General features: G+C 43.0%; 2 protein-coding genes across 2 annotated transcripts; both read left to right on the forward strand.

Moving 5' to 3' along the window:
• The first annotated feature begins 3,385 nt into the window (after positions 1-3,385).
• On the forward strand, positions 3,386-36,539 carry LOC135895555 (suppressor of tumorigenicity 14 protein-like). The gene is made up of 16 exons (XM_065423671.1): positions 3,386-3,466; positions 3,658-3,826; positions 4,442-4,566; positions 5,594-5,661; positions 6,882-7,078; positions 7,181-7,219; positions 9,451-9,667; positions 12,374-12,516; positions 15,031-15,128; positions 17,431-17,543; positions 23,382-23,515; positions 25,331-25,435; positions 25,778-25,885; positions 32,655-32,774; positions 34,514-34,697; positions 36,230-36,539. Exons 1-16 carry the CDS (start codon positions 3,386-3,388, stop codon positions 36,537-36,539), a joined length of 2,211 nt encoding a protein of 736 aa, XP_065279743.1.
• Positions 36,540-46,027: 9,488 nt separating this feature from the next.
• Positions 46,028-65,608, forward strand: C1H3orf52 (chromosome 1 C3orf52 homolog). The gene is made up of 6 exons (XM_065419148.1): positions 46,028-46,153; positions 51,640-51,766; positions 52,797-52,927; positions 56,445-56,515; positions 57,785-57,984; positions 65,406-65,608. Exons 1-6 carry the CDS (start codon positions 46,028-46,030, stop codon positions 65,606-65,608), a joined length of 858 nt encoding a protein of 285 aa, XP_065275220.1.
• Positions 65,609-72,089: the final 6,481 nt, after the last annotated feature.

A 72,089-nucleotide genomic window follows, 5' to 3' on the forward strand; every position in this document is an offset into this window, starting at 1 on the left:
CATGAGTCCATGCTGATCACAGGTTCTGCTTGATAACAATCCAAAGCAGTGCAGACCGACACCTATTCATTTTCGTTATCTGAGTCAGATGCCAGCAGCAGAAGGTTGATTTTCCTATTTGGTGGTTCAGGTTCTGTAGTTTATGCATCAGAGTGTTGCTCTTTTAAGACTTCTGAAAGCATGCTCCACACCTCATCCCTCTCAGATTTTGGAAGGCACTTCAGATTCTTAAACCTTGGGTCGAGTGCTGTAGCTAACTTTAGAAATCTCACATTGGTACCTTCTTTGCATTTTGTGAAATCTGCAGTGAAAGTGTTCATAAAATGAACAACATGTGCTGGGTCATCATCCGAGACTGCTATAAAATGAAATATATGGCAGAATGCAGGTAAAACAGAGCAGGGGACATACTATTTTCCCCCAAGGAGTTCAGTCACAAATTTAATAAACTCATTATTTTTTTTTAACAAGCATCATCAGCATGGAAGTATGTCCTCTGGAATGGTGGCTGAAGCACGAAAGGGCATAAGAATGTTTAGCATATCTGGCACGTAAATGCCAGCTACAAAAGAGCTATGCAAATGCCTGTTCTCACTTTCAGGTGACATTGTAAATAAGAAGCTGGCAGCATTATCTCCTGTAAATATAAACAAACTTGTTTGTCTTAGCGATTGGCTGAACAAGAAGTAGGACTGAGTAGACTTGTAGGCTCTGAAGTTTTACATTGTTTTGTTTTTGAGTGCAGTTATGTAACAAAAAACGACATTTGTAAATTGCACTTTCACGACAAAGAGATTGCACTACGGTACTTGTATGAGGTCAATTGAAAAATACTATTTCATTTATCATTTTTACATTGCAAATATTTATACACTTTGATTTCAGTTACAACACAGAATACAATATATATGACAATGTAGAAAACTATCCAAAATATTTAATAAATTTCAATCGGTATTCTATTGTTTAACAGTGCAATTAAAACTGCTATTAATTGTGATTAATTTTTGTAATCGCGATTAATTTTTTTGAGTTAATCATGTGAGTTAACTGCAATTAATCAACAGCCCTAATAAATACATATTTAAATGTGTGCACGGCTGTTAAAGTCTATGCTGCTTTTCAAGAGAGGAGCCTTAATTCAATACATTTTCCTATCATTCTTAAATATACTCTGAAGAAGCAATTCATAAATAAAGTTTTAAAATGTGCAGTGGAATAGCAATACCTCCTCTGAGGCATCGAACAGTGGTGGTTATATCTAAGGCCACGTCTACACTACCCGCCGGATCGGCGGGTAGTAATCGATCTATCAGGGATCGATTTATCGCGTCTCGTCTAGACGCGATAAATCGATCCCCGAATCAATGCCTGTACTCCATGTTGGCAGGAGGAGTAAGTGGAGTTGACGGGGGAGCCGCGGCAGTCGACTTGCCGCCGTAAGGATGGCCAGGTAAGTGGTAAGTCGAACTAAGATACTTCGACTTCAGCTACGCAAATAGCGTAGCTGAAGTTGCGTATCTTAGTTCGATCCCACCCCCCCAGTGTAGACCAGCCCTAAATTACAAGCAGCTTTGAGGCTTGTTTTTTCACTAAATGGTATGCTAGCTCTAAGACACTGTATTGCCTGCATATTATTGCTCGTCTTCTCCAAACCCTATCTTTAAACCCATTTCTTTGATGAAGCCCCCGTTACAATAGTATGTCCACATATCTTTGTGATTTAACTCTTACCTGGTGCATTAACTCCAGCAGATATAATACAAGTTCTGCAGGGTAAAACTTGTCTTACTTCTCTGAAACATGTGCACTAAAGGGGAGATTATGAGAGGACCAAATGGGATTCGGGCACTTAGTTGCCCTTTGCATGTTTGAAATCTGAATCTTAAATCTCCATTTAACTAATAAATTACGGTGTAGGGGATTATAATTTACTCCTCTCTAATCTATAGGACCCGAATCTTCATAGTTTACAAATACCTAAAATGGGATAAGTTTAAGTGGCTGGAACAAAGGATTAGAATTCAAACTACTCCATTTTCTATTCCAGCTCCCTATGTGACCTTGAGAAAGTCACCGTATTACCCAGCCTCGGTTTCCCTAAATTGAGTATAATGTTTAATAGTTTGCACATACACTAGTTTTTATGCAAGGATCTTAGTAGGGTGGTTAAATATTGTTTTGCATTCAACCACCTATATGCCTGATACTGTAGACGATACTTATGCAAAGGTCATTAAAATCCATGTAAATTTTGGCTAAGTAATGACTACAGCAAATTGGGTACTATAAACTAGAAACAAGGCTTCTCATGCATTTTTCTTCATGTGTATTGTTTAGGTTTTTTCAGGACTGACACTATAAAAAAGGAAATCTAAGAGGCTTTCTTCACTAATGCATTTCTTCTATCTTAAAGTTTTTTCTAACTTAAGTCAGACAAATACCAGTCAATCAGCGAGCCATGTATAAAATGGGAGTAGGTGGAAAGGAGAGGAGGACTTGAAAGAGAAACATTTGTGTGTGGTTCTTTTTTGCATTCCTGAGTCATGAAAGGGACTAGATTGCTTTCAAGCAAATTCCTTCTGCATTCTATATCACTTTTGGGTTTACTTTTTCCCTGAATTGACTTTAGTACTAGGACCTTTAATATTTTAAGCCCCCTACGCTCAGGGGTGCTGGAACAGTTTGTATAGTGGGGGGTGCCATGAGCCATTGAAACAAACTAACCCAACTATATGTGATGGAAACCACGTCAAGCCAGGGGGTGCTGTCGCACCCCCAGCACCTCCTAGTTCCAGCATCTATGCCTACATTTTCTTTATTGACATGCAGAATTTCACGTCCGTTGTAGTAAAGCAATTTACTCCAAGAAGGTAAACTTGAACATTAAGAAAAGTATTGTTAGTACTTCTGTTCTGTGACATAGGCACTACATTGCTGTTTTTTTAGAATTGTAGAAGTCTGTTTTCCTCAGAAATGATGCACCTCAGATTCCTGTGAATATCTCCAGGCTTTCTATCAGGTGTTCAATAGAAGCTGCTGCATTTAGATCAGCTTGGATTTAATTTGTTTTTGATCATTTATTGTACACGCGCTGTTTGGAAAAGTAACTGAAAGTTTCTCTAGCTCATGTATTTCTAAGGGAGACGAATAACTGATCTTTCCTTCCTTTGGAGGGATCTCTTGAGCCTGTGTGGAAAACAAAGAGTTACAGCAGTGATGACTCTTTTCCTTCCCACCTACCTTGAACGCAGACTGGCTCTCTCTTTAAGCAGTATGCCGAAGGTGAAATGAGAGAGGCAATAGGAAAAAGTGCACCTTATTCAAGTTCCTTTCAGGATTTTGGTGATTAGAATTGTCAGAAGCAAGTCCTCAAAGCATAATGATGCAGTCTTTCCCCTCCAAACGGATCCCTGTGGTATACAGCATACCAGCTCCCAATGATTCTGAACATGGATCTGGACAGGTAAGAGATTGCAACTAAGCTTTATTGCACAAAGCACAATAAACATGTTTTACACTTGGGGATGTAGTTGACTATGTTCACGTTTGGAAAATAGCTCATAAATGAAGCAATAGTTATAAATTGGGCAAGGAAAACAGCACCTGATTTGTTGTCTGAGTTATTGATATTTTCCACTTGTTTTTCTTTAACAGAGTCCGAATCTTCACCATCTCCAGTCTCCTCAAGAAGAAATCTCATATGTGCAGCATTCTTTCTTCAAACAGATGAATTTGCATTTCTGGAGAAGATGGCTTCTAGGAATGTTACCTCTGATTTCCTTAGCAGTCACTGTACTCGTGTTGGTCCTGTACTATTCATTATGTAAGTGCCATTCCTCCATAACACCATTTATTTTTCAATACCCATTTAAGTGCTGAATCCATTCTGTATTTGGACAGGTACAACTTAAAAGGTAGGCTGATGAGTTAATGTTAATTCAAAGGCAGTAACTATGTGTTGATAAACAGTAGTTAGAGAATCATGAAGGTGTGGATTGTGCTTGGACACTTGGTAGATTCCATAGTCAGTAGGGCTGCAGTTAAGGGAGTTAGCGCCCGCATGCCATTGCAATTCAGTCATCTTTTCAATGGGATTTGGATCCTATAGAAACTCGCCCTTTTAAAATCCCAGCCTAAAATCATAAAAATTTCTATCCTTGTGAGCCAGTAATGTTTTAGCAAATTGACTGTATAGGTAGAAATCCAACACTGCCAACATTTGTGCTCTACTCCCCTACAAATACAGTATTATTCTCTATTGAGTATTATCCTCAGCCATTGAATAGCAGTAGTTTGATTCATTAACATGCCCTATTTTCACATAATTCTGTTGAGTAACATCAAGGTTAAATCAGTTCTTTCACAAGCATCTGGTTCTTGAATGTTTGGAGCAAGGCTAAGCTATTAACCTTGCTAATGCATGATCCTGTTTCTGTAGCTCCAGCATTCTCCTTTATCTATATTGGTGGAAGTGTAGAAATACCTAACTTGACCTATACAAGTGACCTCACTGATCCAAAGTCACAGAAATTTATAATGCAAGCAGAAGCAATCCAGAACTATGTAAGTACTCACAGGTGACATAGCCTATAACTCGAAAACATTTTATCACTTGCTTTAGTTGAAATCCTTTCTTCAAAATTCAAAGGTATAGTAGAAAGCTGAGGTTTGAGTCATGGGTATTTGTTCTTTTCTTTCAAAGTAATAAAATCTAGGATTAGTCTGGGAGAGAGTCAAGTTACAAAGCTTAAGACAAGTGCCCTCTTTAAGACAGGGCGAGTGGATGGGAGGCAATTAAACCTGTTACGCTGCCGTAGTGCATTAGGAATGTAACTAGCCAAATGCAACCTTGTTATCTTACACTAAATAGCAATATTTGTTGTTGTTTTTAAAATAAGGGTAGTTCAAAGCTGAAAACGTTCAGCTTTTGTAAAAGAACTATAAGTGAATTTTTTTTTTTTTCAGTCTAGTTACCCTCTATTCATTTGTGGCTGCTTGGGTGTGGGTTTTTGAATTACAATTTTAAATTATTGCACAAACTCTTTTTTGGTTCCCCTCTCCTCACCAGCACAACAATGCTTGCTTTCTTGCGCTTCTCATACAAGTTTGTATTTGTGAGATCAATACTGTTTCCTAGGTCCATGCTAACAGAGTTCTTTAAGCACAAAGCCGCCCTCTGTTAGCCTGTATTTCCCAACAGAGTTAATCTTGTGTCTCAAAACTGCTTTGTGCATGGCCGACATGAGTTGTCCGTGACTGGATTATAAACCAGAAATGTCACGGAGTTTAAATAATTAAAACACATAATCTAGTTTTGAAATTTTTTATATTTCCTTACACGCACTTTTTGTTCTTGGCTAAAGAAGAGTTCATTTCAACTTTTGTTCAAACTGAAATGGAAGTTGAAATGTGTACATTGCTTACCATTCTTACCTGACTAGAAACTCTTTATACTCTGTAGTCACTTTAAAATGCAATTTACTGGTGAAGTGTTTATGGCATGATACTTCAAAAAGTTTGATTAGCTGACAATCAAATTTAACAATTTCTTTTGCTCTTATATTTAGCTTTCTAATTATTTAACTGTCAGTTTGCAGAACTATATGAGTCTTCTACGTTAGGGAAATATTACTTGAAATCTGTTGTTGCTGCATTTAGGTAAGTCCTTTTCTAGATGTACTAAATGAAGTGTGTGTGTGTGTGTGTGTGTGTGTGTGTTTTATTTTTAATGGCTTTCCTTGGAGGGATATGTATAATTTTATAATACGGGAAATAAAGGCAAGTACAGTAGCATACTTAAAACCAAGGGGTAAATGCTATGAGATAAATACTTAAGGTTTTTGCTTTCAATACTTTGTTTGTTACTGAGGAAAACTATTAGACAAAATCCAAGTTGGTTGGTTGTGGATTGGTTTCATGCTGGTTGAAGGGATTGCTTTCAAGTCTATCCACCTACTTCAGATCTTGCAAAGCAGTTTTCAATAGGCATTTTTCTTTCTCTTCCACTCTTTTGAATAACCTGTTTATGTAAGATGCTTACCAATGCAACACCTTTTCTGACATCCTAAAACAAAATATACAGGTGTACATTCTGGTGGGGCACTCTACATAAGCACCTACCAGGAAAGCCAGCGCATGGAGTAGAATGGTCCTACAGTCATTTCCATCTGTAATTTTTTGAAAGCCTGAGCTACTGGCCATTTTGGGATGGAGTCTAGGGATCAAGAGGCATGATCGTCTGCCTTTTTATGCACATAAATCAATTGATCCAGCCATGGCTTCTTCATGTACATACCCATGCAGACTATTTTTTCCTCTTCACACGAATAATTTGAACAAGGGACTGTGTGGTTCTCTGGCTGGGCAGAATATGGGTATAATTTTGTGGTGGCATTTTTCAAAAGGAAAATGCAACTTGACTTCATAGTATTACAGGAGTATTACCATTGACTTCAATGGGAGCAGACAAGACAACTCAAAGTTTTTCAAAAAGCCACCACATAGGTGGCCCTTAGGAAAAATTGCTCTAGAGCTTTAATACATGATGGTAAATAAAATTAAAAAGTGATTAGAATTCTATAGAAAAGTTTAAAAGGATTTTTCCTCAGGAGAATTGTTTTCAGCATTCATGCTTTCATGAATGCTGAAAACAACTGTTTTAGTGATGGATCTGCCTATATCCAACTTCTGTCTGCCTAGTCTATGGGAAAAGAGGAACTTTGCAAGAAGAGGGCTTTGTACCTCTATATACAGCAGTAGCAAAACAGTTGTGCAGAAAGTTAATATTGACGTATGCTAGCTGAGACTACAGAACTAATCAAAATGAAACTGAAAATGACAACTGAAATCGATTTATAATGTATTGTTTCCCCCCACAGCGAAGGAGAAGATGGTCTCCGAGCTTACTACTGGAATAAATTCTGGGCACCGCAAGAGATAGTGCACTCTTTCAAAAAACTAACCTCACTGAAACATAAGGAAATAATCAGTAAACATACACTTCAGACTACTAATTCTTCTGCTGAATCCTTTCCTGTGGAAGAGGATTTTAATCTCTTAACAATGGAGCTTTTTGGTAACAACCTATCTGTCATTTAAAAAAAAAAAAAGTCTTAAAAACTCCTTCAGGTTGTGTTTTGCTCACATAGCTTACAGATGTCCCTTTTTTTAATTTAAGTTTCAGATTCTTCAGACTATGATGTGACACTGAAGTCAGGTAATTACTATTCTTAAATACACAACTTTACTACTTGCAAAACTAGGTTTTCTTTAACAATAGAATGGTGGCAGCACCACAATAATAATGATTATTAATTATATTTATTCTGGTAATGTCTAAGGGCCAAGTGAGAATCGGGTCCCATTACGGTAAGCTCTGTACTAAGAGAGAAGTAGACAGTCTCTGCCCTGAAGAGTTTATATATTAAATACAGTACATTCCTGATTATCCAAATAGCATGGGAGACGTGGATTTTATTTGGATAGTTGAGAGTTCAGAGAATCGAGAGTGCAGGAGCCATTCAGCAGTGGGGTGGCCTCCCCCACAGTGAGGGGTTCTTCCTCTTCCTCCTCCTTATTGAAGTCCTGGCTGGGGTCTCTGCTCTGCCTGCCTGATTCACTCCTGTGACAGCAGGGCTGCAGAGGACTTCCTGCACTGCCGCAGGAGCCATTCAGCAGCAGGGTGGCCTCCCCCACAACTAGGGGTGGATTTTCCTCAGTCCTGGCCGGGGGAGGAGAAGTGGGCAGGATGTCTCTGCCCTATTTTCCAAACCTCTGTGTTATCCAAATCCCTTCCTTGTGCCCCAGCATGAGATGCAGGCTGCAGAGGACAAGTATTTCATGCTGCGGGCCATGGAAGGGATTTGGGTTATGCAGAGGTACAGATAATGGGGTTTTGGATAAACAGGAGTACACTGTAATAGACTGAGTGAGAGAGAATTCTTTATAATTGCTGGTCAAAACTTTCTTGCATGTTCAACTTTTAAAGCCATATTTAGCAACCCAAATACAAAGGTGTAGATGTCAAAGGTGTAGATGAGAACCAGCAGCTCCCAATGACTTGTACTGGGAGTTTGAGCTGCTCAGCACCTAAAAATCAAACCACTTCTATAGTTGCCTAAATATATAGTGAAGAACTCAACTCTAGACAGCCAGTTTAGAAAATTTTGGCCAGTATAGTTAGTGATCCTTTTGTATGTTATTTTCTATACCAATGGTATCCCCAAGTGCTTTATAGTGTCTTGAATAGTAGAGGGAGAGAAATGAAGAGGCATAGGTAAGGGAGGAGGTTTGTTTTTTTTCCAGCTGAGATTTCAAATGATATGGCAAGAGTTGAAGAGATGGCTTGTCAGGCTAATGGAATGTGAGATGAATGGGGAGCCAGTGAAGTTCTGGGAAGAATGTGAAATGAATGGGGAGCCAGTATGTGTGAGAAGGCAGTTTGCAGCAGCCTCTGTATATGTTGGGTTGATGGCAGGGATGGGGGGGGGGACACAGACTTGCAATAATCAAACACTGCAGATGTCGGTGTGGATAGAGTTTCCTCCTTGGTGGAGTCAAGGTACAGCCATAAACGAACAATGCACCAGCAGTAATCTGAAGGTTTGCAAAGAAAGAGAAGAGAGCAGGCAGAGTCAAATAAAAGGTGTGAGACAAGAGGGAGCTATGGGACACAGATCTGTAACTGAAGGGTCTCTTGTCTCAGAGAAGCACTTCTGTGTCTGGAGACTTGTACCTGAAAGACATTAGATGATGGCAGAGTATCTCTTCTGAACCAGTTAACCCCATGCTGAAACATAAGCCCCAATTGACTGAAGGAAATGACTAAAACAATTCACTTGGGGCTAAACCTAAGGCGCATGTGCTTTCAGCCTTACAGTGAGATCAGGTATGCTGTGTTTGGTTTTGTCTGGTGAGTTTTTGGGGGGTCACATACAAAGTTATGGAGTTATGAAAAAAGCTCTAATTTTGAGGGTTTCATCTTTTGTGTGCACTTTGGTTGCCATTATAATTGTTTAGTTGGTTAGAACTGATTGTGGCCTAATTTGCACTTGTTAATGCTAAAAGCAATGGGTGCTGCTTTGATCTGAATTAATTCTAGCATTGCAATTAGCATTTGTGAAAGATGCTGGATTAACAGAAGTAGAAATTAGACTTTATATTCACAGGCCAGGTACACAGAGCTCCCGCTACCATACCACGGTGCTTCAGCTTTGTCCCAAAGTGGGCCACTTCCAGGTATGAGAATGTATCACAGCATGGCTTCAGTGTATATTCAGTCCTTGTCCTCTCTGCTGAGACTGACAAGAATGCCAGCTGGGGTAGTCTTTTAGAGATGTGGGCAACTGCTTACTAGGATCTGGACAGAGATTTCCCCAATTAATTTCTTATTTACCCTTTTGTCTACATTTTTTCAGACACTGATCTAGTTTGTCTTTTGTATATCAGTATCCTTCGACCTGTATGCAAAGCCAGGTAACAACAGGACTTTAACTTTGATGAATCCCAAGAAATCTTTTTATCAGTGGAGGCTGCGTGTTCCTTCTAACTATATTGTGAGACTTGTAGTCCTTACTCTGCATGGTGTCACTCCAGTGAGTTGTGCATCACACAGATTATCTGCATATGATTTTCTTCTTCCTCTTCAGAACAAGATCATTACAAGGTATGATCATAAAGGAAAGCTACTTTTTTCTCTGGCAAAACACACACCAAATCTTATATGTATCACCTACCAGAGCGCTCATGAACACATTTTTATTTTTATTTTTTTTAAAAAGAAGGCTTGCATGGCTCAAGAGATTGGTAATGAAACATACAACCTTCTAAAGGTTCTAAAGGCTAGTTCAAGATCCAGACAGGTTTAGCAGTGACCAGAACTCAGTACCATGTGATGCCTCTTTGGTAACCTACCTGAAATAAATAGGTAGTCTTGTTGCAGTTCCTATCAAAGAGATATCTGGACTCATAAGTATCTGCCAATATTTAGCACTCATATTCACCTTTGTTTATGCACTCAGCAAGGAGGTCAGGGATTGAAAAGGGCACACACTGGTTGACTCATTGCCTAGTAGTAGTCCCTCATTCCCTCCAAATCAGCACTGAGATACACAGGGTGAGCACGGTGGAGAACCCATGCTGTATCCGTTCTATGGATAGAGATCAATTTCAAGGGCTGTCAGCCCATCGTGTTTTACAAGCAGTAATTCGACTATTTAGAAAGCAAAGAAGAAATGTGTTGGCTTGGATTCAATTCAAGTTAGTATCAAGAGGCTTGTGATATTATCAGTTAAAGCTTCATGTCAGAGAGGACATTTTTATTTCAGTTACATGTATTTATCTCCTACAAAGTACATTGAACTCACCTGTGCACTCATGTTTGCCAACAGGAGTCTCAAAAATAGGAGCTGATACACTGGGAGAATTAAGTACATACACAGGAAAGATAGACTCTCTCCAATCCCACTATCTGCAATGTACAATTCAAGTGCGGGAAATACTTTTTGTGTGTGTGCTTGTTTTGCTGTTTCTATTGGGTACTAATTATCCATCACACTTGTTCACTGACTGAATGTGTATTTTTGTGTATCCCCCAAAATTCTTTAGAGTGGTCAAACACAACTAGTGGTTAACTCTGTCCAATGCTCTGGACAGGTCCAGTGGAGTCTATGGACACGTGCCCACTGTCCATGGTTGAGAATAGATAATCATTTACTGTGGGTGCTGTATCCAGAGTTCCCTTTGACTTTTGATGCCTTGCAGTCTTCCAAGACTTCAATTTGTGTGTGAGCCAAAATCCCAGAGGAAGAGAAGTTTGAGATGCTTCAGGTGATCATCCCTTTCTGTGTACCTGATCCCCTAGGTCACATTAGAAACAAATGCAGCTGTACGCATGCAGGATGGCGAATATACCTCCCCACTTTGAACTCCAAAACCCACTGGTTCTATCCCATGAGCTAAAGGGCAATCTCCATTAACTGTCCTTAGTATTCAGCTTATTCATGCTATTCTCTGTTCTAGAGGGTGACTCAACTGGGAGGCCATAAATGATTCTGAGTAGTTCCCATAAAGTACAATGGTGAACTGTACACAGTTGCAAATACCTAGCCATGAAAGTACAAGTGAGGCTGTGCAACACTATAAAAATGCACACCGCATATAAATATTTGAAGGCTTTGTTGTATATCCTCAGTATGCAATTTCATGACCCCATCTCAAGGAAGATACAGCACAAATAAAACAGGCTCAGAAACAGGTGACCAAACACTAGATGCATGGAAAAACTTACATATGAGAGGGAAAATATTTGGACTATTAGTTCAGAGAAGAGTTGAGTAAGAGGGCACTGGGTAGACAGAGGTACATAAAATAATGAAAGGTACACAGAATGTCAGTTGGGATCTTCTGTTTACCCTGTATACAGGGCCAGGGACTAGCCAATAAAATTTAATGGGGAAAAATATTCTCTTACGTAATAAGTAACCTTTGGAACTCAAAGGCACAAGATAACATGGAATCAAAGAGCTTAGTGCAGTGGATCGTTTCTATAACCATTAGGTAATCTCTTACTGGTTTGCACATGTAACTGCTATACTTAGAATGGGGAACACCACTAGAATCAGTGATAACTTGCCTACTAATAAACAGGTAAAAGAAAACTTCAAATGTACTGTGGGTTTAAAAGTAGTACAGACATTCATATGGATAAGACTATCCACAGTTATTGAAGGTGGCATAAATTATAAGGGATATTAGACCCTGGTGCTTCAGGGTATCAGTCAACTATTTATTGCTTGGAATTAAGAAGAAATTTCCCTCACGGGCAGGTTTTTACCTTATTGCCCGTTGGGTGGCTTCTTCCATCTTGCTGAAAAACCTCTGGTAAGGTCATTCTGAGACATGTAACTAGGCTAAATGGTACTTTTCAGATGCCAAGATTTTTGGGGCAGGGACTGTCACTTACTCTGTTTGTACAGCACCTAACACAATGGAGTCCCAGCCTAGTTGGCTTCTAGGTACTATCACTATGTACAGGCTTAACTGGCCTGATGTGATATTGCATATCTGATGGCTTTGTAAAACTGCAAATCTCTATGTACCTATTAGTAGCATCCTTTTGGCAGTGAGACCAGGTATCTTAAAACTACCCCACACCCTGCGTTTGAGTAAATGAAATCTGAGATTGGGAAACTACAGGTCAACATATTGGGTGCTCAAATAGCAAACAATTCATTGATGGGATAAAAGAAAAGCAAGTGTCCAGGGGAGTTATGTCAAAGTTCAGCTGAATGTATTGGAAGAATTGCAGTCTAATTTCAGAGAAGGATGGGTAGTACAGAATGTTATCTAATTCAGTTTGTTTATATTTCAGGTGGTGTGGAGTACCAGGGGCCTGGAGCCCTCCTGTCATACGGTTAACTTCATCGAGTAATGTTATGCTGGTCACCTTCTCACTGGACAGAAGAAAAGAGAGTAACATGCTAAAAGCATACTTCCAAGCTGTTCCTAAAGTTGGTATGTACTCAAATCAATTATGTATTTGATGTAGGCAAGTTCAGACTTTTAGCCACTACTAATTTAGGACATTACTTCTTGGAGGTTATTGTTTCTGGAAAAAAGAAGTTTCCATTCTGATCTCCCTGAAGATGATTTCAGGTAGCTGAGCAGAGGATGGGGATTGAGATCCTTCCATTTGGTTGGATTAATCTTCCTCTCTGGTTACTATTAGACCATCTCTCCTAATAGTTGCATTTGCCCCTGGCTCTAACTCACTAAATTTCATGTTTACTCTTCACATATACTACTCCCAAGAGAGCACGTTGGCAATCTCAGTAAAGAGGCACAAGGCTGCTATACAATCTTGGTGCTCCTGCCAGCTCCAGTATGAGGCACACTGGTAGAGAGTGGTTGGGTTAAGCTTGCAATTCTGTCTGGTTACAGTGGAATACTTTGAGTTGCCGTGGCTTGAGTCACCTGGATTTTGCTGCAGACACTTCTGAAGTGAAACTAATACCAATAATTATTTACTCACTTGCCATTACTGAATCTTTCCCCCTTCTTCTGATAAATAAGGGATCATAGATATTAATGGACAGAATTAATGGCCAACGCGTTTTGTCCCTATGGAATAAATTATAGGGAATAGCCCCTACAAAGCTAAATTTTCAAAGGTGACAGGTAATTTTGAGTACATCGGTTTTTGCATGCCCAACTTAATACCCTCAGTGATCTTACTTTAAGTAAATGCCTTTTGAAAATCGGACCCCTTCAAGATCTTACTTTAAGTAAATGCCTTTTGAAAATCGGACCCCTTCAAGATTGCCCAAGTTGGGCACCCAAAATTACTAGACGCTCAAATTTTGCCATGGAAATGAATTCAATTTTAAATATAATAGGTAAATGCAATTGCTCTTGATTTCTTAATTCACATACTGCTATATTGCCTCAAGAAAACAGTCAATAGGAATTGGGGGGCAGGGACTGGATGATTACAAGTATTGTCAGTGGGAAGTGGAGTTTTTCAGTCACCAATTCAAATGCAGCACCAGTCTTAAAGATACACAAACTGGCTTACATGAAATTAATTGAAGATCTCCGTCCACTTTTTAATGATTCAGTGTTAACATCATGAAAATGCCATCTTCATTCTATGGCAAGCTCCTCAGAGAGGTCAACGACCATTCAGAGAGGTCGTTTCTGCAGATCAATGTTGAGGTACATTCACAGGTGTGTTGTGTGTATGTGAATGCCTCCTTGCAGGCCACTGTATTTACAAAGAGGGGATTTTCCATTCTTGTATCCTCTTTGTGTAGAATGTTTGCTCTTTCCTCCCACAGTGTAGTTGCAAATGAGAGTGTTAGGTCAAACAGCTTCTCTTTTTATTTGAATAAAATTGTTCTTTGCTGATGGGTGGGTTGATCTTTCCTTGTTACTCCTTCTATACACTGGGGGGGAAAGATCATATAGCCCACAGATGGAACCAGAAAGGAATAAAACCTGTGAATGCAGTCTGCTATAGTAGTAGCGAAAAATTTCATGTAAGAGTATTTCCCATTACTATTAAAATATACCTTCTGTTTAATTTTTCAAAAAAAGCTATATTATCTTCACAAAGTAAATCAATGGGTAGCCTCCCTACTGAAATGAGAAAAGCATGTCTTGGGGTATAACTGCAGAAATATTATTCTTGGAAAGAAGGATGAAGCAGTAGCACTATTTGCTATGCACAAGTATTCAACCATATTGGCACTTAGCGAAGCCAGGGGCCTGAGTCTACTTTTACTTACACCAGTTTGACAACAGTGTCAGTCATTGAATTCAGTGGCATTATTGCAGACTTACATTTGTGGTACTGAGTGAGGAATTTTGCCTTGTCTCAATAATACATTAGTATAATCTCTCATTTGTGTTGCACCTCTGGTTCTAAGGGCCTCCCAAAGCATGCAAGTCTGTATACTATTCTGACTTTGCTGAAGACGAGAGAGCAAAACTTTGAACCACTATAGATAGCAGAAGAAGGGAGGGGATGAGGCAGTGTGGTAGATACGAGAGGAAGGAAATGTTCATTTAATCTGCCACTGAAAGGCTTCTGCTGCTGGGGTAGAAACACATACATAACAGTTGAAGACACAAGACTATCGTATCTAATATGAAACAACAAAATGAATGTTCAGCAAGTACTTGGTAATAGGAAGCAAAGTATATTTGGTTATTCTTATCATGGATATCTAATATACCCGTACTTAGCTAATACTGGAGGACAGCACTTGGATTCATCTACTGCTCTCATTTGAAAGTTAATTGTTGTAATTATGTCTAGAAAAAGGAGATGTGATAGGAAATCCCAGAATGATGACAACGTAGGGTAGTTATTCTCTGGGAACATAGAATGAAGTGAGATGGCAAGTGTCATGGCCCATTCTCCTATCTCTAGTCTGTATCTAGAGAAGGAACAGAGAGTGAATTAAATACTCCTCTTAAGTGCGATTTATGTAACTGTGTAGATTTATTGGTATTTTTCTCTTCCAGTCTGTGGTGGGCGTTACATCTCTTGGAATGGGACAGTGAGTTCCCCTTATTATCCAAGCTACTATCCACCAAACATTGACTGCAGCTGGCTACTCAGAGTAAGTCTGTGCAAATAGTAGTGATTTCATTAGGTTTTCATTTTACGTATCAGAAGTAAAAATGGGAGAACATGCCTTCCATTGTGGATGAAACAAGGGAATCCATGCCAAGAACCCTGCTAGCAACCATTGTGCATAAAAATGGCAGCTGATCGCATGTTTTCATCTGTGCTGCAGACTAGGCTTTAGGTACCTCCGCAAGTGGGGCAGGAGATGACAAATTAGCCTGTGGTAGCTACAAAATACTGGACTAGTAGGCCTATTAGTCTGTTCTAACTCAGCATCCTATTATTACCCCCTTGGCAAAGCAGTTAGTGGCTATTTGGGGCCTTGCTGGATCATTTCCACTAGGAAGAGAAATGGATGATACAAGTCATGTATTACTTTGGTGCAGTCCTATTCCTTCACAAAGGATGCACACAGTCCTGTTTGCTTGAACACAGTAGAAACAAACAGGAGGAAGCTTTCTTGCTCAGAAATCTAACTCTGCTTTTCCAAAAGATGTTTGCAAAAGAAGCTCCGACTCTCGGTTCCTCACAGGGCTACGTAAACTACTGCTTCTCCCACTACCTGCTGGCTTTCTCGTAGCTTTCTGCCTGTGGTTACAGCAATGTGTGGCTATCTATGTCAATCAATGCCTTTGCCCCTATGTTTGCAATCAGTCCCAGGGAAACTTTGCAGTCCACTGGCCTTAGCTTCTAATAGGCTTTGCCATGCAGCCCCATTGCCTTGGACAGTGGCTTACAATTATTTCAGCTATCATTAAATAAAGGCTTGCAACTGTCTGTAGATCAGACTTCTGCTTGCTGGCAGCCATTAACACTTGACAGTATAACACTATAATCTAGGCATAGGGCCCTACCAAATTCATGGCTGTGAAAAACCCGTCACGGACCGTGAAATCTGGTCTCCCCTGTGAAATGTGCCAGGGAGGGGCAGGGCTGGGGGTGCCTCAGCTGGGGATCCTACCATGCTCCAGGCTCCTGGCAGGGCTGGGGAGAGATGGGACTTCCTTTTGTGCTGCAGAGGCTGCTCCTGGGGCAGGGTCAGACCCATCTCCAGAAACCTCCCCCATCTGTGGGAAGCTCCGCACCTCCACCTCACTTCCTGCCCCCATCGCTCTCCAGCCAGGTCACTGTACAGGTCGCTCCCCAGGGGTCATTACAGGTGGCAGCCGCAGAGCTTCTTAGCCGGGGGAGGTTCACGGAGGTGGGTCTGACCTGGCTAGGATTAGCAGCTGGAGCCCAGCACGTGGTAGGAGCCCCCAGCTGGAGCATCCCTAGCCAACAGTGCCAGAACTGGGGGGACTGGGGGCCATGCCCCCCCTTTTTTAACATGGACATAGTTTGGGGGGATGGGGCAATGTTGCTTCCCCAAACTGCAAGCCTCGGGCAGGCACGCAGCCCCTGCCAGTGCCTCTCTGAGCCTGTGGAAGGCTTGCAGTTTGGGGGGGGAGGAGAGGCATGGCTCCTGGCCCTCCCGGTTCCGACACTGGTGGCTCCCCACTTCTACAAAGGTTCCGGCACCCTTGCCACATCCTTGCTCCTCCCTGGCTCCAGACCCAGGGCTTCGTGGTTAAAGGGGCCTTGGGCTGGCAGTGTTTGCGGGGGGGAACCACAGCACCCCCCCCCCACGACAACAGGGCCCTGGACTGTCGCCCCACCCATAAGGCTGGCCCTGCCCCCACAAAAAAGTGATGACTTCCCCCACAATACCATGTGACCCTTGTTCTGCATTGCCTGCTGCCCAGCTCTGAAGGCAGCGCCTCTGTCAGCAGCAGCACAGAAGTAAGGATGGCAATACCACGACCCTCCTACAATAGCCTTGTGATACCCCACAACCCTCTCTTGGGTAGGGACTTCCATGGTTATTACACTGTGAAATTTCAGATGTAAATATCTGAAACTGTGAAATTGACTTTAACAAAAAAAAAAAAGCCTATGGCTGTGAAATTGACCAAAATAGACCGTTAATTTAGTAGGGCCCTATTTATGCACCAGTACTGTTAACTGTAAGGGTTTAGGAGGAAAATTTCAAAGACACAAATGGCGGTTGGGCTTCTAGCTCCCAAAGGAGTTGGGTGCTTAACTGCAATTTGTGCCTTAGGAAATCTCCTTTTTATTACATACCTTTCTTACCTATTGGTGGGAGTAGGTGGAGGTGGTATTTTCTTTTATAATCTGATGATGGGAATGTGATTTATTAATGCCTGTTCATTTGATTTTGAGGTAATAGAACAGAATGTATCAACTGCTTGGTTTTGTTTTGTTTTTGTTTATTTTCTTTAACACTTTGATTGTAGGCACCTCTGCCTGGATATAAGTTGTCACTAAAAATCCTTGTCATACAAATTCAAGAGAAGTCTCCAGGGTCCAATAAATGTGATAAGGACTGGTTAGAAATTGATGGAGTTAGGTGAGTTAAAACACCACTCACTATTTTATTTGACATTGACATTAATTAGTGATATTCAGAGAGGACACAACTTGCCATTCTATAAAACATTCTGTACTAAAATCTTGAATTTCTCCAGCTACTTCCAGTGCAGAAACATACAACTTTGCAGACATTGTGACATCTTTATTCAGACTTTCAATGGACGTATTTTTCCTAATTATGGCTAAGCAGCAAACAGGTCAAATAGTTGTCACCAATGGTAATAAAAGCCTCATGCCTATTTCACATCAATTAAAAAAATACTTAATCTATACATTCATTACAAAGGTTGGTGGTCCAAGAGATGTTTAGTGCAGGATCCTGCATTGTTTTGCTGGAGGTGTGAATTTCTGGCTACCATCTTGAACTAGCTTCTTTTCTAGGGAGTGAGATCCTTTGCCATTTTAAAGCTTTGTTTTCTGTTTCCAATGTCTCTTTAATGATTGCTCTTTGCCTTGGTTATTGAAAACAAAACTAGACGTGATCAGTCACTCATCCTTCAGAAGGAGAAAATTCAAGGTTGCAACTGCAATGTTGGATTGTGAGGATCCATGTCTAGGAAGTGAAAATGCTGGGTTTGCAAAACTGAACTGAAAACCTTTAAACAAACTTTCTTAGGGTATGTCTACACTACGAGGGTAGTTCGATTTCTCTTAAATCGAATTTGTGGAATCGATATTGCAAAGTCGAACGTGTGTGTCCACACTAAGGACAGTAATTCGACTTTGTGAGTCCACACTAACGGGGAAAGCGTCGACATTGGAAGCGGTGCACTGTGGGCAGCTATCCCACAGTTCCCGCAGTCCCCGCTGCCCATTGGAATTCTGGGTCGAGCCGCCAATGCCTTCTGGGTAAAAAAAAAGGGTAGAGGGTGCTTTTGGGTAATTGTCGTCATCCGTCCGTCACTACCGCCCTCCCTCCCTCCCTGAAAGCGCTGGCGGGAAATCAGTTCGCGCACTTTTCCGGTCAGTGACAGCGCGGACGCCACAGCACTGCGAGCATGGATCCCGCTGCGACCATCGCTGCAGTTGTGGCCCTTGTCAACGCCTCGCAGGTTATCATCCACCTTTACCAGAGGCAGATGCAGACAAACCAGGCGAGGAGGCTACGGCACCGCGGTGAGGGCCTGAAGTCTGAGAGTGGCACAGACCTGTCACAAAGCACGGGACCCAGCGCCGAGGACATCACGGTTACAATGGGTCATGTGGATGTTGTGGAACGGCGATTCTGGGCACGGGAAACAAGCACGGACTGGTGGGACCGCATAGTGCTGCAGGTCTGGGATGAATCCCAGTGGCTGCGAAACTTTCGCATGCGAAAGGGGACTTTCCTTGAACTTTGTGAGTTGCTGTCCCCTGCCCTGAAGCGCAATGACACCCGGATGCGAGCAGCCCTGACTGTCCAGAAGCGAGGGGCCATAGCCCTCTGGAAGCTTGCAACGCCGGACAGCTACCGGTCTGTCGCGAACCAGTTTGGCGTGGGCAAATCTACCGTGGGGGTTGTTGTGATGCAAGTAGCCAACGCAATCGTTAAGGTACTGCTCTCAAAGGTAGTGACCCTGGGAAACGTGGAGGTCATCATAGATGGCTTCGCCGCGATGGGATTCCCAAACTGCGGTGGGGCTATAGATGGAACTCACATCCCTATCCTGGGACCGGACCACCAGGCCAGCCAGTACATTAACCGAAAGGGATACTTTTCAATGGTGCTGCAAGCACTGGTGGACCATCGGGGACGTTTTACAAACATCAACGTTGGATGGCCGGGCAAGGTTCATGACGCTCGCGTCTTCAGGAACTCTGGTCTGTTTAGACAGTTGCAGGAAGGTATTTACTTCCCGGACCACAAAATAACTCTTGGGGATGTGGAGATGCCTACAGTGATCCTTGGGGACCCAGCCTACCCGCTAATGCCCTGGCTCATGAAGCCCTACAATGGAGCCATAGACACTGAAAAAGAACTGTTCAACTACCGGCTGAGCAAGTGCAGAATGGTGGTGGAGTGTGCTTTTGGCCGTCTCAAGGGGAGATGGAGAAGCTTACTGACTCGCTGTGATCTCAGCGAAACCAATATCCCCATTGTTATAGCAGCTTGCTGTGTGCTCCACAATCTGTGTGAGAGCAAGGGGGAGACCTTTATGGCAGGGTGGGAGGTTGAGGCAAATAGCCTGGCATCTGATTACGCCCAGCCAGACAGCCGGGCGATTAGAAGAGCACAGCAGGACGCGCTGTGCATCCGGGAGGCTTTGAAAGCTAGGTTCCACAGTGAGCAGGGTAACCAGTGACTTTTAAGTTTCTGTACAGAGAAGCTGAACCTGCGACCGTTTCTTTACCCAGTTAATGTTGACTATCCTCTCCAGTTACAGACCCCCTCCACCCCCTTCCAAAAAAATAAAATCAGTTTTATTTTGTTAATGAACACTGTTGTCTTTAGTACTGTTTTCGCGGGAATGTTTGAAACCTGGGACGCAGACTGTGGTGGGGAGCGGGTGTAGTGTAGTGATGCAAATGATCCTTCTAAACTCCAGGAATGAGAGGATTCGCAGTGGCGGACTGGTTGTTTCAACTTTGCCTGCCAGCCCTCCTGAGCGTGACTGCGTGTATGTGGGGGCTATGTGACTTTATGGCAGCGGGAGGAGGGTTACAGATCCCCTGCTGCGTGGCTCTGTGATCCAGGACAAGGACCGCTGCATAAGATCTGTAACTGTCCTCCCCCGCCACAAAGTCACAGAGCAACCAACCCCCCCCCCGCCCCCCACAGAACATGAAAACCACCTCCCAGACTGACCAGGGTAACTAGTCACTGCACTGTGTATGTGCCCTGCTGCTGGACCTGCCCCCGCCTCTGTACCCTGCTAAAGGTGACTGTCCTGTCCAATTACCAAGCCCCTTCCCCCCCTTCAGACAGACTCTCCCTCAAAAGAACCTGACTGAAACAGTAATGAACAGAAACATATTTTTTATTAACAACCAGACATGAAACTGGGGGGTGAAAGTTGGACGGGGGCTTGGGTGAGGCGGGCAGGAAAGGACTTTTCAAATTTTGGGGAATGACAGCCTTCTGGTGCTTGAGCAGTCTGCAGGGGTGGAGTGAGAGTTTTCACGGACTCTGCCGCCCCTCCTTCTTTGGACTTTGGGCGAGGGGGGTATGGGACTTGGTGGCGGGGGAGTGCGGTTACTGATAGACTGCAGCGGGGCTCTGTCCTCCTGCCTCCGTTCCTGCAGAACATCAACAAGGCGCCGGAGCGTGTCCGTTTGCTCCCTCAGAAGTCCAAGCAGCGTTTGAGTCGCCTGCTGGTCTTCCTGCCGCCACCTCTCCTCACGTTCCATGTGTGTCCGGTGCATTTGGGACAAATTCTCCCTCCACTGGTTCTGCTGTGCTGCCTGGGCTCGGGAGCAGCCCATTAGTTCTGAGAACATGTCCTCTCGCGTCTTCTTCTTCCTCCACCTAATGTGCGCTAGCCTCTGGGAGTGTGATGACAGGCTGGGTTGGGAGACAGTTGCAGATGTGGCTGTGGGAATGAGAAAAAGGTAGTGAATTCCTCCGAAAGATAAATGTAGTTGTGAATCAAGAACATAGTCTTTCTCTGTGAACAAGACCATGAACCACACCTATCACATGCGCACTCAGGACAAGGTCGAATTTTCGGACCTCGCCTTCAGTGCCTGGGCTTCTGCACTGCCGATCTGGGAAGCGGGGCAGGACACGGTAATCTCTGTAGCAGGCAAAGATGGTAAGCCGTAGACTTGTGGCTGCTTAAAACTTTAGTAGTACCACTGGCCTCCTTTCACATTGAAAGCACTGCCAGTCTCTGCTGCCAGCAATCGGCCAAGCAGGAACTCTGGCCCTGTCCCACCCCCTCGCAGATGTCCCAGGGAAAGATCCCTGTATGCTGCCCCTCTCCCGCCCCCACCGCGTGGCTGTAAACCAGCGGTCACAGTTCTGTAAAGGAACTTGTTGAAAGCAGTCCCAATACTAACAGTCCCCTACCTAATTCAAAGCAGGTCATCATGAGCGACATAACTCTCATGAGGATCCCGGACACCGAGAAGGAACGGATGCTTCGAGAAAGCCTGCAAAGACCGGGGCCCTATGCCGCCATGCTATGCAAGGCAATGATACCGGAGTACTTGCTTGTCTCCTGGCGCGGGAACGTCTCGTACTTCGGAGGACCCAGTAAGGCCGCTCTCCCCAGGAACCTGATGAACAGGCTTTCCCATTACCTGCAGGAGAGCTTTGTGGAGATGTCCGTGGAGGATTACTGCTCTATCCCCGGACATATAGACCGGATTTTCATATAGCTGCAGTTGCAGGGACTAAAGAGTGGAGCAGCTTGGGCAGCAGAATCATGCACAACCGGACACTGTTTGATTTTTTTTTTAAATAGTTGGAACTGATTACTTAAGCGCCCAGGGGGAAGAAATCATGAATCACACATTGTTCTTAGTCTTAATATTCCAGTTTTGTAAAAAATAAAGGTTTATATGTTTAAAGCACTTACCGCTTGATCCTTCCCCTGAATCTGTGTCCGGGTTACATGCTGGGGAGGGTTGGTAGGGGATCTCTGTAAGGGTGATGAAGAGCTCCTGGCTGTCGGGGAAATCAGCTTGGTAAGCGATGTCGACTGCCTCGTCCTCCTCATCTCCTTCCTCATCTTCCACGTCCGCTAACATGTCCGAGGAACCGGCCGTGGACAATATCCCATCCTCAGAGTCCACGGTCAGTGGTGGGGTAGTGGTGGCGGCCGCACCTAGGATGGAATGCAGTGCCTCGTAGAAACGGGATGTGTGGGGCTGGGATCCGGAGCGTCCGTTTGCCTCTTTGGTCTTCTGGTAGCCTTGTCTCAGCTCCTTGATTTTCACGCGGCACTGCGTTGCATCCCGGCTGTATCCTCTCTCTGCCATGGCTTTAGAGATCTTCTCATAGATCTTTGCGTTCCGTCTTTTGGAGCGCAGCTCGGAAAGCACGGACTCATCGCCCCACACAGCGATGAGATCCAAGACTTCCCGATCAGTCCATGCTGGGGCCCTCTTTCTATTCTGAGATTGCACGGCCATCTCTGCTGGAGAGCTCTGCATCGTTGCCAGTGCTGCTGAGCTCGCAACGCTGTCCAAACAGGAAATGAGATTCAAACTGCCCAGACAGGAAAAGGAATTCAAATTTTCCCGGGGCTTTTCCGGTGTGGCTGGTCAGAGCATCCGAGCTCGGACTGCTGTCCAGAGCGTCAACAGAGCGGTGCACTGTGGGATAGCTCCCGGAGCTATTAGCGTTGATTTCCATCCACACCAAGCCTAATTCGATATGGCCATGTCGAATTTAGCGCTACTCCCCTCGTTGGGGAGGAGTACAGAAGTCGAATTTAAGAGACCTCTATGTCGAACTAAATAGCCTCGTGGTGTGGACGGGTGCAGAGTTAATTCGATGTAACGGCGCTAAATTCGACATAAACGCCTAGTGTAGACCAGGCCTTAGTTTCCAAAGGCAGAGGATGTGGTTGCAGTATTGACCTTCTTGCTATATTTTTAGAACTTTAGGCTTCTAGTCTGTGAGAACCAGGAAATTCATTACATGCAAAATAGTTTGGAAAAAAATAAGTTACCTACATTGTATTTTAAACCTCCAAAGATAAGTTTTGGGAGCACATGTTTAACATAAAGATTTATCCAAACCATATCACCATCTTTAAATGTTAGTTGTTTTGTACATGTAATAATAGGGTAGCTGAGTTGGCAAGATACAGTAAAGTAACATACAAATACTGTTAAGACTTGGTGAAGGTGGATTGTAGTTGTAATTATTCTGTTCTATACTTGACAGATATTGTAAAGCTATTGCTGAAAGCAACAGAAACAAGGAATATGGCTATTCAGTTGCGATTAATTTCCATTCAGATGAACTGGTCACGCACAGAGGGTTTTATATTGAATATAAAGCTTTCAGTCACACAGATCGTAAGTGGATACAAGTGCACTTTAACATGGACCCCTTAAAAATTACAGCTTTGGGGGAAACCTTGCTTCATAGACCTACATTTTGTAGCGTAAAGGACTAACCTGCTTGCTTGCGCGCGCGCGTGTGTGTGTGTGTGTGTGTGTGTGTGCGTGTGTGCGAGGGGGGGGGGGTTGGGAGTTTGGGGGGGGCTGTCAGGGGGCAGGAGTGGGGAGAGGGATCGGAGCAGTCAATGGGACAGGGAGCAGAGGGGTTTAGATGGGTCGGGAGTTCTGGGGGGGGCTGTCAGGGGGTGGGGAGTGGTTGGATGGGGCGTGGGAGTCCCAGGGGTCTGTCTGGGGGTGTGGATAAGGATTGGAGCAGTCAGGGTACAGGTAGGGGGTAGGGTCCTAGGGGGCCAGTTAGGATGGGGGGAGGGTCTCAGGAGGGGGCAGTCAGGGGACAAGGAGCTGGGGGGAGGGTTGGAGGTTCAGAGGGGGGGCGGGAAGTGGGAGGGGCAGGGGCGGGGCTAGGGCGGGGCTCCTCCCGTCCTCTTTTTTGCTTGCTGAAATATGGTAACCCTAATCTATGATGACTACTACTATTAGTAGGCTATATTTGTTCTTCTTAAACTTTGTTTCAAGGGAACTAGGCTAAGCTCGGTTTCCCTAAATTTTATTCTTTGTTTATTAGGTTTTGATTTTAAGTTTTAGTTAGTCAAGTAAACCCTAAGTTAGATTTGATAGTTCTTAGCATTAGCTTCTTTAAGCACTGCATCCCTCACTCAAGAATTCAGAAACCTGAAGCGCCAGGCTATTCCTGTGTCTCTTACCACCAGGTTATCAAGGAAGGGTGTGAGTATATTAACCAAAGCTTTGTAGCATATAATACTATATTATCTTGTGTATCTTTTGAATAGCAGTAATGCAGTTGTAACTTTGTAACTCTGATTATTTTACCATTTACTTAGTATTATTGATTTTAATAAAAAGTCTTTAAGGTTATATCTGTCTCAGTGTGAGCTTCCTGTCATACCCCCGAGGGTGCTTTGTAAATTCTGTGGAGCCTGATTCGGGACAAGAACTTTTATCTTCTGATCAAACAGATTGGCGAGCCTTAAATCCATACTATTAATATTAATAATTAATTAGTATTAATATTATTAATTAAATACAATAAATAAATTAAATTCCCATATTATCCAAATTAATATTATTAGTACACCCTAAATCAGGCTACAGTTTCACACTCTAACTCATAGTAATTGTGGAATGAACAGGGAGTTGTCCTTCAACCTGATTGATCCTGCCTGTCTGGTCCAGAGGTGAGGGGAAAAGAGTCTCTGCTGACTTGACCAGGCACAGACAGCAAATTTGCAGGTAAACTGTATTAAATCTTGTCCCTAAGAATCTAGAGGCTGGCGTGCTCCAGTTATTATGCAAGGTCACTAATGTTACTAACAAAGCTTTCTAGTAATGATAACCTACAGGTTTCAGTCTTAATGTTGCTGTCCAGTTGGAGATTTTGGGTATATTTAAATCATTAAACATCTGCATAATTAGAGCTCACAGAAAATAAATCTGTGTGGCCTCCACATCTTCAATGACAATGATAAGAAGGTTAATACTGATTTAAATTCTCCAATCCATTCATTTAAATTCACGTAAATCAGAGTACCTGTTAAAATCACTGACCTTTTTTTAAAAAAAAAAAGAAGGAGGAGATGGCATTTGCCTTAGTTGACTTTTATAGAACGAAAATAAATGAGGTACTGCCACCCTCTGTGCATATTTGGTCCATGACACCATTTTCATTACTTCTATCTTTTTTTCTTCTAGCATGTCCTAGACAATTTAAATGTACCGACAGAACATGTATTCCTTTAAACAACCAATGTGATGGATGGAAAGACTGCTCAGATGGCAGTGATGAATTAGACTGTGGTAAGTTTATTCAATTTCTGTTTTTAAAAACCGTCCTTCAGCAAGGGTCTTGGAGGGCTGTAAAACACTTTTTCTAAAAAGCGCAAAGTATCCTTCAATAATACCATATAACACTGCACCTACCAAAAATAAAATACATATTGAATAAGAACCAGACCTTCCAAGAAACAGTCAATAATGTTTTACATATTTATTCCAGAGCTTCCTGTGAAAGGACTAAAACCATGGAAAGGATAATCTTAGCTCACTTCAAAGTATTGTGTTCTTGAGTGTTTTCAGATCCTTGAATGAATGACGCTGTGACTGGAAGTGCCATGATATTTATAGATCTCTCTTCTTCAGGCTGTAGTCCAGAGGAGTCTAACTGTGGCGACGGGAAGTGTAAACACCATTCAAAGACATGCAAAGGGGATGACAGTTGCGGAGAGGATAGTGATGAAAATGATTGCCGTAAGTGTGTTGAAAAGTAGTTGAGGATATCGGTGGGGAGTCGGGGGATAGAGATATGTTCATTTCCTTACTGTCTAAAGTTTTTGTGAATTATCTGATAAATATATGGAATAGCCTGCATTGTGTATATGTGTGGTGTGAGGATAATTAGAACTTTCATACGCATGCATCATGTTATGCTTTTCAAAATATTAGCATGTGTTGATCACACTTCATGCTCTCCATTATGTTACATAACAACTGAACCTTAGATTGACTGGGTGAACTGGATAGTTTTTGGATACCAATGAAGGTAAAATGAATTTGCTGAAGGAACAGGAAAGAGTGATCATATTTATACATGTGGGAATAAAGACTGTTGGAGAATCAAAGGTGTCAGCGATGGAAAAGAGTGATTTACCATCATATGCATGGCTCTGTCAGTTCCAGAATGTTCCTTGCAAAAGTGGGTTTGAGGTTCTGAAGATGATATTGAAACTAAGTCAATGTCTATGCTGCAAAAAAAAAAAAAATGTTTCTTGCTTGACTGTTGTCCCCTGTCCCAAGCTCCTGGGTTAAAAAATAGTATTTGCATAATCTGGGAGGTTGAGTCCTTCATAGAATGTAGCCATCACAAGGATGCATGCTCTGTGACTAGGGAAAATGAACTACCAGCAGGTCAGGTAATACCTCAGGGAATCCACAGTTCACTTGATAGAGCTTTCTTCTCAATAACAGAATATGTTCTCATCCTGGGGAACAACTTTCTGCTTAAATATCGGATTGGGTGCTCTTTGCCTTCAAAGTCCTGGGAGAGCACCACTCCCAGCCTGGCCTCCAGTGAATGAACTACTACTGGGAGAAGTCTGCATTGGCAAGGATAGGCACCTAGCCCAGCCATGCCTTCAGACTGTTGAAAGCTTCATCGCATCAGTCGTCTCACCAGACCTTTTTGGTGTCTCTGCCTTTTAGTAGATCATTCAGGGGAGCCGCAATCAAGGCAAAGGTGGAGATGAACCAGTAATGATATCCTTCCAGACTGAGGAAGCAGCATATCTGTCTTCTGAGCCAACTTGTGGGGCATGAATTTAACATGTGGACTTTATCTAGCACCAGTGTCTCAAGGTCTCCTCCCAACTGATACCCTAAATAAGACACTTCTGTCATGGCCAACTTGCACTTGGCAGGATTAGCTCTGAGGCTGGCCTCCTGTATGGAACCAGAACCCCTCTTAGCTGACATAAGTGGTTATCCCACATACGGCTATGGCTACAATGTTGTCAAGGTAAGCCCCAGCGTATTGGTGGTGGTGTCCGAGGATTCGATTCATAGGGTGCTAGAAAGTCGCTGCCACCCCCCTTGGAGGCCAAATGGCATGGTTTTAAAATGGAAATGACCAAAGGGGGTTGAACACATTCTCTTCCTGGGAGGATGGAGACCAGGGGATCTGCCAATGGCTTTTTGTGAGGTCATCCATGCTGAGGTATCACACCAGGCCCAACCACTCTAACAGCTCAGCCACCTTTGTCATTGGATAAGTGTAAAACTTTGATGGAATTGACCATACAAAAGCTTGCCCCCGTGTATTGTCGAGGTCTTCCCCTCTCCGTGTGGGTAGCTTGGGTCACTGGTCTGGTATTTGTACATGTTTTCTGTCATGCCTGGGGTTCAGTAACTGCTGGCAGGCATCCAGCACCATGAGTGGTCCTAGTAGGCTAGTGGGCAGAGGCTGCACAGTCCCATATCTAGTGACCCATCAGCTGCGAGAAAATTCTCCATCAGCTGCACCATGTATGAAAATTACTTGGGGTGATGCTGGAGCACCCACTCCCAGCCCCTTGCTGTAAGTATGGATACAAATTCTGCATCCTGGACTGGCTCAGAGCACTTGCCTGGGCGCAGCTACCACCAGCAATGCTCTGTAATCAGTGCACCACCATCAAAAGCCTGCCCCCTTGTGGTACATCTCTGCATTAAAGTGGGCATCTTCACGGATAGCCAGGTAATCTAAAACAGTGGCCTTCACCCAACTGTAGTCTCTGGCCGGTTCTGGGTCAAAGTTGCAGAAGGCCAACTGTGCCTGTCCCGTCATGTATGGAGCTAAAACTAAGTCCCAAAGTTTCAGAGACCATTGAGAGACTAGCGCCACCCTCTCAAAGGTGGTTCAGAATGCCTCAGGACTGTAGTTAGGGCCCATCTTAGTTAACGTCGCAGTTAGCAGAGCTCTAGGATTGGGTGCTTCGGGGCCTCCCTGTGCAGGAGTTGGGGGGGGGGGGGTTAACTGTTGCAGAAAGTCCCTCTGGAACTCGGGCTGCTGGATACAACCTCCTGCAAAAGCTGCTGCTGGGACATCCAGTACTGCAACATTGGCTGCTGGAATTGCTGTTGCTAGTTGGCTTGCTGCTATTGCCATTCTGCTGTCCATTTACACCAGTGCTCAGGGTCTATCGCAGCTGAAGCCCCCCCTCAAAGGGCTGGTATGGAACCTGTTTCTGTCTCAGGGTCTTGTATCAGGTACAGGGCTTCATGTCTGCCTTCTCCCTCAGTTGTGGTTAGCCGACCCTCAGTCTGGGCTTGGCCTTAGTGTCATTGAGTCTCTTGCCCCTGGGTCCCCTACGGGAGCCCCCCTCCTGGGGAATCTCACTCCTCCCAGTGGGAGTTTCTCACTCCTGGGGTATTCTCAGAGTCTAATTACAGTTCACTTACCCAGGACCCTGGGTCCTGCCACAGGTAGTAGGCGGGAAGCAGCCTTTTAGGGCTCCTTGCCTGCATCAGGCTCATATTGTCAGTCCGCACCAACCAAAAGGGGGCAAAGGGAAGGAAGAAAGGCTAGCCAAAGCCATGGGCTGAGTTCCCCTTGATACTGGCAGTCCCTAGCAGTGTGGGCGAACTCCCCCCCCCACCCCCCGTTCTGTGGTCAATTTCACCATTTTAAACTCCCCTTCTCCAGGTGGAGCATGTCTTTCAGGCCTTTCTACCAGTGGGATAGGGGTGTATCCCGTCACAGGAGCCACCATAAAGAGATACAGACCATTAGAAGAGAGTCACTTGTTTCTACCTTAAATGAAAGATCACAGACTCTCTGCAGGCAGAGGGAAATGCTAGAGGCCTCAATTATGGTTGGGTAAATTTCTTTTTGTTGTTGATTGTTTTTTTTTTTTAGGTATCTGAGTTGCAATCTCTGTATAAAACTATTAATCTGAAGTAAATTGTTAATTTAAAACTGCCTTGTGAGAAACTGGCTATAAAATATAGGGTTTTTTTTAACTTACCAAAATAAGCCCTAGTCTCAGAATCTAAGCGTGTCTCCTGTGTCCTTCAGTAATGTGGAGGAATCTTTAGAATACAAAATGAGTATATTAACAGTATACCTTTTTGCAGGGGCGGCTCTAGGCACCAGCAAAGCAAGCACGTGCTTGAGGCAGCCCATTTGCAGGGGCGGCAGGGATCCAGCATGGGAACTGAGAACCAAGAGGGGGCCCTGGGAGTTGTAGTTCCTTGGTTAGCTCCCTGCCTATAGAGCCAGCCCTGGAGCAGGGAAAGAACTACATTTCCCAGCATTCCCTTGGCCACTACCAACAGGAAAGAGGGGGAGGGAGTGAGGAAGCTGAGACCTCATTCTACAGCCTGCTTTGAATGGAGAGCTGCACTGGGAAGGGTAGGGATACCATATTTTAATATTCAAAAAATAGGACACTCCATGGGGAGGGAGGGTAGCCCCACCCTGCCACCATCCACTCCCTCCGACTGCCCCCCACAGAAACCCCAACCCATCCAACCCCCCTGCTCCCTGTCCCCTGATCACCCCCTCCCGGGACCCCTGCCCCAACTGCCCCCCAGGACCCCACCCCCTATCTAAGCTTCCCTTCTCCTTGTCCCCTGATTGCCCCCTCCTGAGACACCCCCCCCCAAGTTCCCCCCTAGGACTCCACCCCCACCTGTCCCCTGACAAACCCCTGGGACTCCCATGCCTATCCAACTGCTGCCTGTCCCCTGAGTGCCCCCCCAAACCCCTGACCCATCTACCCCCCCTCCCTGCCCCTGACTGCCCCCCTAACCTCCACCCCATCCAACCCCCCCCTGCTCCCTGTCCCTTGACTGCCCCCCCATAACCCCCTACCCCTTCTCCAACCTCCCAGCCCCCTTACCGTGCCACTCAGACCAGCGTGTCTGGCTTCGCGCAGCGCCAGACACGCTGCTGTATACATGCTGCCATGCTCCCCTGCGGAGCCACAGCCTCCTCCCCCCAGCACCTGCATTCCAGATTTGAACACCTCAAAATTCAGGAGTGCTCAAGCTCAGTTACTTAATTTCTCCCAAATCAAATATACTGATCCACTGTAACTTGCTGTAGAAAAAGTAGGATAAAATTGAGCAAGAAATGCTTCCCAGTGGTTATTAGGACTGGAATTGCTATTTTCAACAGCCATTGCCTTTTTTGTTTGTTTGTTTGTTTAAAAGGAAGACAGTGATATCGCATTGGCAAATTCCCCATAGAAAGAAAGAGTGGAACAAAAGAATAATAAAAGCACCTCAACTTTTCCTAATTTATGGAGGACAGTCTTATAATATGCATCCAGATATCCTCCAATCACACAAGCTGAAAATTGTTCCACTTTACTGCAGTTCTGTAACCATATGGGAACCAATCCTGTCTGTGTTCTGTGCACATCCAAAATTCCTGCTGAATGACCTGCCCGGGGAGCGAGTTACCAGTGACCCAGGGCTGCGGCGGAAGGAGGGTGCAGGTCGGGCTGGGGGGAGAGCCCAGGGCTGGGGTGGCAGGAAGTGTGTGTGGGGGGCAATGGTGGGGGGGGAAGGGGGGTGACCAGGGCTGGGATGGCAGGGGGGTGCGGGTGGGGGGGGTGAGAGCCCAGGGTTTTGGCAGCAGGGGGGTGCGGGTGGGGGGGGGGGGCGGCGAGGAGCCCAGGGCTGGGACGGGGGGCAGCCAAAAATTTTTTTGCTTGGGGCAGCAAAAAACCTAGAGCCGGCCCTGCCTTTTTGGCTTATAAGAAAGTGTGAGAGTAACATCTTAGATGCAAGTAGTGCTTTCTGGAATGGGATTCCACAGTATAATCAAATGAAATCACAAGTCTCCAGACAACTCACTGTTTCATTGATGTGAAACTTATTACTTTACCCTCTCTATATCTCTCTTTCTATATATATCCTTCCAAGTTGCTAGACTTGCACAAAAAATGTGTATCCATTATTTGAAAAAGTTTCCCTAGGGAACTAGTAGAAATCCTATTTTTAATGCATGAAAATCTGGACTAGACAAAGCACTCAGGTATAGTCCAGGGAACAATGCTATTCTGATTTAAGGCCAGAATGAGCAAGATGATTAAATCAGGTGTTTTCCATCTCCAACTTCTGTGGTTTTTTTGGTTTTTTTTTTTGACTGGAAGAGCTGTCTAGTATGAAGGCAGATGGACAGTTAAATGTCTAATGAATGACAGACAGTGGCTGATTCTGAAATATCTGCTTTGTTCTCGTACTTGCCATAGGTTTTCTGTTAGCTCTTCTGGACAGTTGAATATCCACAATACGACATACTACCCTTTCCGCTGATACATAATATAAAAGGAATGTCTAGGAACTTGGCTCCATTCAGCAATGCAAAGCAGTACAGCTACAAGATTTTCGGACAGTAAAACAGCAAGAGGCATTGACTACTTTAATTGTGATTACACAAATACAATGATACCTACAAAAATGCCATCATTCGGGGCATAGGAATGGATAAGAACTCGTAAACAAACTGATCAAAAAAGTTTAGGATATTTATAAACACTAACAATCTGATTGTGTAGAGATGTGGCACAGTACATCAGAGATAGCACTACTTACATTCCTTCCTCCTAATCTCTGGTTTCCTGTAGATTGTGAGTTGCTTGGCGCAGAGACTGTACTCTCTTGTCGTCTGCAAATAGCTCAGTATATTTGTGATGTTATCATAAAACAATAATAATAATGATAATGCTAATAATTAATAATAAATAGATGCATGATGCTGAGGTTTCTGGAAAGATTCCCAAGTAATAAATTGTAATGGATTCCTAAAAATGTACCTGGAAAAGGAGGTGGAATCATAAAAGGAAGTCATTTACTCAAATTTGAAAGCCACAAAGCCCCTTTTATGGTGATTTACTGCCACGTAATTGGACAACAGGCCGATCAGATGTTGAAAGTATTCGGAATGCTGAAAGTATTGGTGATGCAAGAAAAGCAATAGAGTGCCTTAAAGCTACACAATTTAGAGGTAAAGCAGGGTGGCTTTGTTTTGGCAACATAGGCCACTTCATTCCTGAATGACAGCAGCCACATGGGGCTAATGCCCATTAACTTAACATGTTTAGTTGACTTGCCTTAAATATCTTGAGTGTCCTCATACAGACATGACCTTAGAGGTGTAGCTTTCAATGCCCTTGTCCAAATCATATTTATAAATAATGTGACCAAGCTTCCTCTCCGCCTCGGTGGGTCCTGCGCTTCTGTTTAGCGGGGGCTGGGATATTCCTCTTTTTCCTCAGAATTTCCCCCCACGCCCCTGGGTTTACTGTCCACACCCTGTCGAAGCAGGGTTCCTCCCGGCCTTCCCTCAGACCTCCGGGACCCGGAAGGGCCATCCGCTCTATTGGGCAGGGATTCTCCCACCCTTCGCCACTGTACCTGCGTGGCTTCTCTCGTAATGCTTGTCAGCGTCTGCACTGTGTAGCTCTCCAGTAGCTCGCCTTCCCCCCTCCGCTCTTATACTCCATTTTTTCACCTTGGTCATGGTTTTTTTCAGCCTATAAAAGTTGTTCCTCATATGCATATAAATGCCTGAATGGAAAATGCCCCACAAAACCAAACCCAGAATGTGATGGAATAAGAGACTGTGGAGATGGATCTGATGAAATGAACTGTGGTATGTGAAGTTGAATTCATTTGAAATACATTTTAAATGAAAGTTAATTCATGAGTGAATTATTGCAGTAAACTTAAATATATATTTATGTATTTGGCTCAAAATTTGGGTCAAATTTAGTATATATTTAAAAAGAAAAGATAGGATTTATAAAACCCCATATGAATAAAAATAATTCCTTGATAATATTTATATGAAAACATTTCCTTTACATCTTTCTCTGCTTTATCATCAACCCAAATACAATAACCTTGGGCCAGTTGAGGATGCCCAGTAAGTGACAATTATTTAAAATACTGCACTAAGTGAAACTGACGTGTCTGGGATCAGTGTCCACGCTGAGTGAAGTTAAAAAAAAGTAAAGAAGTCACATGTGGTGAAAAGTAAATTTGATATTAAAACTTCCTTTTAAGTAAGATCTTACCTGTAATACCCGTAAAAATAGTGTTTTTAGTATTATCAAGAGCATCGACTTGGATAGAACACTGGAGCAGGATCAGTAGATGTGAGTTAAATTTCTGGCTCTGTCATAGAATCATAGAATATCAGGGTTGGAAGAGACCTCAGGAGGTCATCTAGTCCAACCTCCTGCTCAAAGCAGGACCAACCCCAACTATATCATCCCAGCCAGGGCTTTGTCAAGAAGGGCCTTAAAAACCTCTAAGGATGGAGATTCCACCACCTCACTAGGGTAACCCATTCTAGTGTTTCACCACCCTCCTAGTGAAATAGTTTTTCCTAATATGCAACCTAGACCTCCCCCACTACAACTTGAGACCACTGCTGCTTCTTCTGACATCTGTCACCACCGAGAACAGCCTAATTCCATCCTCTTTGGAACCCCCCTTCAAATAGTTGAAGGCTGCTATCAAATGCCCCCTCACTCTTCCCTTCGGCAGACTAAAGAAGCCCAGTTCCCTCAGCCTCTCCTCGTAAGTCATGTGCTCCAGTCCCCCATCATTTTCTTTGCCCTCTGCTGGACTCTCTCCAATTTGTCCACATCCTTTCTGTACTGGGGCCCCCAAAATTGGACGCAGTACTTCAGATGTGGCCTCACCAGTGCCGAATAGAGGGGAATAATCACTTCCTTCGATCTGCTGGCAATGCTCCTACCAATGCAGCCCAATATGCTGTTAGCCTTCTTGGCAACAAGGGCACAGGTCCTTTTCTGCAGAACTGCCCCTTAGCCAATCGGTCCCCAGCCTGTAGCAGTGCACGGGATTCTTCCGTCCTAAGTGCAGGACTCTGCACTTGTCTTTGTTGAACCTCATCAGATTTTTTTTTTTTGGCCCAATCCTCCAATTTGTCTAGGTCACTCTGTACCCTATTCCTACCCTACAGCATATCTACCTCTTCCCCCAGCTTAGTGTCATCCGTGAACTTGCTGAGGGTGCAATCCATCCCCATATCCAGAGTCAGTTATCTCATCATAGAAGGCAATCAGGTTAGTCAGGCATGGCTTGCCCTTGGTGAATCCATGCTGACTCTTCCTGATCACTTTCCTCTCTTCCAAGAACTTCAAAATGGATTTCTTGAGGTCCTGTCCCTGCCTTGCAGTCACTTCATCTCATTTGTAACATGGGAATGATGATACTTAACATTCCTTTGTGAAGCACTTTGGGATCTGCAGCTGGAAGAACACAGTTTAAGAGCCAAGTATTAATAAACCTAAGTAAAATGGCCTAATATCTTATATGTATTAAAATCTTAATCCTCCTGTTCAATACTTTCTTTATTAGCTTGTGGAAGAATCCAGTTAAAAAAAACTAGAATTGTTGGAGGTGAAGATGCAAGATCTGGAAAGTGGCCTTGGCAAGCAAGCTTGCAGATGGGAATGTATGGCCATATTTGTGGTGCATCTGTTGTTTCAAATAGGTGGCTGTTATCTGCTGCCCATTGTTTTCTGGACTCTGATTCTATAAGGTAAGTATAGGTTGTACAATCCAGTGTACACACAGTTTAGTTTCACAGTTTTAGTTTCATTAGTTTATGTATCCATGATGCTGGAATAGTGGCTTTGAATGCATAGTTCTGTGCACATGGTCTAATTGGTATGTTTTGTAGACCCAGAGTACATTTCATCCAATACTCAAAGTATAAAGTATTCAGAATAATTATACCACCACTGTAACCAGAAAGTAAATCCTGCTGTTGAACCATGGAGTTAATTGTGAATGCAGCTTAAAAAAATGTTTCCAAAATAATACTCCTAACCATTAAGATTAGAACACCTCTAACAGTGGAAAAGTATGGAAACTGGCTGGTGGATAGGGGCTGGTGTGGTGTAGGGAAGACAGGCATGGTGATGCATAATATCCTGCAAAGGTGTCATCAAGATTACTCATGTGTGGCATCACTGAGGGATTTGGAAAGCTGGACGCCCTGAACTGTAAATGAATCCCAAGTACCCATTCTATGTTTAAAATGCCATCCTCCTATCAAGCTAATGAGTGCATTGATGGGCTACCACTCAACGTTAGGAGCAAGCTGTGGTCCATCCTGATTTTAATTGTATGGCTAGGTGAAATACCTGAAGTCTAGGAGTCAGGACTCAGAACTTCTGGGTTCTGTTCACAACAAGAGTCATAGTGAGGGATAAAAATGGCAATATTCCATTCAGACTACATCCGCATGATCTGAGCAGCTGGAAGTTCTGCCAAAATAAGTAGTGAAAGAAGTTGGCAATGTTGACATTTAGGAACCTTGATTTTTCAGATTTGTACAATATAATTACTGCAATTACGCGCAGAAAAAGGGTAGCTATACATCTAACTGGCCACTTGGAAGCACAATTACCCACTTTGCATACAAAAAATCAGACAAAATAGGCATAGATTATCAGCTGCAATTATGAATAATATTCCTTTAAAGTATTATTAGGTTTTGGAGTCAACACTTCATTGAAATAGATATGCTTATTTGTTGGAGTTATTGTTCCTGTTGGTTTGCTGGCTGGTGCAGCAGTGCCAATGGTGGTGTTAGTTCTCAACCAGAGAAGCAGAAAGATAAAACTTTTTCTTAAGGAAGCTTAAATGATTGGGGTCACCATATAATTGGAACTGTAGCAATCATTACTGGCTCAATCTGACTGGGAGTCCCAACCCTGCCACTAACTCAGTGAGACCTGGATAAGTCACTTAATGTATCTGTGCCTCAGTTCTGTACAGGATAGGCAAGTTATCCCCATGTGACTGATGCAAAGTCCTTCAAGATCCTTTGATGAAAAGTACAAAGTATTAGTCATATTACTCCCAGAAAGCATCCCTTTGGAAACCATGAACAAAAACACAAAACCAATATGCTACTTAAAATAAAAATGAGATGTATCTGTCCTACTGATTTCATGTTGTGCTCCTCCCCTGACTTTGGTATTTCTCATAAAAATATTGTAAATAACTCTTAAATAACCTGGCATGATGATGATTATCATTTTATAAATATTGTCTGTTTTGCAGATACTCTGTGCCTTCTGGCTGGAAAGCGTATATGGGCATAAGGATCATTAACAAAAACAGCAATCATGTAGCTATGAGATCAATCAAAAGGATTATTGTCCATCCACGGTATGACCAATATATCTCAGACTATGACATTGCCCTGTTGGAAATGGAGACACCAGTATTCTTCAGTGAGCTGGTACAGCCCATTTGTTTACCCAGCAGTCCTAGAGTATTTTTTTATGGAACTGTCTGCTATGTAACTGGCTGGGGAGCCCTAAAAGAAAATAGTATGTTCATTTCCTGGATATGTTTCTTGCAAGTTTGACTCTAATTTTAAACTGTAAGAGTGAGGTGATTATGCTAAAAACAAATATAATCACGGTTTACTTAGCACAGTGGTTTTCAAACTTTTTGTATTGGTGACCCCTTTCACACAGCAAGCCTCTGACTGTGAAGCCCCTTATAAAGTAAAAGCGGGGGGGTGTCTAATTTAATGGGGGGGGGGAGGTCAGGGCTGTCAACCCCAGGGAGCTGACAGCTCATGACCCCCATGGAACCACCTTGTGACCCACTGAGAATCCCTGATTTAGTAGGTCTTTTAAAAGCTAGAATATTCCTTCTTTGTCAAAGCAAATTCAGTGGTTTGGCTCAGGTGCAGTTGAAAATCTGCGGAGTTTCTTAATGCTGGCATGTTGAAATAGTTTAGGTCAATTAGAAGTCCTACCATTAGGCATTGAAGACTGTCATAGGCCATTAGAAAGATAATTACCCTGGATTAGCACTTGTTTCTCACATATACAGCTCATTTAACTGTAGAAATTAAATTCTACAGTTTCAGTACAATACAATACAGTACAAACAATTTATAGATAGAGAAATAAGAAAGAAATTGAGACTAGCACAAACTAGGAAGTAGTCTGTGTCTGATCCAGAATTAGAACTCAAGCTCTTCCATCTGGCAGTTTTTTAGTCCCTTTTTAATCCCTTAAATTTCATTATGATCTAAGACAGTGGTAGGAAACCTGCAGCCTGCCAGGGTAATCTGCTGGTGGGCTGCGAGATAATTTGTTTACATTGACCGTCTGCAGGCACGGCCGCCCGCAGCTCCCAGTGGTCGCGGTTCACTGTTCCCGGCCAATGGGAGCTGCGGGAAGTGGAGCGGGCCGCAGGGACATGCTGGTCACCGCTTCCCGCAGCTCTCATTGGCCGGGAATTGTGAGCCACTGGGAGCCATTGGGAGCTGTGGGAGGTCAATGTAAACAAACTGTCTCGTGGCCCTCCAGCGGATTACCCTGACGGGCTGCAGATTGCCCACCACTAATCTAAGGTTTTACATTTGACCCAAATTTATCTACCAGGGTATCTTTGGCTTTCTTAACATACTTTTCATCTAACATCTGAACCCAGGACTATGATTATTTATACCTAAATATACTTTAAGTGAAGTTATAATATAAAAAAATCATTATACAGTGTCAATTTTTCAATAAAATTGATATATAAAATTTCAACTTAATTTGAAACTGTGAAATTAAAATATTTGAACACCTTCCCCTCCCATAATTTCTCTTAACCCCCCCTGCCCCTCCCAAAGCCCAGAAAGGTCCTAAAGACCAGGTTGGTGGTACAAATTGTGGCACAGATGAAAGATATTGATGATGAAACAGTTGTAGCTCAAGCCAGTTTGGTATTCTGTAGGGTGCCAAATTTGGTCTATGGTGCAATTTAGCAATAGCTACTATCATTGGGAGTTATAACTAGTCAAAGCAGGTTTATTTTTATCCACAACCTCCTCCCCGATTCCCTCTCTACTAGGAGCAGCAGCGGGTTGCCAAATAATAGGACCTGAAAGGGGCCTTTGGGTACAATTTCAATACAAATAATACAGAAATATTAAAAAGCTCAAGTGAGGGCAAAGCATGTAACAAAAACAAAAACTTGTTAAATTTTGGCATGGGTGTCGCGTGTTGTACTGACAATTCCTGCAGATCTCCATGCCATCCTCTGCTTCAAGGTTTGGCTAATCATTATCAAAGGAAGGACTAAGGAAAATGCAAGAAGATAACAATGGCAGAGGGCTGTAAACTTTCCTGCCCTCCTTATATGAAAGCGGCATTAGTAACAGACATTCAAAAGCTGTGGGGAAGGGCAATTTAAGCTACAGTACATAGTAATCCTTAGGCTCTGTAGATTCTAAACACATTCCTCCCTTCTGATGTATGTGCTTTTTCCTCAGAACTGTAAAACCGGCATATGTTACATTTATATTGTTCTAGGTTACCTTGCCAAAACACTGCAAGAAGCTAAAGTGAAAATAATTAATCAAAGTATTTGCAACAAGCTATATGATGATCTGATTACATCTCGAATGCTGTGTGCTGGAAATCTTAATGGTGGCATTGATGCATGCCAGGTAAAAGTGAAAACTGTAGGAAAACTACCATTATTTAATTCCTTTGTATATCAGGAATGTTTGGTTTTAATGCAGTGATGGAGCACAGTGTTTTGGGAATGTGGTTAATTAGTGACAAGGGAGGTAAGTTTGACAGGCAATACTTGCATCCTTCGAAACATGGGTGGCAGGTGAATTGTGGGCTCGGGGAGGCTAGCTCCTGGCCTGGCCTGCCCCTTCTGCCCAAGGCCCTGCCTCTCCTGCCAAAGCCCAGAGCCTCCTCCCCGACCCCGTTCCAGGCCACCCAAGCACGTCCCCTTCCCCCAGTGTGCTGGGTGGGCAGTATGGCCCCCTCCCCCAGCCCTGGAGCACTGGGAGGGTGAGTGGGCAGTGCGCCCCGGAGCGCCGGGTGGGCGGGCAGCGCAGCCCCCTCCCTCAGCCCCAGAGTGCAGGCTGGCCCCCATTAGCCCCAGTCTGGGGCACCTGCCACAAGGAGAAGAGCCCCCTGCAGCACAGCGTGGGGAAGCAGGAACGGGCCTGGGGGTGGAGCATGGATGGGGCCACGCAAGGCTGTTTGGGGAGGCTCAGCCTTCCCCTGCCTTTGATACCCACCTCCCATGCTTCGAAACAAATGCTGCCTTTCAAAACAATAGGTAAGATCCAGTTTGTTGAGATTGTTCTGCCATAAGAGGGCCTCTGTTGGTTTTGGGTGAACAGGGATACAGGGATGAAGGAGTTTGAGTTAGGGTTGTTTGTGGAATCTCAATGATGAATTTCTTATTCTTGAACTCATGGGCTAGTCACGGTGGAATTCCCTCTTTTCATCTCTTTCCTCTGTCCCTGTACTGCTCTATGACCAGCTGCTTGTTCAATGGGATGATTGGCAGAAGAGAGGTAAGTCACCATTCATCTTCTTCTCTTCTCCTTTGCATCCCCTTGTTGTTGCCATTGTGTTCTATTTGGGTTTGGCAGAATTAGATTTTCATTTTTTAAAATAATTTTGATGGATTATATTTGTTTGTTTTAAGCATTTTTTATTTTTTTTTATCAATTTTAAATGTTTACACTTAGGGACATTATGGGGGGAGGGTGTCGGACAATAATTGTGTAATGACAGTAGATACTGAGATTCAAAAAGTTAAAACTTTCTAATAGTTAAAAAACAAATTATCAGCATCACACATCAAAACACACAAAGTAAACATCCTTAAATCAAACGCTAATACATTCTTTCTTTGCCTATCTGTAAATTTTAATTATTATTGCTGGAAATATTTTTTGTCAGTTTGTGGTGTATATGGTAAAACTGACATTTACCAGCATTCACTAATAAAAATCTAATCCTCCCTAGCCTAGTTCTATTAATTTGCATTCTTCCGTCGTCTTAGTTGTAATGAAATGTTACAACATGAATTGGATGCATAAACAAATGTACAGCCACTGTCCAGAAATAGAAAATATAATAATTTGAGGGAGAAAGTGTCTACTGTCTATATGTTACCTAATCATCTTATTACAGTGCAATGTGTTTGTTCTAATGATTGAACTGTATCCTTTGCTTTAGGGTGATTCTGGAGGTCCATTGGCCTGCGTCGGAAAGGGAAATAGATGGTATCTTGCCGGCATTGTCAGCTGGGGTGAAGGATGTGCTCGGCGTAACCGCCCTGGTGTATATACAAAGGTGACAGAGCTTTATGACTGGATTCGTCAGTACACAAACTGATGCGCTTAGAAGAAAACAAAAGTCACCATTTTTACCGGAGTAATCCATTAAATATGTTTTTATGATGATAACATAAGGAAACACTGTAGATGTTTGTGCTGAAGTTCATATATATTTTTTTAAGACCTAAAATTGTTATTAACTTCTCTGCACATTTCAGGAACAGTCTGAACTGAAAGTAACTTTTTTCATCTTCAATGTCTTCATCACCAGAAATGGACAAACAGGGTTGAATGAAGTAAGAATGGATTAGAACCTTGGGCCAAATTCCAACCAAACCTTATTGGATGTTTGGATAATTCCTTCCCTCTCCTCTCCCCTCCTCTCCAGCCCCAGCACATATAAATACATACATACACTCTCCATATGCAATGTATTGTGGTTTCAGACAGGATCAAGGGCCCACTTCTCACGTCTGGTCAAAATACACAAACTGCAAGTCAGGGCGGTGTGCAAAGGGGGGTTAAAGCTCTCCTTCGCTCATGGTGCTGCTATGCTGCTCCCTCCTGTGCTGTGTTTAGAGGAGCCCTCAGGTTGCTCTACCTTAATATGTTTTTTAAGCTGGAAGAGGCCAAAAACATAGCTCTGGTTTGTTGTGATATAGGGGCACCCCAAACTCTCTCCCACTTTGGTAGCCAAGATCCCTTTCCTTGTTAAGTTAGCAGCAGGGAGGGTGTTTGGCATTCAAGACCAAAGATAACACTAAGCTGTGTGCCAATGTTCGATTCTCATGATCCTCCCTGGGCTGGTTAAGACAAGCATACAGGGGTGCTGGAACAATTTTTATAGTGGGGGTGCTGAGAGTTCTTGAACCAAACTGTAGACCCTGTATATAATGGAAACCACTTCAAGCTGGGGGTTGTGGCAGCACCCCACTATCCCTAGTGCCAGCACCTATGCAAACATGTGATCAAATTCCATCAGTAGTGTAGCACAAATCAGTCCCATTAAACCTGAAGATCTGGCCCTAAACTTGCAAGGACTGAAATACCATTATTTGTGTCTTCAGAGTGATGGTATTTTAGAACAGGAGAAAATGTTGAGTTTATTAAGAGGAGCTCAATTCAGTTATTCTAAAGGAAACTGCATCTATTAGATGGAGAGAGAATTCTTTTTCAGTCTGGTACAAACAAAACTTCACATGCACAAGCTTCCTAGCTGCTATCAAATGTTAAACTATATAATCACAACACATTGCTGATTATACTTTGTGAGAACAAACCTGTTGCTAGCTACTTATAGTAATAGACTTATTCAAATTAACTCTTTCGTGGGTGTCAGACTGCAATAAGAGTGTCATCTTGAATTATCTCCTACACAAAGAAAGACAGGAACTTGATCGTATGATATTCCAAACCAAAAAGATTGGAGTACATTTTAATAGGAATCTATACTTTTTGGATGATTATCTTGTAGTCAAAACAGCTTGAGGTTCACCTGGATCTATAGTAGTTATTAGGCTGTAATTATTCTATCTGCTCAGGGCTGTAGTACATCCAACCTCTAAGGTACTAGTAGTGTGTCAGAGATACTGCAACTGGGAGGTAAGGCATGAGGTGCTTCAGTTGCTAGGCCTTGTGCTAGCCCTGGTGTGTCCCAATAACCCCCCAGACACTTGGAGAAAGGAAAGGGGCATTTTACTAGGTCTGGCAGGAGAGGGAAAGGTTGCAAATACCCTAGGAATAGTGGCTTAAACAGTTAGAGCTCAAAGTGAAACAATAGTGGTTCTTATTTGGGCCCACTAAACAGCTTGTCAAGGCTGTATCCCTACTTTGAACTTTAGGGTACAAATGTAGGGGCCTGCATGAAGACTTCTAAGCTTAACTACCAGCTTAGTTCTGGTCCGCTGCCACCATCCCAAAGCTAATTCCCTTTCCTGGGTAGCCTTGAGAGACCTTCACCAATTCCCTGGTGAATACAGATCCAAACTCCTTGGATCTTAAATAAGGAGAAATTGACCCTTCCCCCCTCCTTCCTTTCACCAACTCCTGGTGAATACAGATCCAAACCCCTTTTGGATCTTAAAACAAGGAGAAATCAATCAGGTTCTTAAAAAGAAGGCTTTTAATTAAAGAAAAAGGTAAAAATCATCTCTGTAAAATCAGTATGGAAAATAACTTTACAGGGTAATCAAACTTAAAGAGCTCAGAGGACTCCCCTCTGTCTTAGGTTCAAAGTACAGCAAACAAAGATAACCACTCTAGTAAAAGGTACATTTACAAGTTGAGAAAACAAAGTAAATCTAAGACGCCTTGCCTGGCTTTTACTTACAATTTTGAAATAAGAGAGACTTGTTTAGAAAGATGGGGAGAACCTGGATTGATGTCTGGTCCCTCTCAGTCCCAAGAGCGAACAACCCCTTAAACAAAGGACACACACAAAAGCCTTTCCCCCCCCCAAGATTTGAAAGTATCTTGTCCCCTTATTGGTCCTTGGGGTCAGGTGTCAGCCAGGTTACCCGAGCTTCTTAACCCTTTACAGGTAAAAGGATTTGGAGTCTCTGGCTAGGAGGGATTTTAGTACTGTACACAGGAGAGCTGTTACCCTTCCCGTTATAGTTATGACAGGCCCACTAAACAGCTTTCCAGACCTAGTGCCTAAGGTGCTTTCTCCAGTCCAGTTTTCTATTAAAAGCTAATAAGACTGTGCAGATTTCCTGGCCTGGATCAGTTAGTGGTGTGGCTCATTAGAACCCCTTTCTGTTGACTCCCTGCCCAGTCTCTGCTGCATCCACACATACCTGACCCTGGCTGCAATGTCCATCAGTCACTGTTCCATAGGTGGTTGCCCAGCTCCTGCTGCAGCCTGCTCTGAACACAGTTACCTGGAAGTTTCCCTATGCAATCAGCTTCTCTGCTGCTCCATTTCCCCAAGTGCCAGGTTACTTCGTGGGTCAGGGTTTCTCATAGTTTCTGCCCCTTTTCCTTACTGGCCAGCAGAAGGGGATGAGCCTGAATGTCCATCCCAGAGGGTCATAGATCAGTGGAGAAGGGGTTCCTGCTTAGCAGACTGATCACAAGAGTTTTTTCTCCTTGCTTGGTATCAGTAGATAGATCCAGATTGAGACTTCCAAAGCTGTCTAGGGGATTTAAAGCACCTGTATCATTAAAATTAATGGAAGATCTATCTAACCCAGCTAGCCAGCTTTAATGGTCTCCCCTTCAATAGCTTGTAGTTTTAGGTTTTCAGACCTGAGGTAACATGACGATGGCAGTTGGCGACTTGGATGCCACTCCCTGCCACACTCACAAACACACAGCTTGGTTATGTTATATGAACGTGCCCCTCACAGTGTGGCCAGAATCTTGTGATTTTTTTTTTTCTTTGTCATGAGTGATAGGATTTTGGCTGGTATGGAGCCAGTCTCATAATGATGCAAGTAGTCCAAGTGTATTTGAGCCCTCTGATTGGTTATTTTTCCCCAGGAGGTGGGCAAATGGGGCAGGCAGCCAACCAGAGCTGCCACAGGAAGAGCGCTGTCTCCTCCTCCTCCCCCTGCAGCAATCCAAAGCCATCCTCATAAGAGGGGCATGGGGAGGAGGTAGCAGAAAGAGCCCAGCAGCTCAGGGCAACTCCACTGCTCTGCCCTCCTCCCCTCTGCAGCACCTGGCCTTGGGGCATGGAAAGGAGCAGCAGGGGTGGGGAGGCTGAAGAGCCCTGGAGCTGCCCCTCCAGCCTGAAAGTGGGAAAGGGGACCCCTTTGCAGCCCCCCCCCCACACACACCTGGGAGAGGGGGATGAAGAACCCCGGAGTAGCAAAGGGGAGGCCGGGTTGCACTGATGTGGGAGTTAGGGGCGGGGGCTTCCAGTGACTGAACGGATACAGGGATTGAGGGGACAGGAGTGATTCAGAGACTGGGAGCAGAATGAATTGCTGGGCAGGGGATGGGCTGATGTGGGGATGAGAGCTGCAGCAATGGCCAAAATCTACTTATCTAATAAATTTGGGAGAGTGGGGCCCAGTAATTGTGGCTCTCTCTTGGGGGTGGGGGAGCATTCAAAAATCAAGACTGAAACCACTATGTAATTTTTTTTTTTTTACCCTCATATTTTGAGTCTAACTCACGATTTGTAATCTCTCTTGAGGTTGGCAATACTACCCTCACTTATTTTTAGCTCACTTTCGTAGGCTGACTCATTGTACAGTACATCGGGGAAGGCGTTCTGTAAATTACACGTAGATACAGGAATGAATTTTATTGTTGTCTTCATGTTACATAATTCATGTATTTAAGACTCATTTTTTAAATATAATTCTCTCATTAAAATGTGTGGTACTTTCTCCAGGTTTTTTAATGGAATGTAAAGGCACTGTCTATTCTAAACTCTAAAGATATTAAAATTCTAAGTATTTTACTAGTGTACTGGTGTTTCTTGAATAGTGGTGACTAAGTATTTACTAGCTTGGCGGCGCTACTGAAATAAAGTAATTCACTCTGAACTCTTGGTATGCTTAGAATTACAGTCACAGCTTGTAAGCTGTAGATGAGTTAAAATCAACTGACGTTTCCTCTTTATTTAAATAAAGTTGAACTGTGAGGCGCTTAAACCTGCCAAGGTTTGAGTTTGTTTCTACTCCATGTATTGATAAGACTGTGAATATCGTCACCAGAGAAGGACGTTGCATTCCTAGAGTTTTAGATTAGATGTGAGCCTTGGCCACAAAGTTCAGATCCAGCTCTCAAATTGCCTTACGCTAGGGGTATGTGGTCTCAACACCGGGGTTTTCGTTCAGCCCATTATGTATAATGTGTGTGTATATGAGAGAGAGGTAAACCACGAAGTACGCATCTGGGTGCACACTTCAGGAGTTAGTGTGCAGGCCTCACTTATTAGTTGTGAATGAACTAACATTGGCCTTGACAGGTAAGTGAAATAGGAATACAATTTTCATAAAGCTTACACAAGGTTAATGATTGCAGATCTTAACGTCTGAAAGTGTATTGTTGACTTTTCCTATTTTTCTAAGAACTGATGGCTTAAGAGTGAAAGGAGCTTATATCCATCAGGAATATTCTGAGACCTCTCCAGGAGCCTTTGGGTCAGGCGATCACTACATGAAACAAAGCCATGAACCCAGGTGCCTGAGTTTTAGGGTAGTTCAGAGCTGAACTTGACAGCTCAGACGTACTTTGTCTACTGAGCTTTTTGGTTTCTTTTCTTTGGGAAAAGTGCTGTATAAATGTAAGCTTGCTTTAGTTCCTTTGTATTGTACAGGTATAGTGGTATTCAGACATGTGACAGGGGGATTGCTTGCTTGCCCTGTCGGAAAACACCATCTTCTCTTCTGAGACAAAGATAGATTGCTTCATCTGCTGAGTTTGTTGCTTTAGCAAGCACCATGTTGCTTGTGCTGGCTAAGGGCTGGTGTAGTAAGGTAACCAAACTGGAAAATCTAGTATGACACAGCTTGAGAATGAACATTTTGTGTTTCAGAAGTGCAGGCAAATCAATACTTCCGCCTCATCCCATTTCTTTTTCAGAGGATACAGTCCCAGTCCACTCCCCGCTCCATGGAATTTCCCTTGTTTACCCAACTTGCTGAGATCACTTGCTTGTAAATTATGCGGACCCTGGCTGCTGACGTCTCAAATCTTGACCCTGAGCTGACACCAACATTATCACAGCAGAAACAGGAAGGAAGTGAGTCTTGTCAGTATTTACCTTCAAATAAAAATTTCTCACAGAAGTGGAAGCAATGAATGGCCATGTTCCTGAACGTGAATGTCAGGCTATTGAATTACAAGGTGGGAGAGAACTTGAGGAGGAAAATGAGGCGGACCATAATAAACCTCTTAATCCCGAAGCATCCATAACAAATAAGGTAGGACTCACATTCATTCACTTTCTACTTATAAGCATGTTACCTAAACATTGTACAGTGATTGAAATAACTGAGGAGCATTCTGGTGGAATAAGTTGCTTTATTGTAAAATTTATTTTACATCTTTGTTGTTGTTGTTGACTTATAGTTAAACGTCAGAAATACTAAGGTTAAATGCAGATTTCTTTTCCTCTGCTGGTAATGACATCTGACTGAAACAGAATATTTAAAATCTAACTCATTTGCCATTTTTAATACTGTTTGTTCATTAGCATTCACTCCAAAATGAAATCACACTTTTAGGAGTTTCGCTTTCAGTTTGTCATGATATCAGTATTGCAATGGGTGAATTCCAGTCACTAAAGGGAGATGTTAAAATCCAAATTAAAAAGGTTTTCATTTGGAAAAGAATTAAAATGCCAGGAAAACACTACTGCTAGTATTAGGATTTGTTTCCTTTTTAAAAAGTTTGTCCCTTCCCACAATCTAACCTTTGGGCCAAAACTATTTAGCACTTCTCCTTTAATATACAAGTAAGTGTGTAGTGTGATCAAAGGAAGCAACAGCAGATATAAATTTTGTATCCTAGATTATTAACATCAGCCGACAATATCCCTCTGCTGGTATTGTAAACTTCTTTAACTTTGCTAAAATGAGAATAGGCTTGTTAATAACAATGCTCGTAACTTGTGAGTGCGAACGATTATTAATTTGTATGATGAGCATGTTACACATACACATGGTAAGATGACTCCTGCCCCAAATACACGAAAAGAAGTCGTATCACCAGTCTACTGACGGAGAATTCAGATGCAGTAACATTCAGTGGTTTGCCCAAGACCACAAAGGAAGTCTGTGGCAAAGCCAAACATTTAATCCAGTTTCCTAAAACCCAGTCTAGGGATTTACCCACCAGACTCTTGTGGTTAGTTTTTGTTTAGATATGTGTGTCTGTCTGCACTGGCAAATCAGGCATTTAGCTATTGAAGTGATCTAAAGTGTGCTTGAAAAGTATCTTCAACGCGGTTACTCCCAGTTTCTTCTTCTGCCTCACTCCTATCGCCCAGTAATCAACACTACAGCACTGCCCAACCTGACTGTAAAACTATTCATTGTTTTCAGTAGCTACCTTTCCCCCGAGTTCTGTGACATATTGATTTTTCTTATCTAAGTAAAGAGGGTGTTGGTTCACTTCTAGGGAGGAATCACAGATTTGAATGTGTACTTTACATCAAGTCAGTTGACACTTCTTTAATAGAGGCAGCACTCTGTATTGGTCTGAGCACAAGGCTGGAAACCTGAGCTGAAATTCAGGCCTTCATGTCCGTAGCCTTGGGCAAATGTCTGCCTCTGTTTCCTTACCCATGAAATAGGTATTGTGCCTTCTGACTACATAGGAGTGTTGTGAGAAATAACGTGATGCACTAGTGTCAAGCATTAAATTAAAAGCTAGAAAATTCCTGTTTCTTTTTTTACACACAACATTCCTATTAATTTCACTATAAACCTCATGTGTTTAAATATCCAAACAAAAATAGTACATCCTACACATGTGCTTTACTCACTGTCTTCTTTGCCCACCTCCTGCAACCTACCCCAAAAAGTGAAAACCTAAATGTACAATAATCAAATGGTTCTTGTCTGTCTCTTCATATTTTCTTCATTTTTTTTTAAACGTAGACATCAACACCTTAACATTAGCAGTGCCCTAGTTAACAATGTAAGTGATTTCTACTTCACTCCCCAATCCAAAAAACAAAAATAACCCCCTCAAAACTTCTTTCTGCCATTTGCTATGAGTGCTTGCATATAAGGGCTACGTGGACTGATATTATTAACTTCATAGGTGTGGATGTTTTTGTAAACTTCTCCATGAATACTTTTAACATCCTGAGGAATCTATAAACTTCATAAACCAAATGGTCTGGTCCAAGAAACTTTGAAACTACGCTTGGTATTACAGTATAATGTTTTAGTTTTGATTCGAGAATAGGAAGTTTGTAAGTGCAGCCTGCCAGTTTGGGTTCAAAAGTTCCACTTTATGCACTGAATGAAACTCCATACATAAATGTAATCCCCTTGAAGAACTGTGTACCATTAGGAAGATGTCCTGTTACCCAGGTACTGTTATCCGCAGGTAGCTTGCAAGGTCTGGAAGGGCAGCCTGTTCCTTACTAAGTGTCACACATTCCTGGGTAGCCTGCCCCTGCTGAGATCCTTTTCCAGTCACCCGATTGAACCCCTTTCAAGGAGTAGGCCTATCCCTCTACTTCTCTTTGTGTATGCCTCACTGAGTCTTTAGGTTATAGCCCCTAACTAATTCAACAGGTCATAGTCATAGAGTTTAAGGCCAGTAGGGACCACCGGATCATCTAGTCTGGCCTCCTGTATATCATCAACACCACCCAGGCCACGAACACCACCCAGGACCCCCCGCATTAAATGCAACAATTAAAACTAGACCAATGTGTGTCAGCCCACAGAAAACTATTATGTTCCAGAGGCAGAGAATAGGAGGGACCCAATGTGCACAAGTGCCCAATGCCCCTGCAGTGGCAGGGAAATGATTAAGTGAGATTTAACTAGATAATCCTGATGACTAACCCTCACCCACGCACTGCAGAGGAAGGTGAAAAAATCTGAAGGTCACTGCCAATCTGACCTGGGGGAAAACCTGACCTGCCAGTTTTCCTTGGGAGTCTGACACAGCATGCATTGGCAGTGCTACAGAAACAACGTCTTGCACAAAAGGCATAATTTATTTTGCTCAGAAGATACATAGCACTTAGAGAGGTGGAGTTAAAACAAGAGATGTGCACACCTATTCCCTCACCTACACTTAACCTCTTTATCCGCAGCTTAGGCAGTTCTCATTCCCCATCTCTGAGTTGGGAGAACCACCTGACTGCTTGCAGCCCTCTCCCTTTGTCTGGGTATGTGTCCGTCCAGGCTATCAGGTTTTTCACTCACACATAAGCATATAAGAATGGCCATACTGGGTCAGACCAATGGTTGAAAGGGAATGAACAGAACAGGGCAATTAGTGAGTGATCCATCATCCAGGCCTAATTTCTGGCAGTCAGAGGCTTAGGGACATCCAGCGCATGGGGTTGCATCCCCACTGATGGACCTATCCTCCAGAACTTTAATTCTTTTTTGATCCCTGTTATAATTTTTGCCTTCACAGCATTGCCCAGCAGTGAGTTCCACAGGTTGATTGTGCATTATGTAAAGAAGTACTCCCTTCTGTTTGTTTTAAATCTGCTGTGCATTAATTTCATAGGGCGACCTCTGGTTCTTGTGTTATGTATTTATGTAAATAAAACTTCCTTCTTTTCTTTCTCCACACCATTCATGATTTTATAGACCTTTATCATATCCCCCTTTAGTCATCTCTTTTTCTAAGCTGAACAGTCCATCTTTTTTTCATCTCAGCACATATGGAAGCTGTCCCATATCCATAAACATTTGTTGCCCTTCTCTGTACTTTTTCCAATTCTAATATATCTTTTTTGAGATGGGGCAACCAGAACTGCACTCAGAAGGCAATCAGGTTGGTCATGCATGACTTGCCCTTGGTGAATCCATGTTGACTGTTCCTGATCACCTTCCTCTCCTCCAAGTGCTTCAAAATGGTTTTCTTGAGGACCTGCTCCATGATTTTTCCCGGGACTGAGGTGAGGCTGACCGGTCTGTAGTTCCCCGGATTCTCCTTCTTCCCTTTTTTAAAGATGGGCACTATATTTGCTTTTTTCCAATCGTCCGGGACCTCCCCCAATCAACACGAATTTTCAAAGATAATGGCCAATGACTCTGCAATCACATCAGCCAACTCCCTCAGGTGCATTAGATCCGGGGTCATGGACTTGTGCATTTCCAGCTTCTCTAAATAATCCTTAACCTGTTCTTTCACCACTGAATGCTGTTCACCTCCTCCCCATATTGTGCTGCCCAGTGCAGCAGTCTGGGAGCTGACCTTGTCTGTGAAGATGAAGGCAAAAAAAGCATAGAGTACTTCAGCTTTTTCCACATCATCTGTCACTAGGTTAACTCCCCCATTCAGTAAGGGTCCCACACTTTCCCTGACCACCTTCTTGTTGCTAAAATACCTGTAGAAACCCTTCTTGTTACCCTTCACATCCCTTGCTAGCTGCAACTACAGTTGTGCTTTGGCCTTCCTGATTACACTCCTGCGTGCTCGAGCAATATTTTTATACTCCTCCCTAGTCATCTGTCCAAGTTTCTGCTTCTTGTAAACTTCCTTTTTGTGTTTAAGCTCACCGAATATTTCTCTGTTAAGCCAAGCTGATTGCCTGCCACATTTGCTGTTCTTTCTGCACATCTGGATGGTTTATTCCTGCGCCCTCAATAAGGCTTCTTTAAAATACAGCCAGCTCTCCTGGATTCCTTTCCCCCTCATATTAGCCTCCCAGGGAATCCTGCCCATCAGTTCCCTGAGGGCTTTTCTGAAGTCCAGGGTCCGTATTTTGCTGCACTCTTACATATGTCATTGTTTTACCTTTCTTACTGAGTTCTGTAACAGCCCCTTGACAGCCTCTTTTGCCTGAGCTCTGTGCATTCAGTCAGGCCCCAATAAGTAACTGAACAGGGAAATGGAATCACACATAATATTCATGAATAGTATATTTTTCCTGTTCTTCTCACTAAGAATAGAGACCCATCCTGCAGACGTAAGCTCCATTAAGCAGGTTACAAGGTCTGCAAGATCTAAGCTCCATGTTGACTTCTGAGAACCACTCATGAGACTCTAGATACTTAAGCTTTTTTGCACAGGTTCAAGAAACTTGGCTCTTGTCTAGGTTAGTTAAACTGGTGAAAATCCCTTGTGTGTAGAGACTTTGGTTTAAGACGTGGCTTATTTTGGTTTATCTTAAACCTATTCCTAATTGATTTAAGTTTAGTGAAAGTACGTCTGATTGATTGAAACCTCAATAAGTGTGTTCACACATTTTTTTGCACCAGTTTAGAAGTATCAGTTTAAAATTATATCTTAAACTGAAGAGGTGCAACTGTGCCTGGAATCAAGCCCTTGCAAATAATATGGACACTCATCTCCAAGGAGAAACTCATTTGATAGTCAACCAAATTATACACAACCACTTGGTTTCATTATTGAGTTAAAATTGCATAATTTCTACAGTCTTCATTTATCAGAGCAGATTGATTCAAAAGTAGACAAGGTTTTACTTCTAACTCTACCACTTTGTGACCTTAGGCAAGTCAATTTACCTTCTGATATTAATTATAACCAATGTTGGTTTAATTAAAGTGATGTGATCCTAAAGCTTCTGAAAGTATTTTGATACCCTTGAATTAAAAGCACAGTAAAAATGCAATATATTATCTCCTGTCTTTATATAGATTTTTTTTGATTATTTATCCTAAAGATAAAGAAAAGCTCTTTTTCTCCCCTTTTCCATCCTAGTTTCTTAACAGACAACTTCTTTTATTCTTTGTATGACTAGGAGAGAGCCTACTACTGGACGTCTTGTGGAGACACAATTTTTTGGAAATGTAAACTGTGGATGGTTATATCTTCAGTTTTCCTAGGGCTCCTTCTAGTGATTATTATCAGCTTAATTCTTTATTCAGGTACGTACTTTACTTTTGATAATGTGTTTTTCTTTTAGATGCATGCTGCAGCCTGTCTGGAGTTTGGCTGTTGAGTTTTGTCATGGAGGTGGTTTATAATATGTGCTGGGTTGAGCAGTCGAGTATTCGGTGGATTTGAGGAATTTTCTTCTCGGGCATGTTTTAACTAGTACTGATTTTCAGTTAAGGCACCTAGAGATCTTAAGGGGCTGATGCCTGTACATTTAAGTCTATTACTCTTCTTTCTGTTAAACTATATCTACTTGGTAGCTTGCCTTCAAGATAATTGCTGCTTGAATCCAATGGCAACATGCCCATTGATTTGAATAGGGGTATGTCAAGGTTGTTAATATAATAACTAAGTCTGGAAAAAAGGTTCTCAAATTGTTATACTCTGGGCCTTTTCTTAAGCTAAAATCCTCTGATGGCCAGCTCCCCAGCCTGAACCAATATCTTCCTCATGGCAATTGCAGAGCATGATTACATGAGAAAATAATACTAGGACAAGGTCAAAGAGACAAGAGGAAAATCATACTTGTGTCGATGCAATGAATGCAGCCAGACTGGTGTTATCCTGATATTTTGTATTGGTGCAATTCATTAGCTTTGCCAGGGGGTCAGACTTCCTAATAATAGTCAGAGTGGTGCGTGCACCCACAACTGCTCAAATTTCTTCGGATAACTTACGTGTTGCGCCTGTCAGCCTGTAACCCTCCAGTTTTCACTGTGGCTAAATTTACATTTTAGAAACACCTGACAAAGCAGTCATAGGGGCTGCTTCGAGGCACAAGTTTCTTTGAGTTCAGCTAGTCAAAATGTCCCTGGAAATAGGTCTGGGCTACATATGGCAGGAAGTATTTTATCTGAGCACTAACAAAGACATCTCCACTCTGATAGTGTCCGTTTGATAGCCCCCCTGGCATGTTCTGTTGACCATGCTTTGAGAGCTGCTCATTGTTGGATGATTCTGAACTTTTTCTATCTGTAACAGCCAATTGGGAACATGCTCTTTCATTTTTTGGTATTACAGAGGTTTACATAGATGAAGATGAATATTGGGATCCTGAATCAGTATCAAGTGGAAATTATCGCAATTTTTCTGGAAGACTACAAATAAAGTGTGCTGCTCAATCAAATTATTCTGAAGATCTTACTAAGAGGGTAATTATGACAGAGCTTTCACCATAGCTGATTCTGACCATAACACCTATTTGGTGTTCCTTTGAATATGAGTCAAAGGCAGGGCCGCCCAGAGAATTCAGGGGGCCTGGGGCAAAGCAATTTCGGGGGCCCCTTCCATGAAAAAAAGTTGCAATACTATAGAATACTATATTCTCGTGGGGGCCCCTGCGAGGCCCGGGGCCTGGGGCAAATTGCTCCCCCTCCCACCCCCCCGGGCGGCCCTATGTCAAAGGGTTCTCAATTTTATCTGTGGGAGGAAGAATTGATTCAGAAAAGTGTGAGTGATAGTTGGGAATTGTTTAAGAACACTTTACTACGGGCTCAAAATGCCACAATCCTACGATTGAGGAAGAAGCCATACTGGTTTAAAAACTGACTTGGTTTAGCAGGGAAGTGAAAGCAGCTGTAAAAAATGTATAACATGGAATAAAGAGGAAGTTGATATTAATGACTCAAACTGTGAATTATAGAAAAATCATAAAGGAAGCAAAGGGACACAAGAAGATATCTATGGCTCACATAATTAAGCACAAGAAAGAGTTTTTTAAAGAATATTAGGAACAAAAGAATCCAAACACTGGTATTGATCCATTACTAGATGGAAATGGTAGAATTATCAATAATAATGCAGAAAAGGTAGACGTGTATTTGGAGGGAAAACAAATGAATGTACTTACCATATGATGATATTCTTTCCATTCCACTAGTATCTTGGAGAATGGTAAATGGCAGCTACTAAAATTAGACACTTTTAAATCAGCAAGGCCAGTGATAGAAAAACAGAGAAAAGTGTAACATGATCCAATGGCTGGAAGGTGAAGCTAGACAAATTCAGACTGGAAATAAGGCATACATGTTTAACAGGGACATTATAATGGTGCAACGACTCACCACTGCGGTGCCGCCTGATGGTCGTCCAGGGAATTAGCTCTCCAACCTCCGGAGCGCCCTCTGCAGGCCAGTGTCCTGCTTGCTGCTGGCCCCGGTGTCCCTCCCAGACCTCAGGGTTCCGCTCCGTGCAGTACCCCGCAGTCTCGCTGGGTCTCCCCTCCCCGGGGAACCTCCAACCCCCTATCCCCACCTCGCCTCAATCTTGGGCTACTGCCAGTCACCATCTAGCCCCCGCTCACTGGGGAAGACTACAGTATAATTGCCACTTATCATCGGCAAGGAGGGTTTGGACCTGCTGCCTCTGCCTACCCTTGGGCTGCCCCTCTGCAACCCCCGTACCTTTCTTGGCCTTCAACAAGGCTTGCAGCCTGGGGGTTTTCCAAGCCAGAGCTCCCCAGCTCCTCTGGCCTTTCCCCAGCCCTGCTCCACTTTAGGTACCCTGCTCATCTCCCAGCAGCCAGGCCAATCCCTCTCAGCATCTAGAGAGAGACTCTTGAGCTCTGGCTAGCAGCCCTTTTATAGGGCCAGCTGCGGCGTGATTGGGGTGTGGCCCCAGCTGAGGCTGCTTCCCCAATCAGCCTTTCCCCAGGCACAGCCCTCTCCAGGGCTGTTTTTAACCCCTCCGGGCAGGAGCGGGGTGAGCACCCCACTACAGACAGAGTGTGCCAGGTTGCAGCCCCTACACCGGCTCCTCACCGACATTATGTTGCGTTTTTGGTTGCACTTTTCCCCTCACCTTCTCATTTATGCACTCCCTATCCGTGGCCCCACAAAGTCACAGGACCTCCCTGGTCAACTTCCTCTTGGCCCTGGCTAAACAGGCCATCTATAAAACCAGGGAGAGAACGTTGGCCGATGGAGGTTCCTGTGACTGTGGGGCCTGTTTCCGATCCTCTGTCCGTTCACGTATCCAGGCAGAGTTCCTCTGGGCGGCGTCCACTGGCTCCCTTGATACCTTCGAGGAGCAGTGGGCTCAGTGTCCCCGTCAGGTTCCCTTCTTTTGACCCTTTGACCGCACTCCTGTCCCTGTTTTTACATTAGTTGTCCCCCATAATCATTTGGGTTTTAGGCCCTGTGGGTCCTCCCCTTAGGCTGGGGGGGGGGGTTCCTTTAGCAGTGGGTGGGCTTCGCCCGCCCACTTCCCAGAACCCAATATGTACAGACAGTAATTAGCCATTGGCACCATTTACCAAGGCTCATGGTGGTTCTCCGTCACTGTGAAATTTTAAAATCAAAATTGAATGCTTTTCTAAAAGATATGCTCTAGGAATTTTGGGAAGTCCCATGGCCTGTGTTATGCAGGAGGTCAGATTAGATGGTCACAGTGGTCTCCTGTGGCTTTGGAATATGACTCTTTCTAGGTGATGTAAGGCCCTGATCCAACAAAGCACTAGCATAACTTTAAGCACGAGAAGTCTCATTGACTTAAAAGTTACACATGCATTGACGTGCTTTTGCTGGATTGTTGCCTAAATTAGAGCTATGTTGTAGAGTGTGGATCACACTTACACCTTAAACATCCTTGTTAAATTCTCTTGTAAGTGTCTAAGGCCTCACAAGTTGGGTTTATTGTTGTTTGTTCCCACTTATCTACTACTCAAAACTACCTGGTAAACACACAAAACTGATATATATAAATAGGAGTAAGAATGCTACTCAGACTTATTGCAGAAGGGGATGCGATTTACGTAGAAGGAAAATTTTTATACAATTTTAACTACTTATTGTTTCTAATCAATAATTAAATTATAGATGGCAGCATGAGTCGATATGTATAGTCTTAATCTTTGCTGAATATCTCCATTGTGTCAAGGCAACACAATGATCATCCTACACACAGGTTTACTTGGCTATCTTGCTCTCTGAGACTCTATTTATTGTCAAGGGTATCTCAGTAGGATATGCACAATCTTTCACTCTCCACCACTTTTCCTAGAGGCTTCCTAGGCAATAATGATTTTCCTGCCTAGGGCTCTCACTGGTAATTTCTAGTTCAACCCATACAGCCAGTCACACCCTGGCCCTGGTCTTCAGGTTGGATGTCAATATCAAGGACATCACAATCCATCACCTCATTAAGGTGGTAGTAGTCAGAGGTCTCTCAGCTCTCAGATAACAAGAAAGACAAATGAAGGCTCTGAGTCCACCAAATTCCAAAGCCCGTTAAAAGATGGCTTGAGAAGCTAGGATCAGTTTTGCCTGGCTGGTCTGACATTGCTTATTACTATCAAGGGAGCAGCATCACCTACTTTCCTATCCTGATTTTTAGTTCAGTCAATGCAAAGGATAAGTAGAGATTTTTGAGGTCCCCACTTTAAGATCAATCCCTAGTGATTTTTCCAGATAAATCCAGATAAATGTATTTTGAAAAAAAAAACTAAATTGGCACAGAGAAAATAAACTGAAATTGAAATCCCAATGAGAGCGGAAACTGATTTTTACCATTAGATTTTAAAATAAAATGAATTCCTTGTACAGATATCTGCCAGGACTTGACCTGAAGGTTCTGTACACTTCCCCCATTCTGAAAACTTAAATTACCCTTTTTTCTTCTACTTGTGTTGGAAGGTATGCCATGAAAGAAATATTTGATTCTCTTTTCAAGCTAATAGATGTCTACAGTTCATCTCCAGCCCTGGGGCGCTATTTTATCACTGCTCAAGTGGATTCCTTCAGGTAGGAAATTAATGTAAGAATTTTCTTTAAGTGTTTGTTTAGCAGAATTGAATCCGTCACATAGACATACAAAACATTCTAAAACTCTGAAATAATCTTTCTCAGGAGAAATACCAGTACAATCAGTGAAGTTATGTTTCCACCAAAATTAACCAATTACATTTGTAAAAGATAAGTTGCCTCCCAGTAGAACATGTTGTTAAGTTATAGGAAATCTTTAAGTATTGTCCATATGCTCAGTCCTTGATGGTCTCAACTGCTAGCTTTATCACGCTTGTTGAAGTGAGAAAACTGGAATTGCTTCAGAGCAACTTTGCTTAAATATATATTTTTAGGCCCAGATATTTCAAAGGTATTTAGGTATTGCTGCACTCAGTGTTGCAACACCTAACTGAGTCTAAATCTCATTTTCTGAAGCAATTTAGGCACTTAGGATTTTAGGCAATGGGATTTGGGCACCTAAATCCCGTTTGAAAATGAGATTTAGGCTCCTAAATCAGTTACGCATTGCAATGAGCGAAGCATTGCCTAAATACCTTTTTAAAAATCGGGTTGCAGTGCCCAAAAGCATGGTAGGTGTTTTCGTAAATGAGAGGTATGTGCTCTAAAGAACCTAAAGCCAACATAGATACACATAAGCAACAAGAAAATCACACTTGATTTCCATTTTCTACATGACTTGCTCAGACTAGCAGGAGCAGATGATGAGTAAAGATTGGAGAGATTGAAATGAGAGGAGGGATCGCTGGAGGTTTGCAAAGATTGGAGAGGTTGAAATGAGAGGAGGGATCGCTGGAGGTTTACATAATCTACTCCAGAATTTGGATTAGAAACATTGGCTTGTTGTCAGATATTGTTAGAGGGCAGAATGGATAATGTTAGCAGGAAAGCAATCACTTGTGTGAGCTCTTCTATAAAATAAAGATGTTCAGTTGCAGCAGATCTCCTGGTATCACCATATTTGGATTGCACGAGGACTCTGCTCACAATAATGGCCATATGGGGGAGATTTTTGACATCTAACTGCCTTTTTGGACCCTTTGAAAGCCTTCCCCGTGCTATATCTGGATTACATGTACAAATCCCATTAGCATCAACAGTAGTTGCTTTTGAGGGCGAAGGCGGACAACATGTTAGTTTAAGTATGCCGTTGTTTTTAACGTTTTCTCCTTAGGTCATGGTTTTTAAAAATAAATGCTAATGTTAAAAGGAAAGGCAATTCTAAAAGCATTCATTGCTTATTCCTGCTGAGGTCTATTTCTTTTTCAGTTATGAAAATGCCACTGCATTCTACCAGCTTGTATTCTCCTTGCCACCAGTGGCTGACGAGTTCATGAAGTACACGATGAGTGAAGAGTTTGTGATGAATGTCTTGCGACAAAATATTTATGATCAGGAAGATACTTATGATCAGGAAGCACCTGAATGTACTAAGATAAGGCTTGATCCAGCTTCTCTCACACTAACTTGTAAGTGCCATATATAACAGAATTTATCTATAGAAAGAGAATAAGTACTCACAGTTCTTTAAAATGAAGGAAGTATTTATGGAAAGACAATGAGACTTGTCAGTTAATATATTTGTGCACATAGAGGTATGGGTAATGTTCTAAAATATCAACAATCAGTGTTCATAACATTGTCCTACTCTTACTTTAATGTATGCATACATTCTGAGAGAGATTTATTTAGTACTAGATGGAGTAGATGAGAAAGAGTTGTGAAAAGATCACTGTGCTCCACCAGCCTGCCCTATCTCTCCAGCTTTCCACACTACTTCAGTTCCAGCCATGGTCCCAGGCAAAGAACAATACGTTTTGAAAACTGGTTACAAGAGGTTTCAGTAATGAAGACTTCATTAAATGTCCTAATATAGGCCTTTCTTTTGGATGCTCATAAAAAAAGTGTTAAATCCTTAATGGAAAAGTCAGGAGTAGCTGCTAGGTAACATTCAGTGCTTTTCACTTCAGAGTCAAGGAGGGAATAGCTCATTACAAAGAAATTAAATCAAGTTCCCTAACCCCATAAACAAGTAATGTGCAGGAATAGTATTGCTTCATATGTACATAGGTGCTGGATGGAGCTAGAGGAAATTGTCTGTTATGATCAGGCTTTTATAAAAGACCTTGAGTACTGACTTTCCTCCTTCCTTCCCCTCTCATTATATTGTGGCTTATTGGAACGCATGAGATACTATCCCCTGTTTTTAAAATGTCAATGTATACGTACCAGCTAAAAATCCTATTGCCTTAAAGTTTGACTGAAGGTCCAGGGTCGGGTGATTTTTCTTCCTTACTGCTGAATGTAAGCACTGTAAAAAGTACTATGTTGTAAAAAGACTGTAGAAGTACTTTCTCAGGAAGGAAATTCAAACCAGACTCTGAAAACGTTTTGGTCAGTTAGGATGTAGTTTATTCAGAGCTCTAGACCCTCTTCTTACATTTTCCCAACCAGTCTGTACAGCCTCATTTCAGTGATTTTTAGTTCCTTTGTCTGGGGGTCTTAAAGGAGGAAGTTCAATGCCCAAATCTCATTGAAAGACAATGGCAGTTGGGTAACCTTGCATGCTTTCAAAAATCCCAGCCTAAATCATGCCACTAAGGTGTGTAAAAAAAGCTCACATATTAGTTGCAAGAAATATAATCCAGCTGTCTAAGCATGGGACAGAAAGCCAACAACTCGTGCTGTCATTTTAGATCTCACAGTACGTACTTAACTTTTCAAGTAATAATGGAGTGAATGAAAAAAACACAAAGTAGTTAAGAAACATATGTATTGAGATAGTTTTAACATTTAATTTTAATTTTTTTAATGTACTGTTTCTGTTTCAGAGTAACAGCGGAAAGACTCCTAGTTTATCACAGCCACTTGAGGACATGTGTTTCCTGTATATATTAACATCCTGAGGAATGAGAATTAATTTCATTATTGTGAAACGTTTCTGAAGAATATGGCTGTATTGTGAACACTTTACACAATGCAATAATGTATGTAGCACATGCAATATATTTATCACCGCTATTTACACTTTGAATACAGCCATCTCCTTCACTGCTGTCCTGACACTCACTCCACCCTTGTCCAATCCACTTGAAGCTTTGTTGCCAAAAATCATGTAACTTGCCTGATGCTGAGCACGTTAATCCACTTTTGCAGCACCTTCACTGGTTTTACATTGCCTTTTTAATAGAATCCAGAACTTGTTCTTTCCTTCAAGCCCCTCCATAAGCTAGCTCCTTTCTAAGGCTTTGTCTTCACTACCCGCCGATCCGGCGGGTAGCAATCGGTCTATCGGGGATCGACTTACCGCGTCTAGTGAAGACGCGGTAAAATCGATCCCTGATCGCTCTGCCGTCGACTCCGGAAATCCACCTCGGCAAGAGGCGGCAGCGGAGTCGGCGGCAGCGCGGCAGCGGTCGACTTTCCCGCGTCCTCACCGCCAGGTAAGCCGACCTAAAATACGCAACTTCAGCTACGGTATTCACGTAGCTGAAGTTGCGTATCTTAGGTCGGACCCCCGCTGTAGTGTAGACCTAGCCTTACACTCCACTCTTCTCACTCTACTGCCAGTCACATTTTCCTCTTTGCTCATGCCAAGTTGTCCATGCAGTTGCCCCTTGAACTTTGTTTCCCACACTCACCTCCTGGCTTTTCTTATGCTGACTGCATCCACCATACTTCATCCCTCAACCTGAAATCCCTCTCCAAACCCATTTCTTGCAAACTGTACATGCTTAAATACTTCACTGTTTTCCTGATTTTTTTAAAAATGACTTTCAAACTCTTCCAGAGACCTCTGTCATGTTGCTCTCTTGCTCATCCTTCCCTTTTCTCTCCCTCCCTGTGGAGATGTCTGCTCCTGTTTCTTGCCTTAATTTAGATTGATTGTAAGCTCTTACGGAGCAGTGACTTCATCTTTATTGGTACAGTGAAGTGCCATGTACATTTATGATGTTCTACTATTGTCCCATGGCCTGGCCCTGCAAACACTTAGGCCTGGTCCACACTAACCCCCCACTTCGGACTAAGGTACGCAAATTCAGCTACGTTAATAACGTAGCTGAATTCGAAGTACCTTAGTCCGAACTTACCGCGGGTCCAGACGCGGCAGGCAGGCTCCCCCGTCGATGCCGCGTACTCCTCTCGCCGAGCTGGAGTACCGGCGTCGACGGCGAGCACTTCCGGGATCGATTTATCGCGTCTAGACAAGACGCGATAAATCGATCCCAGAAGATCGATTGCCTGCCACCGAACCAGGAAGTAAGTGTAGACGTACCCTTAGACACAAGTATTTCCATTCTATTCAGTGGGATTATTGATATGAGTAAAGTGAATTTAGGACTGCCGTACCCCAAAGGTATGTAGGATAAATGTGCTCCTCAGTGACATGTTCCAGTATGCACTGTTCTAGGAATTGCTCAGGGGTCAGTATAGCTGTTTACTTGCTAACTTAATAGAATTCGTCCATAATATGTGTGTCAAATGGCAAATATTTGACACAACTATAATTTGTTTTTTTAAAAGCACTTATTTGAGTCCATATCCTGATTGTCTGCAGGGCTCAGGAAATACTCACCAACACACCATATACAGATAGGATATATGACAAGAGATGATTTTTTTTGGCCTTTTGAATGATCAAATACTGGTCACAGTTGTAGGCAAAACACCTGACTAAATTGGTCAGTGGTAACATCAGGCAAATCCTTTGTTTCTAAGCATGTCACATCAGAAAGTCAACGTGTGATCATGTAACGACAGTAATACTGCATTTGCACATGGCGGAAAAATTAAGGCGAAACTGAACTATGAATTTTGTGACTCGTGGGCTGAAGAGAGAACTTCAGCATTATACTATGGAAGTGCAACTTCCTGCAGTGAATTATTCTGAGTTTTGAAGTTTATACTGAAATGTGAATTTTAATATATTTTTACAGGAAGATTTATCTTAGGAAACTTTATGGCATTACAGTAGGAGACAAGTATATGGGAAATAATCACTTTTTTAAAAATTTGGCATCTATTTTTAGAAAATGACTAAACTGTATCTGATGTATTAAATTATTTTTGTGATACTATTTAACATTTGTTTGAATTGTTGTTTTATCAGTTCTAAGCCTTGGCTGGTGACTTTGGGCTGAAAGATGACCATAAAGGTAGAGCTGTGCAAAACGTGTGTAACCAAACCTGCAATGACTCAAAACTTGGGCTAGGTCAATTTAGATGAGTGAGCCTGGTCAGTGGTGCAGGATAAATGAGTGAATCACCTGACTCTCCAGTTTGTCACACAGCTATTGCCACCAGCACCACATTGGTATGTACAATGTGGCGAGAACTTCATGTTTCCTTACTTAGTGTCAGTTCTCGTTTTTAATGTGACTGATTTTAATGCACTAATGTGATACAGGTGCTTTTAGAGCCATATTCTACACCTAGGTGGTATTGTCTTCCTGATTCTTAGCCTGGGGAAGATAAAGTTCACTCCCACCCTCATGGAAGTGACAGGTAGTCTTTCCCCCAAAGCAACAGACCATGAAGATTTTCCAGAAGCAATGGGAGTCATGCACAGTCCCCTTGCCTTTGCACTGCTGCTTGGTCTTGTGGCGCATTGTCTATGGTGACTGTACCTGTCTTTGAGTCCTGCAGGGAAGCAGCACAATTGATCATCTTTCTTTGCCTGTTTTCCACATGGGTTTGGCGAGAGGAGTGAGAGCAGTGTTGGAGTGAGAATTAGTGGCTGACTCACCACTCTCCAGTCCTCCCCTTATCCCAGCCAGCTTTGCCATACTTGGAGAAAGGAGTAGCTCCCAACTGCTGTAGTACAGAGAGGGGGAGTTGGGTCAGTAAGGCTTGGTCTACACTTACCCCCCAAGTCGAAGTAAGGTACGCAAATTCAGCTACGTGAATAATGTAGCTGAATTCGACATACCTTACTTCGAACTTACCGCGGTTCAGACGCGGTCCACACGCGGCAGGCAGGCTCCCCCGTCGACTCCGCGGTACTCCTCTCGTCTAGCTGGAGTACCGCAGTCGACGGCGAGCGCTTCCTGGTTCGATTTATCGCGTCCACACCAGACGCGATAAATCGAACCCGGAACTTCGATTGCCAGCCATCGAACTACCGCGGTAGTGTAGACATACCCTAAGAGTGCTGTGGGGGAAATGCAGCAGGATGCTATCATGGAGTAAGGATTATATACACTAAACCTGAAGGGCTGTGCACAAAAGGGGCTGCCAGCAGTCTTCACACAGTCAGGCCTCCATTATAAAATAGATCTCCCGCACCGTGCACTTCATTTACATGAGTAAAAGATTTTTTTTAATTGCTCTTTACCTTTTTCTTCGAGTTTAAGTTTAAACCACACAAGACAATGATATGGCAGATGAATGGGTTTTAATGTTAACCAACATGAAAATATGCAGTAATTTGGCTAGTATATTTTTTAAAATGCTTTACTAATTTGAATGTAATGTCCAAGATCCTGGAATCAAAATGAAAGGGGATGAGAAATTCAGTCCTGATAACTCTCTCTGTTGTCCTCTGTACAACAGCCAATGGTAGCATGTTTTCGACAGTGCTCTAAATGCAGCTCTCCTCTCTGCTGGTGTGCAGAAACTCCAGATGCAGATAAGACTGCCTTGCCATTGCTTTAGCAATGTCTGTGCAAGGCTGGCTGAGTTTCCATGAGTCCTAGCTGTCTTTCCAAAGGAGTAGCGTGGAGATGTGACGGTATTAAGATGAATGAGCTGCAAGTGAGGGAGGAGTTAGGCACACAAATGCCGGAGGTATTGTCAGCAATTATGTACATGGGAATTTCAAAACCAGAAAAAAGACACCAGGTGTTTTTCCAGATGTGTTCTAATACAGAATTCGGAGACATTCAAATGTCCAGGCAAGGATACAGGGGGCTTAGTGTCACAGCATTAACCCTTCTAATCTGTTTAACACTCGGTTTCAGTCTCACTGAAGTTTCAAGAGAAAATGAGTTCAGCTGTCTCATCTAGTAGACTGCAGACCTTTATCCATCTCAAAAATCTCATATTTGTCTGTCTCTGAAAAATCCCCGGACTGGAATAGTAGGGAGGGAAGGCTCCTGCTGGCCAGGACTGGTGACATTTTCAAAACTGCAGGCAGAAGTTCTGACTCCATCTGAAGGCTGTGCTGTCAGTCCCCTTGTCACAAACAGCCCAAATTTGCAATATGGTGCTGCAAGCCAGGAGTGCAGAGAATTGCAAGAGCTGTGTGCCAGCAGAGCTCCTATTGGAAATAATGGGAAAAGCACATGTGCATTTGAAGGCAGCATTAGGTTCCCTGGTAGGCTTCATCCACTTTTAGGTGATGGCAGTGAGTATGAATAGCTATACCATTATTTGCGCATGAATCATCAGCAATGCAATTTTATTTCTTCATTCAAATGCAACTTCATTAAGACTTCTCTGAGATCTGGGTCACAGGTTGTAAAACCACTGTACAAATGGTCAGATTAACCACCATGGCTCTGTCCCCACACCATCCTACATCAAGATCAGCCAGTGCAAGGGCACTCTAAGTCTTTGATTTATGATTTAAGTAAACAAGCATTCCGGTGAGGTTTTACCAGAGTCACTGAAATTTTCACCAACACTTGGATCACTGGAAATTTTCACTAGTCCTATTCTAAAATAATTTGTGCAATTATTTAAAACTCTGCAAAGAGGACTGAAAGCCTTAGCAGCTTCTAATAATGAAGCTCCTAAACTACTATACCATCTTGCAATGGGCAGATACTGTTGATTCGTGTTGCTTTGTTACCCAACTAGTCCCAGCATCATGTTGTGCATGTTGTGTAAATTTAATTGTGTTAAATCTTTTATGGTAAAATGAGTCACTTGAACAGTGGATGGCAGAACTACCCTAAAGTATAGGCTGTATATGTTAAAGGGATGCCCCTGGGTTTATTGTAAGTGTTGATGTTACTGGGAAAATGGTTTGGAAGACGGCATCCTAGTTGCTTAGAATATGCAGGGTCCTTTAGTGCAGTAAAGAGAGGTGCAGGTTTTCTAACTTATCAGGACATAATCATATTCATTGTCCTGGTGACTGGTAAAAGTCATTTTCTTGGCAGGCATGCTTATGAAGGCATATTCAGTTTCATGGTTGCTGTTTATCATGGCAGGTTTTTCCTTAAGGCTATGATTGATGGTGGCGTAGCATATCTCATTAGGATGAGTCAAGTCTGTTTCGTCAAGATTATCCTGATAATGAGAAGAGAGAGCAGTATTAAAAATCTCTTGCCCTGCCCTGCACTGAAACAGTGAGACTCATGTGGTAGCACTGTTGCTAGCCCAGTACCACATGGCTGACAACAATATTCACCGTTGTGGCCATATCTGCAATCACTTCAGTATTGTGCAAACTGCAGTTTATCATGTATAGGAGTGTACTTGTTATCTAATGGAATGTAAAATTGCAGATCTGATATTCAGGGTCATTAAAGTTTCCCACCTCGTTTTGGGGGGCAGTAAGACAGTTACCCACGCACGCGCGCACACACACACACCAGTGTCCAGGCCAAATTCCAACTCAGGCATTTAAGTTCTTACCCTTGTAGTTGCTCCTCCAGTTTTAGCTGGTTACAGTGTTATTCTTTCATTCCTGCCCTAAGTAGTTGTGCAGTGTTGCTGTGCATTGGTAAAGAGCTAAATTGTGCTTCAGAAGCAGTTGCGCTTGGAAGACTATTCAAATACTGCTTATGCATATGCAGGGATAAATTCAGAGGTGAACCCAGTCTAAACTGGTGTAACTTACACCATCTCTGTCTTCCCCACAATCAATATATACATTAGCCTAACTTACACTTAGTCTAGGGGCCATTTAGAATAATTTAAGAGAGACGCACCCATTTACTAGCATCTAACATACACCTGACTCCTTTACACATCACCTCTGTGTTTGACCTTCTGAGTCCAGGGAAGCCAAAATTAGTGCAGCTTGCACCGCAGGCTGCTGTGCAGAGGCCTGTGCTAGAAGTTATTCAAGATAACAAGAGTCGAGCTGTGCCTGTAACACAGAACTGCTTGTACAATTCAGCAAAAGTCAAGGACGAAGACTGACTTAATCCAAACCAAAAGGTCTCTTGATGCCACCCAAGGACTGGAGTGAGATCAAATCTGGTAAACAAGAGGAGCGTCGGACTGGAAACCATGTTGGTGGGTCAGAAATTGGACCTAGCTCGTAGACAAAATAATGAAGAGATGGGTATTCCTTCCATCACTCCCGTCAGGGTTCTTAATAAAAGGATTTCAGGGGAAGAATCAAGTTGGTGGACTGGGAGGACAGGAAGGAGCAAACTTCACCATAATGACTACGATCCCCACCATCTCCTGGTACCCCCAGGTCTTTGTTGTCCTAACCAGATTAAGCCAGAGGCAGGGACCCAGATGACACTGCCACCTGCACTGGCTCTGGCTAAATCCCAGACACCACCTGGAATGTGAGACTTTGGTTCCTGCTGTCCTCCCTTCCCCCATGTATCCTTTTCCTTCCCCACCTTGTTTCTTCTCTTTTCTAGCCCTCTCCTTTTGCCTTCTGTTTGATAAGTCTGGATTAGCTGGCCACGACTGCATATTTTGGAACATTTCTATAAGCCTATGACAGAGAGCTAAAAGTAATGCCCTAAACAGACCATTGCTGGTATGAGTTTTCCAGATCTTGGAGTGGGCCTACGGGGCCTATGTTTGCTCGAGTAGTGAGAATGAAAGTAAGAGTCAGTACGCAAGACAAAAGCTGCATTTTTCTCTCTTTGCTGTTCTTTTTTCTTCTTCTTTTTTTTTATTTTTTTTTTTTTTTTGGTGCGTTCATCTTGTGTGCCTTAAAGGATCAGACTTTAACAGCAACGGCTTCAGCCCTTCTCAATTAACTTCCTCTCTTTTCTCCCCAAAAGGAGTTATTTGCCCTCTTTAATTCCATCTAAGAGCCTGTCAGGCAGGGGATTTTTCCTTCTAAAAGCTCTATGCAGGTAAAGGGAAAGGGAACAAGGGCTATTAACATGAAAGCCTTATTTAATACTTCGTATTGCAGAAAAACAGTTTGTATCTTAAATAAAAGATGAAGGTTTTTAATAGTATGGTGGTCATGGGAGTAAGCAGGCAGAGGTCTCTGTGCTTGGAACCCCAAACCTGTTTAACTGTTTAGTGCTGTACAGCAACAGGGTCACGTTAGTACTGTTGACTCTTTGGGCCCATTAATTCTATCAAAATTAACATAACAAGGCCAAGGGACCAGAAGAGTGAAGAGAAGCATGAAAAGCCACTAATAGGAGAACAAAAGATGTAGGTAGAAGTATCACTTGCTCCTCCTCTGTCGTGTGTGTGTGTGTGTGTGTGTGTGTGTGTGTGTGTAAATAGATAAAAGCTGAAAGAGGTTTAACTTATCCCAGGGGGAATATGTGAGGGGGTAAAATTATTCAGGGCTGGAGATAGGGTGACCAGACAGCAAGTGTGAAAAATTGGGATGGGGTGGGGGGTAATAGGAGCCGATATAAGAAAAAGACCCTAAAATCGGGACATCTGGTCACCCTAGCTGGGGATTGCGGGGAAAAGTATTTAGTTGCAAATGAGATCTGAAATCATTAAGCAGCACTAAACATGGACCTCTATGGTGCCATTTTTAGTAATTTGTATGACTAGAACTGTACTTAAGTAGGTCCTACTCAGTTAGGTGCTTTCTGTAGCCACCCTTTATATTATAGGGATAGAATGGTAGTTTGTTCTCCACTACGCTGATGTCTTCAAGGGGTCATCCTCCATGTTCTCTGTCAACAGGTATGAACTGAGGAATAGAACACAATCCCTGAAGGCTTTCCTAGGTTTTATACAATATTGGACACAGCAGCAGACCATCTTTGTTTTTGTACAATACCTACCATAGCAGGGTTTTGGTCCACGATGGGGGTTCCTAGGTGAGACTGCAATACAAATAATTAGTAGTACATATTGGGTTAAGACTTAGAACTACTTTTTTTTTTAATGTAGCTGTCTGACCGGATTGGACATGCTCAGTAAAGATGATTCCCTAAATTCTGTTCTATAAAATGCACAGTAATGTGAGATGGACCAGTTCCTGTGTGCTTTAATCCAGCTGTTTTTTTCTCATCTTGCCTACTGAAGGGTACAACTTCAACCCATCCTTCCCCATGACTAGAATCTAAAGACCCCCCCCCCCCCAGATCTGGTCTATTTATTCCCCTTTTCTCCCACCTTGGGTATTAGGGAAGGATTTAGCCAGCCACTCAAAGATTCATACTTTATTCTGATACTTGAAGGTTTAATCAAAAGCTTTCCAGCTCCAAAGCACTGCCTTAAAACTGCAGAAAAGCTTTCATTACCTTAGCGGCAGCTGGGGCACTTCTGTGGGCCTGTGCTGGAGAGAGAAAAGCAAAACATGTAAATTGCAAGCCTTTGGCACAGACACATCATGGAGGCAGGAGAGACAAAAGTGTGAGAGACTGGCTATCAAAGGGACAAGGAGAACTCTGTTCTATACCAGGACTCTCACAGATACAGACCTTGCTTCATCAACACAATCCCTGGAAAACTACCAATCAGTGTGAAACTGACCGTGGAAAGAGAATAGAAACTCGTCACAGACGGCTGAATAAAATCCACATGTATAAGCAGTTTTAGTTACCATTTTCTGAGCTTAGTGTGGACTTCAGACTTCTCTCGCTGCATTATAAAACACAGCTCCATGCCTTTTGATACTTTTCCTTTTGTTTTTGACTGGGTAGGCTCAGAGACTGCCTGTGATAGAGGTGGGGATTCTCTGTCCTTTCCTAGCTCAGTGACTCTCTGTAGTTGATATTGCATAATCTTGTCATCCTCCGTCACACAAGATTGTTCCTTTTGACTATATAGTTTTATCCTGCCTGTGTTTGTGTAGTAAATATGGATCTAAGCATGGTGGTGTATGGGATGTTCTACATGGCAGTGAGTATGTTAGCTGTTCTGCACAGTGGTTTGGTGGACTGTGTGGAGAGTTCATCTCGTTGACTGTTTCTGTTCCAATTGTTAATGTAGAAATGGGGAATGGTCAACATCGTCCTTATCGACTGACTTATACTTCAGTACATGTGGTTTGTTTCTTGTTCTTAGGCTTGCTAGAACTATTTGCTGTTTCTGTAAACTTGGAAAGCCAAACTTTCAGTTTTGGGCACCTAAAATATACATCAAGTCTAGTATAAGTCAGTACAGTATTAAGGCACTGAAAACAGGTATTTAGGCTCTAGTGTGCATCTTTGAATGGCTTGCTAAATCCTTGGTAGGACAGGCTAATGTTTTCTTTCTGATCTCCTAATACTGTACTCACCTTGGTGCTTAAATGTGGGTATCTTCCTCCTTTGAAATTTGGTTTCACGGTGTTTTATCAATACAATATTTTGCACTTTAGCAGCACCTTCCATCAAAAGATCTCAAACACTTCGGTAATATTACTATTAGTACTTACTTGCTGAGCACCAAATTGGGGTTGCCACTGCACAGAATTAAGTGGAGACATAATTTCTGCCCTCAGCAATTAGTCTAAGTAAAGCAGTAAGTATTCCAGTGCATTTGCGGTGGGGAAAGATCATGCCTCTTTAAAAGAAAAGGTAATAGATTTCAGGTAAGTCATGTAACCGCACTATGTGTCAGAGGGAAACGGTGGCAGAGTCTGAGCTGAAACTCAGATGATCTGACTCATGTTCTAGACACTAGACAATTCTTCCCCTTTTCTGCATTTCAGTTATGAAAAATGTTACTCAGAGACCTGATAGTCCATGAATCCTCAATTGATTTTGATTCTTAGAGGTTTTGACCATGAGACTTTTGTCCAAACCTAAAATTCAGGGTATCTCATCCAAAGCTCTCTTTTTAATTGCACCTTTAACCATGTATTCCTTTTCAGGATCTGAAACTTAACTTAGGTGCCCTTAAAAGTCAACCCAGCTTAAATAAAAGGTTTTCATAACACCATGAGTCATCAACACTGTGAATTTTGTCCTGTTATTCTAAAAGACTTGCACAATTCTAAATGTGTTCACATGCTGACATGCATATGCTCAGGCACATACTTAAAGTGCCAAAGCACTCATCCGTATTTACAGTAATATCATTAGCACTTGTGAGTTGATACAAGGGCCTGAACGCATTTCCAAAAGCACAAGCACGGTGCTGTACTTGTTGATATAGACAGTGTAAGTGGGCATGCCCATATAGTTGCACAAGAACACTGCTACATACATGACCTAATGCAGTAAACACCCTCTCTTTCATGATACCTGGCAATCTGGAATTCTTTCTTGATTATCGTGTGTGGTCTTGGAGGCCTTAAAATTCCACCTCTCATGTAAAGTGACTTCCCTAAGTTCACAGTGAATTCCCATAAAATTTATGCTCCCTTCCTGCAATGGTATTTCAAGGCTAGAGTGTAACTATTAGTGCAAATGGGCCGAAGCCACCATTGTTGTAAATGGCAGATACTCTTTGGGTATAAATTTGTCAGTGAACAGGAACAAAGTAATTTAACTTGCATTCCATGGACATACCAAACCAAGGGTAACTGAAAAATCAAGGTGACTGAGGAAGGGTTTATGATAGAGCCAGCAGTCTTCCAGCTTTATCTTATCTTCTGTTGCTAGCTGTTTGTGCTACATGTGCTTCATAAATTACACTCATTTTGCATACCCGTGCAATTCCAAATAAATTCAGGCTATGCTACTTTATCTCTCACAACTAGAATGAAAGCATAACTGCCAGTTAAATTGTGGGCCTGGCATAAAGCTGACAGTTGTAGGCTGTGGGCACTTGATACCAGGTGTTCCAAGACAAGTACAAATTCTACAACAAGTCAACATGAAAACAGCCCTGAATATCCTGCATGTTGTTACTGTTTCTTTAGCGTCTACACTAGTGGGGGGAGTGTCGACCTAATAGCGAATAGCGTAGCTGAAGTCGGCGTATCTTAGGTCGATTTACCTGGCCGTGAAGACGGCGGCAAGTCGACCGCTGCCGCTCCCCCGTAGACTCCGCTTCCGCCTCTCGCCGCGGTGAGAGTTCCGGAGTCGACGGCAGAGCGATTGGGGATTGATTTTGTCGCATCTACACTAGACACGATAAATCGATCTCTGATAGCTCGATCACTACCCGCCGATCCGGCGGGTAGTGTACACGGGTGAGTCTGGCGATTGGTCTATGGACTGTGGCAAAGGGGGAGTATATTCCCCATCTGTGTTGAGTGCTTGTGCATGGACCTGTAGCCTGACTGGGACATGAAATGCCTGAAAGGTTTACCCCTACGTGTCATACTTAATTATGAGAATTCTGGGATACCATGTTGACAAAGGCACTGCACTGCAAATGGCTAAATGCTTCTTCCAGTGTCAGTACCATTAGGAACGGCTAGCCCCGTCTGAGAAGGGAAATCCACTGGGAGCCACAGCCATGTTTTGCTTACTGTGCTGGTGTGGACGTCTCCTCCTCCTCCTCCTGAGGTAGGCACATGATTCTCGGCTGGAAAATAGAAATAAAGCGAGGCATATTAAGCTTGGTAGTGATGAGAGAGATGGTCAAGAAATGTTGTTGGATAGACTTTTGACAGTTTCTGTGAGAATTTCAGTCTTGCTTAAAAAAAACCCCAAATTAAATTTTCCACTGGGGAAAATTAAAATGTCTCTCTGTCTGCTTGCCTGGAAGGCTGTAGCCAATTTCACTTTGCCACAGAAAGTGACAAAAGCTTTTCCTGAAGGATGCTAAGGGAGAGTGTTGGGGTGTCCCCTCCCTCCCCCGCAGCTCTGAGGAAATGAGCCAGAACACAGAGGCCCTGGTTCCGGTGAGAGAGAGAGAGACATGAGACTTGTCCCAGAAATTGATTCCTTTTTTTCATCCAGTTCTAGCTGATGGTCCCCCACAGCATTTACTTTCTCCAGCCAGCTGCACACAACCTGCGGAGATGGCCTGCTCTCTTCTCCCCAAGATAGGTTGAAGTGGGTTATCTTCCCCAGCTTCTCCTCAATCTTGCTTCCCCCCCCCCCCCTTGCCCTCAGGAAGAGAGGGCAGAAGGCATAAGCCATGGCTCCTTGTCTATGGTGGGCCTGACAAGGAAGGAAACGGGCACTAATCCTGGCCCCCATGGTGTAGTGTTGAATGGCTACAACAGAAGAAGCTGAGAGCCAATCATGCCTGCCTATAGTGGCAAGTAGGCAGAGGAAGAAATTAGGAGATGGCAGATTCCAATCACATTTCATGGTTGCTGAATCCTGCTGGCTTATCCCCAACCTGGTAGCAACTCTGTGTTAGAGTAAAGTCCAGAACTCCCTGGAGATTTGCAGCAACGACACACAGCTCTGGGCTCCTGCAAGTAATCTGCTCCAAGTTCTGTCTAGTGAGAAATAGCTCTAGAAAGTTGGTGGTGGCAGCAGGCATTTAAATTGAGGATGCGAGAGAAATGCAAAAGGTGCTATAAGGGCTGATTGTTGCCCTGAAATGGGAGGAGGCTGGAAGACACAAGTCAATGACAGCCCAGCCGTAGTGGGTGTAAAGGGAAGTGTACCATCCCTTT

The sequence above is a fragment of the Emys orbicularis genome, chromosome 1, assembly GCF_028017835.1.
Source record: "Emys orbicularis isolate rEmyOrb1 chromosome 1, rEmyOrb1.hap1, whole genome shotgun sequence".
NCBI classification, from domain to species: Eukaryota; Metazoa; Chordata; order Testudines; family Emydidae; genus Emys; species Emys orbicularis.

Bases quoted from the DNA above. Each gene is read 5' to 3' on its own strand.
- LOC135895555 (XM_065423671.1), top strand. From the start codon at position 3,386: ATGCAGTCTTTCCCCTCCAAACGGATCCCTGTGGTATACAGCATACCA. The intron at 5,662-6,881 runs GTAAGTCCTTTT...TTCCCCCCACAG, and splicing joins TCTGTTGTTGCTGCATTTAG to CGAAGGAGAAGATGGTCTCC. The intron at 7,079-7,180 runs GTAACAACCTAT...TTTTAATTTAAG, and splicing joins CTTAACAATGGAGCTTTTTG to TTTCAGATTCTTCAGACTAT.
- C1H3orf52 (XM_065419148.1), top strand. From the start codon at position 46,028: ATGAATGGCCATGTTCCTGAACGTGAATGTCAGGCTATTGAATTACAA. The intron at 52,928-56,444 runs GTAATTATGACA...TCTCTTTTCAAG, and splicing joins CTGAAGATCTTACTAAGAGG to CTAATAGATGTCTACAGTTC. The intron at 57,985-65,405 runs GTAAGTGCCATA...CCCATTTACTAG, and splicing joins AGCTTCTCTCACACTAACTT to CATCTAACATACACCTGACT.